This window comes from Cydia pomonella, chromosome 17 (assembly GCF_033807575.1).
Source record: "Cydia pomonella isolate Wapato2018A chromosome 17, ilCydPomo1, whole genome shotgun sequence".
Taxonomy (NCBI): Eukaryota; Metazoa; Arthropoda; class Insecta; order Lepidoptera; family Tortricidae; genus Cydia; species Cydia pomonella.
In genome coordinates, this window is record NC_084719.1 from 20,600,450 (window position 1) to 20,661,397 (window position 60,948).

Sequence of the window (60,948 nt, forward strand, 5' to 3'; positions counted from 1 at the left end):
TAGATAAATATATGTCGGAGAACGACAGAATGTGCCATCTATTGCCTTAAAGAAGCCTCTTTAATAGCCATTCATCACGCGATATTTGACAAATAGAGCAAGCTAGTGTTACATTACACCTGAGTGGCGTTTGACGCAGTTCCGCCAAGGCGTCATAGAGTGCGCTGTTAAAACAATTGAAATCGAGAACAATTGAAGTTATGCTGTCAAGCATTCTGCAGACGGAAACGGGAGAAGATGACGTCGGTGACGGTTCCTGGATCTAACGTACTGGCTTGCTTAAGATAAGAAGTGTAACGTGTGCTATGATTTGTAATCAGTCTTGCCCGGTGAAGATTGTGAGTTGAACATCGTATTTCATTGTAAGCCGGCGTCATCCACTATTGAAGGTTCTTATGTGCTGTAGCTAGTATGATGCGCCCACGATTCCCGACATCTGAAGTTCGACAATCAAACTTGTAGATATTTCACGTGTCCACGGGGGATAAAACACGCAATGTGACTGATTTAAAACACGTGTATATTTCTGACATTATGGTGTAGGTAAATGGTTATTCCCCTAAAATGTGTAGGCTAATGACAGGATGCCTACGGTTTTCACCTTTTATTCCTCGATATTTATTCCTCGATAGCAGGCAGCAAAAATTAGAATTTTACAAAAAAAAAGAAATGACGCTATCTCTATTACACCTATTGAAAATTCAAGAAGACTATCTCGTTATCCCGTTCCGTCTTGGTATTATATTATAACATTGTCATGCCTATATGCTTTATGCTTAGTGTGAGAAATAAATTGGTTTATAGCACTATAATCCTTACAAATTACGGTGTTCCTTATGATCTTTTATGAAATCAGTTGTCGATTTTTTATTTTTTTATTTTGTGAGTAAAGAAGAATTTGAGTACAGCGGTTTGAAGGTTTGAAGATCTGCCTTGTGCACAGAAATGTAGATACGAGTTTGTATGCAGAGGTGCTAAGCAAATAGTATTACTGACTGTACCTAAGGTGTATAATATTGGGTCTTGAGAACTTCCATTGAGCTGATCTGATGAGGGAGACAGGAGGTGGCCATAGAAACTCTGTCATAAAACAACGCAATCTTATTATGTTTGGGTTTTTTAGAAATGTGTCGACGAGTATTAGTCGTAGTTGCCTGTCCTGCGGTAAGAAAAGTAGGTACAGTCAGCGATAAAATCTTGTACCAAAATTTAAAATTTTCCCAAAACATAACAACGAAAAATAAAAAAAAAGTGTACAACTTTAAGTAAAATATCTCAAATACGGCAAATACTAATCGGTCGCGACGATAGAACTGTAGGAAAACATCCCAATTAAACCTTAGACTTAATAGGGCCAGATGAAAAATGTCGAATGGCAAAAACAAGCGTAAATGAAATAGCGTGAATTATTTTCATTTCTAAGTGATCAAATTTCGTCGCGTTTTTTCTATAATACCTACAGTTGTTAGTTCCCTAGTCCCTACACTCCGTACAGTAGTTTACCGAAAATATTTGATTTTTTTTTTAACCATTTAAATAATTAGAAATGCCAATAGTCTGTGTCTCATTTTGTAGATTTCTTCGTTACTAAACAATTTTATTGAAATATCAACTCTGTATAATACATAATCTTTCATCCATCAGGGATCGGAAACCGGTATTTTTTGTATGGGAACGAAAACGATATTTTTTCGTTCTTTGTTAATTACTTCATTTCTAATTAGGCAATCTAATAATACGAAGTCGTTATCTGAAAACACAACTGAGTCCTACATTTAGAGTATTAAATAAACCGAAATATATGGTTATTTCGATGTTTTTGCAAAAAACCGGTTCCGATCCCTGTCATCCATAACCTTATAAACCCTAAACGCTTCAAACGTAGGTATTATGAAAATTATGAATCTATCTAAATCGGTATGAAACAAAGTCACAACCTCTCATTAACTTAACGTCAATAGAAATTCAAAGAGAACGTACCATTTGAAAGGACAAAACGATCCGTTGAACGACCCTCAACGCTTTCATTACTTTCTAGTGCTTTCCAACTCGATCTCGACTGACCTTTCCCTCATACGGGCATAATTTTACATAGTTATAAATTTTACGATTTCTTCAACTCGATGGCAATGTTTATTTGAATAATATGCGCCGTTTACGAGGGCAGGGCCGTAATATATTTTCATTATGTTCCATTTATTCGCGGGTTTCGATATCGAGTCTTTATATGCTTACTTTCAAATGTCAACAAGGTACGGCGTATTCGAATGTAAGGCGATTCCGTTTAATTTACGGAGGTACGGTAATGGTGGTCGTAAAAGTCCGCAGTAAAGAGCTTGTAGGCGAATCGTGTTTGTTTAAATTTGCATATACGGATATATTTACAATTTAAAAGTGATGTATCTAATGGTGAATATTGAACTTTGATTAAGAGGGAAGAATAGCTTTGCGATCCTAACCGAACGTACGTGCATTTTTGATGTAATTTCCATTTCGGGTGAAAACGGTTTTCACTAACTAAATTTAACAAATCACTTAGATTTCGATGTCGATCACTTCAGTATAGTATATTCTAGGTTTATAGGTTTCGCTTTTGCATAGTTTTTATAAAACAACGTATAAAGTATTATTAAAACTTGGTCGAATTAAACTGTTTGTTTTATAAAAACTATGGTTTTTTTAAGCGAAACCTACAAACCTAAAATATATTATGCAGAAGCGATGGACATCAGAATCAAAGTGATTTGTTAAGATTTAGTTAGTGAAAACCGTTTTCTCCCGATATGGTTATTTCATCAAAAATGTACGTACTACGTTCGGTTAGGATCGCAAAGCTATTCTCCCCTCTTAAGGCAGGATCCTATCATATGATAACGATAAGTTCTGGTTTAGATAAGTTCTCATTTAGATATCGTTTGTGTGACGTATAAGTGACAGAAGCAGCTCGATTCGGGTACTTTGACGTTAGAAATATCGTAGATAGATCTTTTTGATCGAAATAAATGTCAATTTTGACATGTCGTTTAGTTCGTAGTGTCGTTCTTTTGAAGATGTTTCCAAGATCAAAAACGTTTCTTAATCATTCTTCGAATCGGGCCATAATATGTGTAAGTCATAACGTGTTGGATACGTTGCGTAAGTGGGCTCAATTTGTCCCTGCCTTTAACTTGATTAGTTCAATGACTTTAATTAATTGTGTTAAGGGAAGATAATAATAAGATCAATACGTCGTGGAGACATCAAGCCACATGTGAGATTGAGGTCGCGTTCGTCGCATAACAAATGAATGAATGAATGAATGAATATTTTTATTACATGTAACACATGGACACATATTTTTATTAGTAGAACTTACAAACTAAGGCGTTAGTAGGTACAGCAAACTAATTTAAAATAAAACAACACTGATGGGGGAATGCAATCCCTCACAGTGCGACAAGTAGGGACAGTCAACCCTATCCGCTATCATTCGTAGGATGCTGTTGGGACGGCACGCACCCGGCGCACCAGGGATGCTGCGCGTGAACGCATGGTAGTATAAAAACATGCGCGCCGTCACGAACATACCCGATGCGCTACAGAAACGGGGCAGCCCCATCAGCACCCGGAACGCATTGTTGTACTGGACCCTAAGGGCCCCGTATGCCCGTTGCGTATACTGCGCCCACAAATTGCAAGTGTAGAGGGAAGTGCAAAATGCCCTAAACAGTGTGACAAAGAGCTATATACCTCGTTTCTCCCTTTTTGCTATTGTTAAAAAAACCAGCTAAGTGCGAGTCGGACTCGCCCGCCAAGGGTTCCGTACCAATTTAACTTATTTTTTTAATTAATTTTTACAAATTTTTAGTTTTTTAAAAGTTTCCGTACTTGTAGTGTGAAGCGATATTACTTGCCAAATTTCTAGGTCAATGGGAAGTACTATAAATTTTGCTTCCCTTGAGAGTGTCGAATACCTTTTTTGCGGCATTAGCCGTATATTTTTTTTACCTTAACTTAGAAATTTTTTTTTTTTACGGTTTCAAGGGACTATACACTTGAGTATATGATTTTAATTTCAACTCGATACCTCTACGCGTTTACGAGATAAAGGGTCTTGACAGACAGACGGACGGATGGACAACAAAGTGATATTGTAAGGGTTCTTTTTTTAGAGTTCCGTACCCAAAGGGACCCTATTATTAAGACTCCGCTGTCCGTCCGTCTGTCACAAGGCTGTATCTCATGAACCGTGATAGTTAGACAGTTGAAATTTTCACAGAATATGTACGTATTTCTGTTGCCGCTATAACAGCAAATACTAAATAACAGAATAAAATAAATATTTAAGGGGGCTCCCATACAACATGACATGATTTTTTTGCCGTTTTTATAGATACTTGGCCGGTTTTTTCTATTTGAGGTACGGATCCCTAAAAACAGACGACTTCTCACGTGATAAAATTATCCTAATTTTGGCCGCCGTTAGACAAAATACATACTACTACTGGCCTTAGCGTCTATTTCAGACGATCTATGGTGCAATGTCTAAGACATTACACCGCCCGGGACGGAGTTAAGGAAAACGCAGGGATGCCCAGCACCTGCGCCACCTTCTCGACCTCACTGGCCGGACCCACAGGAAAGGCAAGGCAATACGTGTGAAGCCAGGTTGGCTGCAGGAGTCTACCGCAGATTTCAGGTTGGACCCTACTCACGCCTAACGGGGACTCCGTCCCGGGTTTGATTTTGGAGTTTTCCTTCTCCTAGATAAGTTGCAACTCAATGCTTAGAGGCTTATCTCGCCTGTGACGAAGGGTTAGATGACGGCTTCGGATTTCGGATGACGGGTTTGACAAAATACATAATGAAACATGAAAATCTTAAGATTTAACATCAATAACTACTTATCACAAAACGTTTTTAGCGTGGTTGTCACTTACACCTGTGGCTGTAGCATGGTCGGTTTTTATCACCTGTCACGTCATGCGTCACTTTCACACTTACGTACTTGTTAGAACGTGACAGGCATGGTGACAGGCGATAAAAATTCGACCGTGTTAAAAACCTGCGGTTGCAGCATGGTTCAATTTTTCTCACTTGTCACTATGCCTGTCACTTTCGCGCTTACATACTTGTTAGAACGTGACAGGCATGGTGACAATTGATAAAGAGCCGACCATCTTAGCCCTACTGCGGTTGCAACATGGTTCAATTTTTATCACTTGTCACTATGCCTGTCACTTTCGCGCTTACATACTTGTTAGAACGTGACAGGCATGGTGACAATTGATAAAGAGCCGACCATCTTAGCCCTACTGCGGTTGCAACATGGTTCCATTTTTATCACTTGTCACTATGCCTGTCACTTTCGCGCTTACATACTTGTTAGAACGTGACAGGCATGGTGACAATTGATAAAGAGCCGACCATCTTAGCCCTACTGCGGTTGCAACATGGTTCAATTTTTATCACTTGTCATGTTATGCGTCACTTTCGCACTTACATACTTGTTACAACGTGACAGGCATGGTGACAATTGATAAAGAGCCGACCATCTTAGCCCTACTGCGGTTGCAACTTGATTCCATTTTTATCACTTGTCATGTTATGCGTCACTTTCGCACTTACATACTTGTTAGAACGTGACAGGCATGGTGACAATCGATAAAGAGCCGACCATCTTAGCCCTACTGCGGTGGCAGCATGGTTCCATTTTTATCACTTGTCATGTTATGCGTCACTTTCGCACTTACATACTTGTTAGAACGTGACAGGCATGATGACAATCGATAAAGAGCCGACCATCTTAGCCCTACTGCGGTGGCAGCATGGTTCCATTTTTATCACATGTCACTATGCCCGTCACTTTCGCGCTTACATACTTGTTAGAACGTGACAGGCATGATGACAGATGATAAAAAACCGACCATCTTAGCCCTACTGGAAATAATTTATTATAGTGTCAATCGGGACCCGGGTACGTCCTTAAACTACGTCCAAAAGAGAGGTATGGGCATTGTGAATGTCATCTCCCTTTGTGTAGTAGGGCACAGCCGGTGGATGTCATTCCAGATCTAGAGCAGAGCCCAACTGGGGAAGTACCTCCACCTTACAGAAAACAGCAGCCAAATAACACTTGACCCTACTCATAGTGTTGTGTTCCTGGCGTTGAGTAAGGTTGCCAGAGCTCAACGAGGGGGGGTCGGGTATAGGGTCGGCAACGCGCATGTAACTCCTCTGGAGTTGCAGGCGTACATAGGCTACGGAGACTGCTTACCATCAGGCGGGCCGTATGCTTGTTTGCCACCGACGTAGTATTAAAAAAAATCACAGAATTGTCTGATTTAGCTAAAAACTTTTAGGTATTTTTAATGTATTTAGTAGCATAATATTTACATTGGGCACCTAATATTACTGCAAATACTCGTATGTACCAATACATGGCCACGTGATTAATTTAACATGACACAAGTAAATATACTTTCTCCATTGTCAAGTGGCCAATAACAGAAGGACTTCCCGTCGGCTAACGCAAATATCATGTCTAATATCGATGTCAGGGGCACTCGATACTGAAGAGCATTTCCTCTTGATTATTGGATCACGGAGACACGGTAGCTTGCTTTGACACAGGTCTAACTTGGTACAGTACAGTCGACGTCAAACATATGTTTACACTTTTACACCTTGCTACTTGATCTTTGACGGCGGATGTAAAAAAACACCGTGTATGTACAGTCAAGTGCAAAAATATGTATCGAAAGAATCGTCTCATAAATATGGTACTAGACGTGTGCGCCGATTGAAAAAAGATCGGCGGCGGCGTTTGCAAAAAAATCGGCGGCGGCGGCGTGTTTTCGGCGTGAAGCCGGCGTGACCTTGACGTTCAGGTTTCTTAAGAATAATCGTCTATTTGTTATTTTTCTTGAAAATTGTATCAATCCAGGTTGCTAGGAGTGAACTACGCACAGTTTGGAATAGGCTGTGAGTAAAATAGGATTTGTAAATGAATATAGGATAGGTATAGGGTAGGTAATCAGATCGCTTCTTAGCGATAAGACCGCCTGTTGTTACCTAACTTTTACGAGATTTTTCATTTTCTGTCTATTTTTAAATGTATGGTGCACAATAAAGAATATTTACTTACTTACTTACTTAATAATCTGCCGTAAATGTTTATTAGGTATTTTCTTCATTTTATGCATAAAATACTGTGTTCTTAAAAAAGTTTTTACAAAGACATTAGGTACTTAATACTCATCGTAATTTAGACGTATACGTTTAGTAATAAATAAATAATTATTGGACATTTTTACACAAATTGACTAAGTTAACTCCCTCAGAAAGCTCAAGCTCAAGTACTCAGACAACGGTACATATATATAAATATATATATATATATATATATATATATATATATATATATATATATATATGTACCGTACAAGTATATATAAATATATATATATATATATATATATATATATATACTTAAATACATAGAAAATACATTGACTCAGGAACAAAACTGTGCTCATCACACAAACTTAACTAACTTAATTTTTGTGTACTTTTAATTAAAACAACATAATGCCATAGAGAAATAAGAAGTAATAGAGTGCTCACTCCATAGATCAGTTTTGGTACCAAAATGATTATTATATACGCAGTCGACATCTAGCATTGAGTAGCGGAACTCTCAGTACAATAGATATCGCGGCAAACAAAAAATCTAATGCTCAACGATTTTCCGCTAATATTATAACCAGAGTAACCGGAACCAGTGTTGTCACATCTACCAAATTTTCGGTAGATCTACCTATTTTGCCTGCGTTCTACCTATCTACCTCCCTCAGCCTGAAATCTACCTATTTTTCAAAATGGTACAATTGTAAGCAATTCTCAATACATGTCACGGAACATTACTTAATTTCTACCGAATTTCGATTCGATTTAATGAAAGCTTGCCAAAGAAACAGATTATACAAGCAGGTTTATTACCTACAAACAATGGAAATCCTAACTTTTGTTTCAATTTCTTTAATAAACACGTGTACTAACGTCACAATATTAAAAACTATAAATAATTCAAAACATTTTATACACTTTTTTTATCATAAAAATGTACTTCTATTGAGTGATAGATCTACCTATTTTTCATTTTAAACGCCACCCATTTCTACCTATTTTCGCACCCTGTTCTATATATGTGACAACACTGACCGGAACCCTATTTTCATCTCCTACACTTACACAGTCCTTTTATATATAAGATGTCAAACTGACTTCAATACAATCTGAAGATATACTTGAAACATTCATTACGTTACTGTAAGCAGATTTCGCCGAACCTCAGGTGCCTAAGGATTTAATCAAGAATTTTCTGAACAAAATATTTCCTTATCTATATTTTTCTAATGCCACTGATAGATGAAGATGAATTCTATTTCTTGGAATTATGAGGCTATAGCAAGCAAGATAAATTGCGGACATTATTCGCCAGGGAGATAAAGGAGCTTTCGACGTTTCGTAAGATTGTATTAGAAGTTAGATTATAGGGCATTATTACAACTTATGTTGTAAGACTTGTAAGTTTACTTATTACAGGCGCTGAAAGTTGAAGGTATCTGTATTGTTGGGTTGTTAGTTCGCCGTTAGTTTCGTTGAAGCTGGAACTTTTATACGGACTTGTTTACTTACTGGAAAAGGAATAGTTTATTGTTAGCATTGTAGTCGGATTACTTTTACATAAATAATAATAAAATAATAATTCAGCCTATATACGTCCCACTCTGGGCACAGGCCTCCTCTCATGTGCGAGAGGGCTCGGGCTATAGTCCCCACGCTAGCCCAATGCGGATTGGGGACTTCACATACACCTTTGAATTTCTTCGCAGATGTATGCAGGTTTCCTCACGATGTTTTCCTTCACCGAAAAGCTTTACCCTTTTACATGGGTGAGTTAAAACGGGGCGGTGAACAATACTATCGGCAATAAAAATACATAAACTACCTACCTCTATCGCTGCACGTATGGGCATTTTCATGAATTTCCGTTCTTATAGACCACAAGTGTTTATGTACATGGAAACCGAGTACTTACTTGCAACCTAATCGCTACTATTAATATTATAAATGCAGTTTTTTGCAGAAATCTCGAAGCGTCTGGTTGACCTAACTGTTGACCGCAGAGTTGGCGGCTTCCTCGCACAACACAACGTATTATTATTGCGGCACAACGAGGAAATGCCGCCAGCATCCTTAGTATAATGCCTCAATGGCATATTTTAGTTTTAAGGAATCCGGTTCGTTACAGCCAAATATCATATTTACGTGTTCCTAGAATATCAGAATGTCAAAAAAGAAACAGATGAAGTGCAAAAAGACCTTAGCGAACTCGGTGCCGTCGACTGGACAGAAATGGCTTTGGACAGAGAAGCATGGCGGTCTTTGGTGTCGGAGGCCAAGATCCACTTCGGGTCGCTGCGTCACAGCAGTAAGTAAGTAAGTATAAAGGTGTAATACAAATACAAAGGGACGTAAATAATAACCACAAAAATCATAACGGAGTATTCACCCAGTTACAGGCAAATACAACTTGCTAATACGACGCGTTTACTTTTTGTACTTATTAATTTTTGTTTATTTCGTGTAAATAGTCACCAAAGATAGCACTTTCTATGTTCAAAATATATGGCCTCTCTTTAAGTCGGCTTCAAATTCCGAACTTCATATCTACGTATTCCCTGAAAGGATTAGTCTTCCCTTAATATTTTATACTTAGATATAGGCAAAGCCAACAAAGTTATTGTAACCCTAAAAATTATAAAGAATTTTTATTCAATTTTACGGTAAGAGCATTTTCTGTACCTGTATTTACTATGAATATTGCATGAAAATTTAATTTCATAAACATAATTAATCGGGTTTCATTTCAACATCCCGTATTTAATTGCTTTCATAAAAGTTACGCCTGCTCACTTAAAAACAAAAACAAAATCTCACTTACACCTTTTCGAAAATCAATTTGTAGCTCGCATTGTGCCGAATCTCTCACAATCCAAAGATCCTTAGTAGCTCCCAAACCGTATATTCATAAGCCTATTTCGTTATACCAGCATCTGTTTCCCGAGTAATCCCTCCCCCTCCCAAATCTCCTACCCTCTAACCTCAACTTTTCCAATTCCAACCTCCCATTTCTCAGGGTTGCCACACTAATCCCAGATCCCAACAACTTTTGCGACGCGAAATATTCAAAAATGTGTCGAAAACTTTGAACGTCAAATAGTACAAAGCAGATGCCTTTGTCCAGGGAACTTTAATTCTATTGTTAGAGTTGTGACATTGCTGTGAAGACGAGATATATATGTTATATTTAAGTTTTTTTCTTATATATACATAAGAAAAATCTTAATCAAACTCCAATAGAATTGTTGTGTAAACAGTTTTTAAAATTACATATTATAATTTGATAGATATGACATATTTACTTAGGTACGGTCGGTTCCCCAACTGAAGTAACTTAGTAGCCATACTAAGTTGTATGGAAAAGTGGATACTTAGGTATGTGAGGGAACCAACTGCACATAATATTTATTTGTATTCATATCTTATTAACTTATACTTAACTTATACTATTTGTAATCATATATTATTAACTTAAATGTTTCAATCAAAAGATACATGATGATGATTGGTATATAAATTGATTTATGTAATCAGAAATCAAACATCGATCGGACGGGATAATGAGGCTATGTATGCACACGTCGCACTTCGATAATTAACATGGCCGCAGTAAAGACGAGTTAATAATAAGAACTTCACACTTTTGTCACAATATTTAATTGTACAGATGGAAAACGTATCATCCTGATGGAATACGGAGAAGGAGTCATTCATGAAATTTACTGGTTCAGGAATTGCATATTGCTTCGTGCAAATAAATATCTCGATATCCGATGAATAGATAATATAAGCCAAATACCCCGCTTATCTACCAGCAGAAAATTGATAGGCAAGCCACTAGACAGCGGTGTTCATTCCGTAATATAAAGTTAACATTCATACTCGTACGAAGCCATATATATGGCAGTTATAAAATGCAACTCTGTTGACAGCTATTAAAGTTGAAATTTAAACAAATAATTTTTCACATCACCCATTCGAAAAAGGGCTTTTTTCCTTACTAGGAGGGATCATAGTGACAATTTTTATGTTACGGACTAGGACACGATTTTATTTCTTTTTTGGATACAATTTTTTAGCGTAAATAAAATTTTGGAACATAATAATTTCCTCATAGGTAAAAAGCAGTTTGTGTCACATGGGAGCAAAATAACATATTTACTGCGAGGGCGTTCATTAAAGCCTGAACAAAGCGAAGGTTCCTACAATTTTAAAATTTTGCTACCATACTATTATATGACATGCACTAGGGGGTTAAAATAACTAGATCTGTGTGTCAAAATTATTACCAAAATGCTTAAAAATAAAGGAAAAGTCGAAAAACTCACTCGCATCTGGTGAATTTCCATATAACTTGGAACTCCGGTAACCGTTTACGAAACCTATAGTTGTGCCGTTCTCGAGAATGTTCTCCATTTTGTATGGGGAACGTTCTCGCGCGCGAACATTTCCCATAATAAACGGAGAATGTTCTCGAAAACAGTGTACCCAATGCTCTTACACGAAATGAAGGATATCGTGGAAATATTCGCTGTTGTGTGTGTAGGTATATATAGTTCACTTAGATAATTAGCAGTCCTCAACTGTGCGTTTCTCCCGAAACTTTCTGCCTCGTACAGCTAAACTGTGGAATGAACTGTCGCCTGCGGTGTTTCCGGACCAATACAACCTTCAAGAGAAGAGCATATTCCTATAATAAATTCCGGCAACGCACTTACAACCCCGGTATTGCGGGTGTCCATGGGTGGCGGTAATCGCTTACCATCAGGTGATCCGTCTGATATCAGTATCATAATTCAAAATTCAAAAAATTCAAAATTCAAAAATTTATTCTGCAAGTAGGCCTCAATGGCTCTTTTACAAGTCAATACAACATTTATAGTAACATCATATAGTGACATGAAAAATACATAACAACATTTATACAACAGCCAATACCTGGGTAAACATTACATTATAATAATCTTAAAATAAATAACTACTACAATACAATAGAGATGTATAGTCTCTATGGTTAAAAACACATTATATCTGGAGATGTAAAAGGTCCCCAATGTCAGAGTAAATATCATAAACAAGAGAACAAGAACTAAAATCTATGTACGACCCAGATTGGTAGTCTCTATTATTAAACTCGTCTAGAGCCACAGCGAGCGTCGCGCAAATAATCACCCCAGTAATTATGCCTAATTAGGCGGTTAGACAATCGCAGTACAGACAATGCGTTGTCGTGGTGATTTGTGGCACGCAGACCATAGGGGACTAGATGTAAGCAGCCTCAGGGCATCTGATTGTAATAACAGGTGATGAATGTGTATTTTATGACATGATCTTTATGACGACCGGTTTGGCCTAGTGGGTAGTGACCCTGCCTACGAAGCTGATGGTCCCGGGTTCAAATCCTGGTAAGGGCATTTATTCGTGTGTTGAGCATGGATATTTGTTCCTGAGTCATGGGCGTTTTCTATGTATTTAAGTATTTATAAATATTTATATATTATATATATCGTTGTCTAAGTACCCTCAACACAAGCCTTATTGAGCTTACTGTGGGACTTAGTCAATTTGTGTAATAATGTCCTATAATATTTATTTATTTATGCAGTTATTCTATACAGGATGATTCAGTAGACGTGAGCAGGATCAAGCCTGCGTATTCTGTAAGTTATATAAGCAATTGTTTCGTACCAGTATTTGTGAGATTAACGTTAATTTAATTTTTACTGTTTTAAATTTTTTTTTATTTATGTACGAAATTTATGGTCACCCTCTTTGTTTCATCCATAACAAATGACAAATTGAATTTCATCGTAGTCTGGTTACTTTTGCAAAATCGTATCTCACTCTAGTGTAACATTAATATAATACAAATAAAGTTAATGTTAGATTTAACGATCATTTTTATTTTTAAGACCAAATGTTTGTTAGAGAAATTTTATCCTGAATAATAATAATATCAATTAGTATAATAAATTAGGGAGTTTGTGTTTTTAATTTTAGTTGGTTCGAGTCCCGGGCGAGGTAAGCGAGTTTTAGAAAATCTTTGAATGCAGTTTTGTTTCTTTTTAAAAATAAAGGATCGTCTCCTTTAAGTAAAATGAGCCCGCTTAAGGATTTAAGGTGGTTTCCCTCCAGGGCCCGACTTATCTTTCCACACTGTATACTACTTAATGCAAGAAATATTACTTACCCACCAACTGACACCCGACAACTGAACTTCAGTTGTCGGGTGTCAGACCGTCAACATCTCCAGCATCTCCTGAGGATGCCTCGTAGAGAGGCGAAACACGCGTCGAGTTTTGTACTTTTGGTGGTGGGTTGTTATATTTATTTGCGTATTTATTTTTGCGGTGGGAGGGTGGGAACATTAATTGCATGTAAAAATACGCAAGTAAGTATAACGGGTTAGCACTGATTGACTAGCACGTTATTCTCGCGCGGATTATTAAAGTAATATTTCTTGCTTTAATTAGCATGGATTTCCGCAAAGTAACGCCTGATTCTATTAATTACTATACACTACGTTCAGCGATGAATTACATTGCAAGAATTAATCACAACTACTCAATTCATACAAAAACTCTCACAGTTGCAATTTAATTTGAATTATACTGATAGAACCTTCGAACAACACCGGCTTCCGACAGTGTTGCTCGAAGGATAGAACTAATTTTTAGATGAAAATACTGCAAATTCATTATTTATTTATTTTACGACAAGAATGGAGATAAAAAATTGAAGAACCAATAGCCGTTTGTCTTATAATTCTATCTGTATTGCAAATAACGAAAAGGAGTAACGACTCAAAACTTGTCAAAAATCGATGAAAACCACGGGGAGCCACTTAATAACAATTGCAATTCGTGTGATATCAAAATCGTTGCAGACTTGTCTTGGTCTAACTCTAGTTACTATTAAAGCATAGTCTACGTTATTTTTAATGCTGACTTTCCATGTCTGTTGCTCAAAACTAGGCGTAACACAGTAATAAATGAACTATAATGATGAATAAGACTCTAAAAGTAAATAAGCCTAGATTTATGTCCAATTTATTATCATGTACGATATAAATGAAAATGCTTCATATTTAAAACCGAATTTAATTCCATGTAAGTAACGCTGCGTACACGAAAACAATGTAATGAAAATAAATCACCAAAACCCGGGATTATTAATATACGTGTCATAATTGGATTTATATGGGTGACGAAACTTAATTAATGCAATTGAGCGGACTGTTTTCAGAATAACATTATTAACATATACTATGTAGACCGATAGCTACCCCCGGAATATGGTACACACCATCAGATATATCGGAGCGGCGAAGGTGCTCACAAATATCTGAACACGCCTCTATTGTCAAGGCGCTAGAGAGCGTGTTCAGATATTTATGAGCATATTAGATAAAGGTCACTTCTAATCTATAGACAATACAATAAAAGTTAACGACTCTGGTAGGTACATTTCATAGATATCCCGTTTTTCTAATTAGAGCCTCAATCAAGTACCTACTTACTGAGAAAATGAATCCATTTACAGAAGAGTTTTTGTCCACGTAGGTATAGTGTATCCTTACTAAACTTTCAAGATAATTCTAACGACTTTTTACTATAGGTACAGTCAGCATCAAAGGTAGCGGATGAAACAACGCGCCAAAAGTATCTGATATTCCGGATAACTTTTCCAAATATGGATAATTCTCTAAAAATCACCTTCAAAACTATATCTTTTACAGTCTAAATTGGTAAAAATTGGTCTACATATAGAACCATCAACTTTAGTTAAGCTGTTACAGAATGGTAGATACTTTTGAAACCTTGTTTGATCCGCTACTTTTGATGCTGACTGTACGTGGTCAATACCGTGTTTTGCAAAAAACCTTACAATTGCTTTATATTTTTAAATACCTACGCTGTGACGTAGATGGGCTAAAAAAGAAAAACGAAACATTATTATAAAGTCTTAAATAGTAAAAAAAAACCTACGCACCCATGCTAAATAATGATTCACGTAAACCGTTCTGCGAAATCAATTTTTAACAGCTTCCTCATTTATATTCTACACTTGCTCCATTAAGTTCGCAATAAAACCGTGTCCTCCTTCGTCAAGTTTAATTGGACATTTCACCTTTATGCGCACGCAATCAACCTGGAGCAGGCGTTTATTAGACCTGATTATATGCTTCCTAACTCGAAATTATTTAAGTAATAAGTAGGTATTGTTTTGTAAGCGGTGATATAAATTAAGAGTTTCTAGAATCCGACCAACAAACTCAGTAAGGGATTAGCAATGAAACAGTGTGGAAATGCCATCATTAAATTAATGTCAAATTCTATAGGGCCCTCCACAATCTTTTCAAAACAATGCAAACATTTTCTTTCAGTATAATAGACCTACAGATGATGGAGAAATTCTTACAATTTGAACAAAGGAAACAAAACGCTATCCAAATCTTCACTGCTGGCCACAAAGTGCTCACAACGCAATTTCGGCTAGTTCATACACTTTCCCAGCTCACCGCAGGCACACTCGTGGTCTACAATCTAGATTCTGAGAACTGTGCTAACTTTATTACATAAAATCGAGCAAACATGAAACTTTGGAGATATCTTCAGTCTAGCATTGGTAAATCATAGTATGTTGGCAGGGAATTCCCAGATATTTCAATTTCCATTTAGGGCGATATGGTAAGAGAGGATTATATTTTAACTTTCCCTACGAAGTTGCAATTTAGTGTTTATAAGATTATTAGTACCGTGCGTAGGGACGCACGGCACTAATAATCTTATAATAGGGATTATATAGGGAATAAGTCAGTGAGGAAGAGTGGCGAAATTCGATTTGTCTTATTCTCATAGGGCCTACCGCGAACCACGTTCGACGTGTTGCCTCTCTGTCGCACTTGTAAATTCGTACGTAAGCGTGACAGGGAGGCAACACGTCGAACGTGGTTCGCGGTAGGCCCTCAGGTGACAGCTCAGTTTAGTATGAAAAATTTAGTTCCAATGATATTCCGCAATATGGCGCGTGATCATATATTACTGGCCATCAGGTATACAGTCAAAGAATTTAATTTCACTACCATTTCGTATCTTGTCACAGTGACAATCAATATGGAAGTCGCTAGGGACCTCAAATTATTGTCACTGGTATGTCCTCAAATGAATGGTACTGAAATTAAATTATTGACCGTACGTAGAGTTGACAGACTTACGTGGTCGAAGCTATGCTTGTAGAACTGATGGCTGCTGGGGCAGAAGAGCAAAGGATGACTGAGAACGATCCGCATCCTGGCCGAGGCGTCCGGCACTTTGTTTTGTATAGAAAGCATTGCGTTATCACCGAAAAAATTAAGTACCTATCGGAGGCCTCGACCCGGACCCGACCTTCTACCCTGAATCATCCTCAACTTTATTGCGTGCACGGACAGATGGTTTGGTCAAGATCACAAAAACCCGTTAGATGTACGCGACGCGTACTTGGCAGTCCTTTGCCCATCATTAGATTGTTTCATGCTTACTTGATGAATGATGGTGATTTCGACATCTTCACCAATATCAGTGTTAAGGTACGGCGGACAATTAAAAATGAGCTTCAAAGTTTATAAACATCGAATAAATATGTAAGCGATGTTCCTGGTACTCGCTTGTTTTACGCATATATTAACGGCACTAATCATGGGACATTTAAGAGATAATTTGGAGTATTTTTAATATTACAACGACATCTGTAAAATTACCGCTGTATGCTTTAAAAGATGAATGTCCAATTCGTCCTTTATGTTTTCTATGTATTTAATGAAAGCTACTGCAATTGGTTTCAATATTATTAACCAATTAAAACTATGTTTTTTTGCTCCAGTCATGGGATGTATGGCGCCATTAATTTTCAAAGTAACAAATATCAATTAAAAATTGAACTTAAGTAGCTTTTGTTTAGGGTTAAAATGTTGCCAGCAATTAAAAACTGATGGTAAATACTTGTTTTACAGGATTTGTCTATGCCATCCGATTACTGGTGCCTGTTCCATTATCGGTGTGTTTTATATTGATATTAAATTGAAATGATATTAGCATTAAATTCTTTATTTCCAAATAGGGCCCGACTTTTGAACAATTTATATTAAATTCAGACTAAATTAGTTGTATAGAATGCAGTCACTGACCCATCCAGTTCCGCAACTCTTACCAGAATTCTATTAAACTATTCCCCCATAATTCAAGGGGAACAAGAATAGGATTCAACCTCAATATGTGCTCAAGTGTGTCCGTATTCACTGAAGCAAAGTTAAAGGAGTAAAGTTTCCGAATTCGCCCCCGAGGCCGATCCAACTTCGCTGTTGCAATAAATAAGGATTTTAGCGACAAATTACCTTCTCCCGAACACGTCTCGCCCTTGCGGAGTTCGGAACTAGTGGAAAAAGGCGTCACCGAGCCGTTTGGCACGATGCAAACAAAGGTTTAGAAGCTATTTTCTAAAAAACCGGTGAATGTGGACAAGCTGCGAGTGGGTTTATCCCGCATTTATTATGTTTGAGATCTTCGATACATGCGTTCTTTGCACTAGTTTGCTTGTAGTTTGAGAACATGTGCTTTGGAGTGAAAAAGACCAATGGCAGTAGTATGAGTCTCAGCTGCTGCTTAGCTCCACTTTCTAGGACAAAGTGCTGTAACTGTAAAAAATAACTAGCCGGACACATATAATAACTGAACTCAATTAAGGAAAAAAAATACTCGAATATCCTACAACCGACTGTGTAACAGAAAACATATAATCTGCCAGTCCCGGTTTGTGTGTATATTATATTATAATCATCATCATAATTTTTATTCAATAACAATATTACATTGTGTATGAACATTTGAACAATCTTAAATCTAGGCAAAAAATATATCAAAAATAAACATCATAAAAATAAATATTAAAACTAATTCAAATAAATCGGCCGCTTAAATAGAAGCACAAAAAACATGAATAGTAATTAAAAAAATTGTCAATAAAAATTAAAAATACGAGAACAAGTTTGTCAGCATAGCCGGTCGAACAAGTTCGTCAGTAGCTGCAGCTTTTTTCTACTGACGGAAACGGCTTGCGGCTTGCTCAATAAAGCTTTTTGTGTAATATTGTCCCATAATATTCATTTGTTTATTTAATATTTATAAAACAAGAACAGCTCTAATTCATCACAGCTCCCATTACATTGAAATAAACCCTACTATAAGGCAAACCGCAATCACGTTTGATAAATACGGTATTGAATATCTGGCAATCTAGCATTATAAATGGACCTCGTCTTACGTTTCCGTCAACGCGCCAGCTTTGTTTCAAGGGGCATAATAAAGACATTTCGTAGCGTGATAGAGCGTTCGATATCTTATTACGGGGCTTGTAAACTGACGAAACGCTTCGAGTCACTGCCTTTACGGCGCGCGCTCCCGATTTCACCTTCAAGAATTTTTCCGACGAATTTTCATACAAGAAAAAGTCGACTTTATCGTGCTGCAATAAAGGTTAAATTTGTAATCCATGATAAAGACAATGTACATAGGCAGATTTTTTGTCGACTGTGACTGATAAAGCGAAGGAGCGGAGACTTGATTGAAAATCCCGTTAAAGGGGGTGCTTTAAGAAAGTTTTCGAACGCTCAAGAGGTTTACCGTTTCCAGTGAGCATTGTAGAGTTACTATGCACTATTAAGTTCGGAATTTGAACAGGCAAAAGATATAAGTAATGAATAGCTACTGTATGTAATTGCATGATATCTATAGTAATCTAAATTGTATTTTTTTCGTATTTAATGCATGTTAATTATAAGATGTAATGTTTTGAAAAGATGTGTCCCGACGAGTTTCTTGCCGGTCCTTATTGGGATACTCTCCTCCAATTGAGTGGGGATTTAAATCTTCTCGGGTCAGAGGTGTAGGGTTAGAGCCGGTGTAGCTTTATTTGACGTTCATAAGCGCATTGTAATATGCCTACTTGAATAATAAACTATCTTTATCTGAATTGATTTTCAAGCAAATGACTTGTAACAGGTGCTGCTTTCATCAGATGTTATTAGAAATATATCTACAATTCACGTTCATAAGTATCTATTATATTTCTTTATAAATTTAAAATTATATATTATTTAAATTATTTATTATTTTTAATTTATTCAAAGGTGTATGTGAAGTCCCCAATCCGCATCGGGCTAGCGTGGGGACTATAACCCGAGCCCTCTCGCACATTAGAGGAGGCCTGTGCCCAGCAGTGGGACGTATATAGGCTGAATTATTATTTTATTATTATATATAAATTTAAAAGTGGAAAAATTACTGTCTTGGGTGAGACTTGAACTCATGGCCTCTGGATAGCATCGTTCGCAGACGTTTCTGCTTGTTTTTTTTTTATTAAATTAATATCTCTTTATGTTAGGTTATTAGAGAAGGGTAGATACTTTTGAAGATTTCTCTGATCCGTTAACTTTGATGCCTACTCGACGAGTGTAAGCATATTTAAATTTATTTTTCAATATTTCCAAGGAGTTTTTCCCAGGGCTTATTTTAACATTCTCTTTTCCCAACTAGCCTAAGGCTGTTTCGAATGTTCAAATATAAAGAAAGTTCAGTTATAAAGAAAAATACTGAACCTAGACACAGTGTCGGTCTGTGTATTTTTGAGCGACTTTACATATATTTTCCTCTCTTTGTCACTAAATCTTCACTTTTATCCTTCAGTTTGGGTAGCTCTCCGAATGCAGTTTTATCGCACAGATAAATCTAAAGATTTTGTGGCTGGCTTAGGTCCAATATCAATAGGTAGATTGGGTAGGTTTCTAGGTAGATAAGCAAGCTCTATGGAAACTTAAAGGAAATATACTTGTATAAACTTTGGGCCGACTTGTTCTGATTTTCAATCAAAAATTGTTGTTAGTAATTTGCGGAAATGTTTTAAAAAGCAGTAGATAGAAGTGTGATAATATTTTTTCTGTAATATTTATGATATTTTAAATATTACGTAAAAATGTCATAATTTTTCTTTAGTAAATTTCGGAGATAAAGGGAGAGAATGGTATTTTTTAACATTTTCCTTCATATTTTTTTGCTGCTGTGAAAAAATAATAAAAAACTGTACCCCTTTCGAAGGGAATAGAAGCCAATTTTTATTTATTTCGTACGACGACGAACTTGGCCAAACTATAAGAGTTCCTAGTTAACTACGAACCCTAAAAAACGATCGATTAAAAACCTGGTCCTTCGAAATTTTGAAGTCGATTATAGTACATTGTGCAACGAGGGAGTAGGTGAAATTTTGGATACGAGGGAATTAAAGACCCGAGTTTGCAATATTCTTTTCTTACCCCCGGAGTTACACACAATGTTTTTCATCACACTTGCGAAGAAAAAACTAAATTTTAAGCGAAATAATTCTTAAATACGGTGACATATCAAACATTCGTCCGCCATTTTGTAATTTCTTGGCAGGTGAGGCATCGAAGGCACAGACCATTCAGCATTCAGCCACGATTGAAAATTATGTAAAAATATTTTAAACGGCTGTTAAATTAATCAAATTAAATAATTTTAAACATAAACAAAAATGTTAAATTATATTAAACGTCAGTATTTTAAAAGTAAAACTCATTTATGCTACTTGGTTTGTATGAATAAGTGACATAATTTTAAAAAACCGGTCAAGAGCATGTCCGGCCACGCTCAGTGTAGGGTTCCGTAGTTACTCTTCCGTTACAATAAGCTAAACTGGAGCTTAAAGTATAGTAAATTGTTAACCAAGGGATGAAACGGTACCTTTCACCCGAGTTAAACAAATAGGAAAATTTGCATTATCAGTACCTAATTAAAGTAAGTCGTTTTACTATGAAGGGAAAACTTTTTGCGATAACTGAAAAACAGCTAAACTGATCATGTCTGCTATAGTTTTCATTTAATGTCTTTCTTAAGCTCTACTTCCATGATTTTTTTCATATTTTTTGGACCTATGGTTCAAAAGTTAGAGGGGGGGGGGACACATTTTTTTTTTTCTTTCGGAGCGATTATCTCCGAATATATTCACTTTATCAAAAAATGCTTCTTGAAAGACCTTTCCAACGATACCCCACACTCTAGGGTTGAAGCGAAAAAAAAAATTCACCCCCACTTTACGTGTAGGGGAGGTACCCTAAAAAAAATTAAATTATTAGATTTTATTGTACGACTTTGTCGGCTTTATTGATTTATATATCCATGCCAAATTTCAGCTTTCTAGCACTAACGACCACGGAGCAAAGCCTCGGACAGACAGACAGACGGACATGGCGAAACTATAAGGGTTCCTAGTTGACTACGGAACCCTAAAAAAGGTATAACTCCCTAGGGAGTCATAGCTTCGGTTTTTCACAATCCATAACTCCCGCGGGAACAAAATAGGCATTTGTCCTTTAGCACACCTGCATGAAATAAGATCTTTTTCGAGCAAGTGACAAAAACATTATTAAACTCTGAGAAAGAACGCATACATATCCCTTTAAGCTCCATACTTATTGGCATCAACGCTTAAGCAGGATCCGACTCTAAAAGCCAACCACATTTATTTGGTACTAGTGATTACAAAACCGGAAAGTATCATGACGCCGGCGATGTTTCAATATTGAATTTTTGTATAACCTTACAAGTAAGGCGGAGCCTAGCTCAAAGGCGAGTCGTTTATTAAATTAATTTGTCACGGTTTTCGGTTCGCTTCTCCGTAACAAAAGCCGCTATTTTGTACAGAATTCAAAGACGCTTTATCCAGCGGGCCTGCGAATTTTGAATAATGTTTAATATAACTGGTTATGAATTGATCTTTATAAATTCGTTATAATTAGAGTGAGATGCCCATGGCTGTTGCAGAATTAGGTACCTACCATTCAGATATTTATAAATATTATTAATACGTGTTAATTATATAAGTAGTGGCACCAGTGACCGACAGGGAACCAGTAATCGGACACTTAAATTTTTATCCAAGAAAATAAGGGTAGGAAGCCGATTTCTTAATGTGACAAGGCAACACTGGTCCATAGCTGCACAGTGTTGCCGTAGTATAACGAGATCTGTTCCCTACCCTTGTTCATTCATTCATTCTTTTAAAATGAAATGGCTTCAGTCCAGTGGGACTATTTCGTCAGTGTTAAGGTAGTAGGAGCTTTAAATGCAACTAATATTGTACGGTTTCCAACTTATCCGATCTTTAGCCGTCCTCGTCTATGTATTGCCTGCAACTTCTACGATGTCATCGCTCCAGCGGCCGATGGGCCGCCAGTGAAGGACTTTCTCACTCCATCGCCCATCAGTTGTTCTCGCCAGGTGCACGGCCCAACGCCACTTCAGTTTGCACGCTAGCTCATCTATTAATTTTGCATGTCCTCTGATTTATTTATTCCTCTTTCGGTTACGGAAGGTGGAGATAAGGAACGAAATCTCCATATACCAAAAAGTGTCATCAAAAAACTTTAAATAGGTGGCGCTACAATACCTAGAGTACTTGAACAAAAAGATCAAATCATAGACAGCGCAATTCACTCCGTCAATAACGCCTAGGTTCTTAGCTACTCTAGCGCTACTCTGGAGAGATTTGGAACTATTATTTATAGCTGACAGCTGGACACTTTTGCAACAGTTCTACCATAAGAGATGCCACTCCTCTTAATTCCACACTCCATACTTTCGGTCTTTGAATCTTAATCCTAGCATGCTTCTCTCTGCCGATCTCTGAAGTACTTGGATTTGGTGTACCTATTATGTCCTTTGTCAGGGACCGTTTGACATCCGTAGAGTAGAGTAGTGTATTTACCACCGTGTCCATTGCCTTCTTTTTGAGTTTTATAGAAAAGTTTGATTTGAATACTTCGAGTGACCAGTTCTTATTAGCCCAGTAGGGCTAAGATGGTTGGTTTTTTGTCATTTGTCACGTTCTAACAAGTATGTAAGTGCGAAAGTGCCGGGCATAGTGACAGGCGACAAAAATGGAACCATGATAACACCGCAGGCTGATTTAATGCGTCGTTCGATTTCATTCTTACCTTCGTCTCATTTTCAAAGGATACATATGTAATACTTACCTATCTATGTTTGTACCGGAAGTAAAATAATCAACAATTTAAAAAATAAAAGAAATGCCTTGGTGCAGCCCGTCGTCCGAAATTTTGAATTTCGTACGAGAATTATAAAACGCTCGATGTTGGACTACCGCGTCTAAAAAGACAACTTCCTTATACGGTGCTCTTGTTTTCTTGGATAACAATTGAAGTGTCGGGTTACTGGTTCCCTGACGGTCACTGGTGTCACTATCTGAATTTATAAAATGACCAAAACACAACCTTAAAAATAATCCAGTTTAAAGGTATGAAGATATCCGCAACGCAGGCTTCGTCAGGTAGTAGCAACATGCTTCGTCCAACATTAGAGGTACAACAAGTATTAGAGATGAAATATGACCGAACGAGATGTTCTTATGGAACTTTCAGAAGGAGTAGCAGAGAAAGCGCTATGTTTGTTTGTCCTTGTCCCAGCTTCATTTTTTTTTATTCCCAACCGTAAATTTTAGTATGGCTTATGGTGGACAACAAATAACTCGTTCAAATTACGTAGGTTGTTTTTGGTACATAGGTATGTTGTCAGGTCATTGCGTATGTACTGTTCCTCGCGGGCGCACGCGTATAGCACATCTAGTTGATCCCATTGATGTAAGTAAAAGGGGTAGATATGTGACGTTAATAGTTGACAAAACTAAAATCTGGTCCAGCACCCATACATTTGCAAATACTACACACCATTATAATGTACATGTGCACAACGAGCAACAAGGATAACCAAATATAGTTAACAGTGCTGCGCAAGCGAGACCCCTATATTTTGCGTATTCCTCGAGGTGCAACAGAGAAAAACTAATAACATTATACAAATGTATAGGCGAGACGTACATACTTCTTACATTGTCGTCTTAAAGTGATATTAAGGCATTTCGATTTTTAAAAAATATCAATGATTTGATATTACCTAATCTTAGACCGTCTCTCTCAAGCAAATATCTGAGCGAGCGAGTTACGCTGAGATTAATATCAAATTATTAACTATCATATTTTTAAAGCATGAAATTGACCCTCGTTTTTTACTTCTGAAACCCTGGTCGACTATTCACTATGTTCAACTAACGTGTCGCCTCGAGAAAACCAGTATAACGATATGATCTCAGTTGATAGGGATCTCGAGGTTTCAGGGTTTCACTTCTGATGGTTTTTCGGAAAAGACAGGTACGCTTGACAAGAGCATTGTAATCACTGGTAATTCGTAGTTACTCCTGGTATTTATATATTCCAATCGTTCGCCGAGTGCACGACTCAAGAGAACCAATATAAAAGTGTGGACCTTGTTTATTCATAGCTACGATACGTATACGGATTCACTTATATTGGACAAGTTGTAAGTCATGGGAATAAGCGCCTTCAACGTCGGTCTTTATTAGGTAGCGTCAGGAAACAAATATTTATAAAATATATACGAAATTAAAATAAATAGGCACTTTATTTATTTTATGGAAAACAATTATTTTTTCGCTAACACACTAAATAAAATATGTAAAACCGTATGTATTTTATATGTAAAACCGATAGTTTATCTATACAATTAAAAAAATTATGCGTAGAGGGCGGTATAAAAAGGAAAATTATAATGTATGAAGAGAAAAAAATTGTATCAAAAACGAAACCGAACATCATTTTTAATACCATTTCCACTGCTGCAGCTCGTTTTAAAATAGAAATAAGTTAAAGTTTTTTCTCTAAACATAATAGTTTGCATTTTTTTAACGTTCATACTCATTTTTAGTTAAAAAAATTGCAAAAAGTTATATTTTTTTAAATCATTCCCTATCGAAGGCGAAATTAGCAATGTCTCACTTTTCTCGATTTGAGACGGCAGCGTGCCCTTACATTAAAATGTTCAATTTAAAGTATTCGTTCTGATTTTCATCGTTTTCATTTTCATCACCTTAGTTGCTCTACAAAGAGGACAAATTAAAACAAATAGTCAAACGGTAAATACGTAGTTTCGTTCTGTTCATCATCAGCAGTTCCACTACACTAATTGCCAGTTTTTGGATGAAAATGCTTAATTTGTAGACAAAAACTACAAAAATCACTATAAGATTTTAGGTGTTCCCTCAATTCTTCATGGATTCCATCATCAGAACTTTGAACCCGGGACGGGACCATCGGCTTCATAGGCAGGGTCACTGCGCACTAGGCCAGACCAGTCGTCATACATTTTACTTGACAAATAGAGATGATTATTATTTATTTCTTTTGTTTATGATAAAAGGAAGTAAATAAATAGGTTAAATTTGATTGATTTAATATCTGTTCTAAATATTTTTTACACAGTTTTCAACATACATAAATACATCTTAAAACTACACTATAACTCGCATATTAAAATTGTAAATCCAAGCTCTGGTTAAAAATGTTGTCCATAGTTTTCCTATTGTTGTACAAGTACTATTTAGTAATTTTTGATGGACTATTCCCGATATTTGGGTTTCAAGTTAATGCAAGATATTGTTTTAAAAATACTATCAGTAAAACTGGATTTTTGGTTAACAACCGGTTATTCGTATATTAAAATAAAAACCGGTTACATTGTATAGTTTCAAGGAATAGGAGCACATGATTTAACAAGTTGCATATTTATAAAAAAATTGCTGAATCTATAATGCATGAAGAGGGCATGCCTACTTGACACTCGGATAAACGTGTTTCTCACATGGGTAATGCATTATTTAGCTGTCGCGCTCACTCAATAACAAGGAAATTTTAAATATTATTTAGAAAAAAATATGTTTTCAAATGTTATAACAATACTTACGAATGAAAAGTGATACCGTGAGCTTTGTTTTTGTGCTTGGAGCTATTGAAGCACTGGAAAAAGGCGCAACACGGCATTCTTTGGCAATATTTTATCGAATCTGATGACAATGTTGACACTTCAGCGTCACCCGTACGACTAATTCAATATAGGTCCCGGAACCTATATTTTGTGGCTCACGATCGAGCGCCTGGTACCTCATCTACCCCTATTACGTACATCAATGGTTGATCCTACCATCTATGTATGGTCCCAAACAAAGCAATGATGGTATCCGCAACTATATAGCTTCGTCAGTTTGAAATAACAATAAAATTTAAGTTAAAGAAAATAACCGTCACGTACCTGGCTCAAATGTTCATCACACTGGCAGCATAACCGCGCCGAATGTTATTTAATATCTTATTATAATTAATTTCAGAAAAAAGCTTACATAAATACAGTTTTAGCGCCTAATATTTTAAATGATAGGTGTTTGAGTGCTCTTCACTGTCCCAGCACATGTCATCTTTAGGCTACCTATCAATTCCATACAGATTGCCCTGTCTAGATGCCTTCGTCGACCGACTGTATTATTTCTTAGACTGTGATGATGCGGTGTCAGCTTGGTCAAAAATGCTGACGTATCTCCGGCTGTTTTCCTCTACAATACTCATAGATAAGATATCAGGTAGTATTATTCAAGTAGGCATATTACAATGCGCCTATAACGTCAAATAAAGCTACGCCGGCTCTAACCCTACACCTCTGACCCGAGAAGATTTCAATCCCCCCTCAATTGGAGGAGGGCATTCCAATATAGCAACGGCAAGAAACTCGGCGAGACACATTTTTTTCCACTTCTAAATATTTTTCATTCTCTATGATTGTTAGTATTTTATTGACAAAATGAAAAACTAGGTTTACAGGTTTTTTTTTAATTTGCAAAACATTTTTTTTTTTTTTATATCTATAATATATTATGCTGACGCGATCGTCATCAAATTTAGTTATTGGAAACAGTTTTCTCCCGAAATGGAATTTTATAGAAAAAGTACCGTTATTTCGTTAGGATCGCAAAGATATTCTTCCCTCTAACGTGCTTGGGAACAATTTGTCGTTTCTGCTACTAACCAAAGAGGTATACCAATTGATTTTAATCGAATTAAAGTTTCAACGCTCAATGGACAAATAAAGTTTTGACAATCAACTGTCTGAGATAAGAGGTAGTCGTATAAAATTGAAGATTAAAATTAAACTCAGTTATCAAAAATAATATATATGTATTACATTAACCTTCATCAAACACTATCTTTTTACCCTGGAACGGTAAGATACCTGATTGTTTCTTTTTCGCCTCCCACGATGGATGCAATTTCTCAACTTTAGTTTCTGCAGCATCATTATTTCTCCCCTTAAACTTATCATTTCTGCTCTTAAAATCATTCCTATCTTCGCCTGGTTTGTCATTTCGTCCTTTAAAATGATTATTTCTACCAAATGGCTTGTCATTTTGATTTCTAAATTGATCTTTACCATTAAATCGTGATTCATTTCTATTCTTCCCATCATTTCCTTGATTATAATTATCATCTTTATTTAGCTTATTTCTTAAGTTATTTGTTCTATCTGAATTACTTTGTCTGAAATCTTTTCTAGGTTTGACTTTAGGGACATGTCCAAACATTGCTGCTCTTCTTTCTTTTCTATTACCTTGTTTATGTATTTCTTTGACTTCATCAGGCTGTCTTGGTTCTGCTACTGACAGGTAGTTCTCGCCTGTAGATGTGATAAAGAATGGATCAACTATCTTTGTCTCTTTCACTTGAGACTCACTTGACTCTTTCTTAAACTTCCTTGACTGTAACTTGTCATTTAAATTTTTATTCTTATGCATATCTTTAGGTTTTATAGGCTTTTTTATTTCTGGTTTTCTTCTATTCTTTCCTAATTGTTCAAAGGTTAAGGCAGACGTTATACTCTCATTTTGCTTTATATTGACTTTAACTGGACTGGGTTTTATAAATTTGCCAAGAACTTCTTTCTTTTTACTCTGTGGTTCATTATCTGTACTATTTGACTCTTGGCCTCCTTCCATTTTAGTTTCACTTTCTGCTTCACTTTCATCAGACTGATTTTCTTGATTACCATCTTCTTTATCGTCTTGATCATCTGAATTAGCTTCCTCCCCATGCGAAATATCTTCTTCGTCATCTGATTGGACTTCTTTATCAGAATTAGCATTTTCATCAAGTTCCATTTCTTCATCATCCGCAGATATTTCATCATCACTCTCTTTGAAGTTTTTAGATGTGATCTTTGGGGCATCTTTAACTTTACGGGTGTTTATATCTTCAACATCCCATTCTCCTTCTGCATTAACGACCTTTTGTTTTTTATCTAGAAAAGATAAAAATCTAACTTTTAGAAAGTATTATATTATTTTAAAATAAAATAGATACATAATATTCTTGCAAAGCCACTTGAGCGATTATCAGACTGGCTGCGATTCGCACGCATAGGTTTGTCTCGCTAAAACATCGATGCGACGTGCGAATCGCATCTAGTGCAGTAACGGGACAAAACCAAAATTTGGTGTGGGCAATGTACATTTAGCGAGGCACAACGACACATGATTAAAACTTTTAGAACACCATTTGACTGTGATCCTTATTCTTTCAGTAATATATGTTAAATATCTCAAAGTGGCGCCATCTACTATGGCACAGGCCAAAGGGTGTGGCGCCATAGTTCAAAAAGTTTCCGCCGTACCTTTGGCCCACGCTCTAGTAGATGGCGCCACTTTTTGATATTTAACAAATTTAACACATACCAATGAAAGAATAAGGATCAAAGTCAAATGGCGTTCTAAAAGTTTTAATCATGTATCGAATGATGGCAGTAAATGTACTAGGGCACAAAGTTTACCTTTACGATCTACATCTTTTTCAAATTATCTTTGCTAACAGGGAACCAGTTATCTGACATTTCAAGTACTTCTGTCTAGGGCTATAACCGCAAAAATCGAAGTTCGTCAATTGCGGGCATTTTTCTCTGCCGCTCTAATTAAGTCTCTTGACGACCGGTCTGGCCTAGTGGGTAGTGACCCTGCCTAAGAAGCTGATGGTCCCGGGTTCAAATCCTGGTAAGGGCATGTATTCGTGTGATGAGCATGGATATTTGTTCCTGAGTCATGGGTGTTTTCTATGTATTTAAGTACTTATAAGGAGGTATCGTGCTCAGACCACAGGTGGATTCGATTTGACATTCAGGTAGAAACACGAGCAGCAGTGCCCAGGCGGAACCCACGCAAGATGAATCGTGACCTTTACACGGTGCGATTGTCTACAACATTGAAACAGCTGGAGGGTCCCCTTAGAATAGAAGGCACAGCGGGCATAGAGGAACAGGTAAGCATTCTCACGAGCACCATTCTGGATTGCTACCATCAAGCATGCCCCTTATCGACCCCACCGACCAGAAGCAGAGGGAAAAACAACTGGTGGGGACCTGAGCTGGAGAGACTCAGGGGCAAGATGAGGAGGCAACTGAACAGAGCTATGAACACAGGCGCTGACGAGGACTGGGACAACTATAAGTCCACCAAGGCTAAATACAAAAAACGTCTCAGGTACAGAAGCACAAACTCTTGGCGCAAATTCTGTACAGACATCGAGACCACCACGCAGGCCAACAGGGTAAGGAAGGTCCTCTCCACCAACTCGACCATAACCTTAGGATCCCTGCGTAAGCCAGACAACTCTCTCACAAACTCACCGGAGGAGGCGGAATGGGTCCTAGTGCAAACGCACTTCCCGGACTGCGTGATATCGCACCCAGTAAGTTGGAACGAGAGGGAGACAACCACCCCGACGGAAGGCGAGTGGCTACAGACTTATGAGGTAATCAGCCCGCAGCGCACGCAGTGGGCCCTAAACAGCTTTGACTCCTTTAAATCTCCAGGTATGGATGGGATCTTCCCTGCGCTTCTTAAATGGGGCGGGGAGCATCTCACTCTGAAGCTGACCATCGTTCTGCGCGCCTGTCTGGCACACAGATACGTGCCGAAGCAATGGAGGGAGGTCAAGGTTATCTTCATACCGAAACCAGGTAAAAGCGACTACTCGAACCCCAAATCCTTCAGGCCCATCAGTCTGACCTCTTTCATGCTGAAAACATTAGAGGTTGTGTGACAGGTACCTTAGGGAGAGGGTGCTAATTAATGTGCCCTTGCATCCAAACCAACATGCCTATAGCCCTGGCAAATCTACAGAATCGGCACTTCATGCAGTGGTAAGTAAGATTGAGGTGGCGATCAAGAACAGATCCATGTGTTTAGGAACCTTCATAGACATAGAAGGGGCTTTCGACAGGACCAGGTTCAGCAGCATTACAGCAGCACTGGTAAGACATGGCGCGAATGCAGTTATGACAGAATGGATAAACAACATGTTGAGCCAGCGAACCATCAAACTCGGGACGGGCGAAACACAACAAGCATTAGTGGCAAAAGGATGCCCCCAAGGAGGAGTCCTATCACCACTACTATGGAACCTGGTGGTGAATGACCTGATCACCACACTAAACAACAATCACTATTACACAATCGGCTATGCTGACGACATAGTGATACTGACGAGCGGCAATCATTCAGGTACGGTATGCGATGTTACCCGCTCTGCACTAGCCATCGTGGAGCGCTGGTGTATTAACAACGAACTCTCAGTCAATCCCAACAAAACTGAGCTGGTTATGTTCACCAACAAACGCAACTTGGGAAACTTCTGCCTTCCCAAACTGTTCAACACTGAACTCCAACTATCTGCAGAGGTAAAGTATTTAGGGGTAATACTTGACAGCAAATTGAATTGGAGTAATCACTTAAACGGCAAAATTGACAAAGCCACAGTCGTATTCTGGCAATGTCGTAGAATGGGGGGTAGAACCTGGGGGCTAACCCCCAAGATAACTCTATGGCTTTACCAGGCAGTCATACGACCAATAATAAGCTACGGTGCAATAGTCTGGTGGCCACGCACCAAACTATCCACAGTTGAAGCTAAACTACAACGACTCCAGAGGTTGGCCTGTTTGGCGACTACGGGCTGCATGAGGACAACACCAACCGCGGCCCTGGAAGCTTTACTGGGCCTGCCGCCGCTGCACCTCTTTATACAACAGGAAGCGCTAGCTTCGGCGGTACGTCTCAAAATATCGAATCTCTGGAGACCACCCAGGGTACCACACACCGAGATCCTCTACGAGGCGATAGGTAAGGAACCGCTAATAGAAGCGGTGACTGACAGGATACCCAGGCAATACATCTTCGACAAGAAATACAAGATACAGTTACACGAAGAACCTCGTGAAGGACTTAACCCGAGAGAGCTGAGAATCTTCACGGATGGATCAAAGACAAGGTCAGGCACTGGCGCGGGAGTATTCTCAGAGGACCTAAACATACATATCTCAACACCACTAGGCGCCCACAACACAGTCTTCCAGGCGGAATGTATGGGCATCATAATGGCAGCACACGCAATCGTCTCAAGGAAAGTAGAGGACTACCCCATCCGCATACTCTCTGACAGTCGGTCAGTACTGCAAGCTCTGCAAAGTTATACTTTGACCTCAGGGCTAATCTACGAATGCCACAAGGCTCTGTCAGAGGTAAGCACCACCACCAGCGTAACTCTGCAGTGGATTAAGGGACACAGCAACTCGCGAGGGAACGATGCAGCCGACATATTGGCGAGAGGTGGCTCGGAACTGAGGGTGGCAGGACCGGAGCCAATCGTACCTCTGCCTTATGCCTGGCTCCGGAACATGCTGAGATGCAACACCAAGGTAAAACACCAACAGTACTGGTCTAACCTAGGCACGTGCAGGCAGGCGAAGGAGGCCCTCCCGACAATCGACCCCGGTTTGTCGAGGAGGCTGAGACAGCTGAAGAGGCCACAGCTCCGGCTTTTGACTGGGGCCATAACCGGCCACGCCCCACTAAACAAACACCTATTAACCCTACGTGTTACAGATAGCCCCCTCTGCAGAGCGTGCATGGAGGAGGAGGAGACAGCCGCCCACGTCATTCTTGAATGCCCAGGGGTGGCAGAATACCGGGCACAATACCACGGTTCCCCGGGGTCTCTCCCAGAAGTCGTCGGCAACATCAAGGGTCTGCTAGGCTTCCTGGTAGAGTTGGGTTGGCAGGAGTAGTGCCGTCAACCCACCATCACGCAAAATAGGCGCGAATTGCGACGTCGAGTTGCGGAAACCCAGCCCGCGAATACGAATAACGAATAACGAAGTACTTATAAATATTTATATATTATATATATCGTTGTCTAAGTACCCTCAACACAAGCCTTATTGAGCTTACTGTGGGACTTAGTCAATTTGTGTAATAATGTCCTATAATATTTATTTATTTATTTATTATTCATTCGTACGAGCCGGGCTTTGAACCCGCGACCTCCGGATTGCAAGTCGCACGCTTTTACCGTTAGGCCACCAGCGCTTTTTGCACACATCCACATACACCTTAAAAATATAAAAACAATACAAACCTCTCTTCATTTTCTTATCCAGCTTCGCCTCTCTTTTCAATTTCAACCGCTCCTGCCGAGACATCAGTAGATCCTTGATGGGAATGCCAGAAAAGGTGTTTCTAATATGTTTGTATTTCTGTTGCAGACTTTTGTGAAGTAATAGTCTGGCGCACGCCTTGTCTTGGTCTACCGTTGGCTTGTTTAAATGCTGTTGGAGCTCTCCAGCGTGAGTAACGGTAAACCTGGCTATGTCTCTGGGTTTGATTTTCTGAAAATACATTTGATAAAATAAAATAAAAACATATTATTAGTAACTTATTAATATACTAAACCTATGTTAATAACCATTTTATAATCTACTTATGTTATGTACAGTCGCCATCATATATATCGGAATATCGGAGCGGTCAAGGCGCTTAAAAATATCTGAACACTCACTCTAGCGCCTTGGCAATAGAGGTGTGTTTAGATATTTGTGAGCATGTTCACCGCTCCGATATAAGTGATGGCGACTGTACATTGACTATTATAAAATATATGCTTATGCATGTAGGCTACTCCAGTACTGCCAGAAAGCGCCATCTACCCTGTCCGCGACTGTGACAATCACAAAACATGTACGAACATGTACAGATAACAACAGCAAGAAAAAAAGAAATCATTAAATGTGCATCAGGAACTGAGCATAATGGGTTAAGTTTTGTGGGAACTGAATTGTCAGTTAAATGTTAGCACTTAACAAGCTAATTTAGATGAAAGGGGACAAACCTCCCCAAAACCGCCTTTCCATACATAGTCCCCATTTCCCACTCTGGCTAATAACATTATTGAAAATATTTTCACACAATTTGATGTATTTTATTCATAACTATACTCGACCATTTGATTTTTTTCGATTTTTCCATTATTATAAGATTTAGAAGCATTTCATTTTTTTTATGAAACCTGTTTTTCTCTCCTAATTTCTATAATAATTAAAAATAATTAAAAAATCAAGCAGTTGGGCATAGCTATGACTAAAATATATAAAATTGTGTAAAAATATTTTCCATAATGTCAATATCCAGGGAGGAAAAGGAGGACTGTTTGTTTGGAGACTCGACCGTCCCCTTTCCTTATATTATAGGACTCACCAAAATGTTGCAATATAATAATACCCGACTCTAAAAATGAAAACTATTGTATATTATTGTCTAGTGAGCACCCTAAAGTAATTAAAAATGACTAATATATTACTTTATGATTTTTTTTTTTTTTTTTTTATTATAAGCTGTGAACACTTGGATGCGAACACATCAATGTGCAGTGCTACATTAAGCACAGAGTTGAGTAGCGTGAGTGTGGTGTGTAGCGGCATTTAAGTGGCAGTAACGGCTATTTATACTGGAATAGATGGCGATATACTTTTGGCCTATACTTGAGTAGATGGTGTAAGTTTTATCTGGCAGTTAATTTATTTGTGCCATCCAATACTTTACTTCCTTATACTCAATTCTAGATTCAAGAGAGGTATGGGCATTGTGAATGTCATCTCGCTCTGCTAGGGCACAGCACAGCGGATGTCATTCCAGAGCTAGAGCAGAGCACAACTGGGGAAGTACCTCCACCTTACAGAAAATCGCAGCCAAATAACACTAGACCCTACTCATAGTGTTGTGTTCCAGCCGGTGAGTAAGGTTGCCAGAGCTCACCGAGGGGCGGGAGGGGGTTAGGGTCGGCAATGCGTATGTAACTCCTCTGGAGTTGCAGGCGTACATAGGCTACGGATACTGCTTACCATCAGGCGGGCCGTATGCTTGTTTGCCACCTACGTAGTATTTAAAAAAAAATTCTCTTTGGTATCAATAATAGTTATATTGATATTTCACTTTCTCAATCTCTTGTTTTTGCTCGAAAAAGTTCTAGGTCTACATATGATCCATTTAGTCAGTGGCTAAGGTGATAAGAGGTTACCTACCTTTATGATGAGAACCTCATTAACAGCTGAAGCTGCTTGCCTTTTAAACTTCTCTTTAAGTTTTTCAGGGGCCTCTTTCTTAACCTCCTTTTTCGCCTTCCTTGTGAGTTTGTGTATAATCTGTATCTTGGCCTGATTTAAATTTTTCTTCAGCTGTATAACCTGCAATGATTATGACAGTATTTAAGGTAAATAAATAGTATATTAAATGCTTGGAGTGAGTGTTGGCAATAGTAATCTAAAAATTGTTTAATATTAACATTTATTGAAATAAACAAAGTACCGCGTTGGGTTTTTCATTGATAACAGGGTAATATGCCCTTAGCTGGACATGCCTTAACTGTAGTTTCTGTGTCTTAAATACAATGCTTAGAGATGTTGGTGGCACTTAATTTAAGAAACAGAATACTAACCTCATTGTTAAATGCTTGTTTCACAGCTCCGACTTCCATTTTGGCTCACAAATATGAAAAAAGTACAGGCGAGAGGTTATGCTACGATATGTTTGAAAATGGCTGTAGATATTATTGATAAGTGAGCTAAAAACGAATTTTACTATTGGTATAATGCCATTTAAGAATTAGGAACATCTAGTAATATTTCTTGCAGAATAATTTAATTCTCAATTAACACGTAAAAAACTATCCACATATCCACAATCAGCATGCTGTGCTGACAATGACATTGACCATTGCTGACAATTGACATATTGATGACGATGACAGTTCTGGCTATTTCAGCAAAATGTTATACTGTGTGTAAAGTAAAATCTTTAATATTAACAGCAAAGAATTGAAGTTTGAAATTTTATTGATTGTTTCTTTGTAAAGTAAAAAGTTTCAACTTGTTAACCTAATACAATACTGTATATGTACAAAAAACTTGTTTAAGCTTTTGTTAAAAATAGTTCAATTTATGCTTGTTTATAAATGGCTCGAACGGCTCGATCAATACTTCCAAAATTTCGTTCGAAAACATCGATACCTTTAACATGTTTTATTTTTTATCATTGTCATTTTGCAGTCGTGACTGCATGATTCCTAAAATATTGCAAAAAATATATTAATTAAAAACTATATAATAAATCTCATATGAAACATTATTGTTTAAATAAATCAACAAAAGAAGGGTTGAACGCATATTAATATTATTAATACTACTCTTTGGTCGATCGCACAATGTTCGTTGTCTGTGACCTGTTTGTAATGATCTAATTTCTGAACGAACTAAAATTTTACAAATTCTTTCATCGGATCTGTCAATCCGTGATGTACGTAAATATTTTTTTGTGAAATTAAATTGTATTCTATTCGTTAAATCCTGTGATATTTCTCTTTTTGTGCATCAAAATTTACTTACTGTTTATTGGAGTGACGTAGTTCATTTCATATTTTCGTGCTTACAGTTCACGTTCCTTGATTTTTCAGCATGGCTCCCCGGTTCGAAATCGCGGTTGGTCTGCGGAAAGGCCACAAAACCACTAAAATCTCCGCCGGCAGGAAAGGCATTACAGACAAAGCCATCAAAATCCGCCCAGCTAGGCTAAAGGGGGTAAGTTTTTTAGAATACTTATCCATTCAAGGTTATGTTTGTAATTTGTGCATCATAAATAGGAAACTTGCAAAGATTGACCTCTCATTCCAGGGGGCCTACCGCGAAAATCGAAGTTCGACAAATGCCCATTTTTCTCTTTCACTCTAATTACGTTTTAGAGAGAGTAAAAGAGAAAGATCCCCGCAATTAGCGATTTTCGGTTTTCGCGGTAGGCCCCCAGTTCATAGACCGAGTGTAAGGTAACTTCGAAAACGTGGTAATTTTGATAATTGCTAATATCAACTAAACCAGGATCATTTCAAACTTCAACACTTGCGCTACTGCAGCTCTTGGCATGTTACAAATAAAGTGCTTCTATTTAGTAAACAGCAATTTTCAAGCTTATCCCGTTTTTGAAACATTTCATCCTTAATGTGGGCTAAATATATCATCAATGAAAGCCAGGAATTCAATAGTGATTTGTTAACTTGTATTATATTTATAAACTGTTGTTCAAACTGCTTGTAGTTATACCATTACGTATTTACATATTTAGCAGTTTCATATTTGTATGGTTGCAATTATCTCTTCCTCGCGTTGCCCCGGCATTTTGCTATGGCTCATGGGAGCCTAAAGTCCGCTTGTCAACTAATCCCGAGAATTGGCGTAGGCACTAGTTTTATAAACAAGCGACTGCCATCTGACCTTCCAACCCAGAGGGTAAACTAGCCTTATTGGAATTAGTCCGTTTTCCTCACGATGTTTTCCTTCACTGAAAAGTACTGGTAAATATCCAAAAATGATATTACATACATAAGTTCCGAAAAACTAATTGGTACGAGCTGGGGCTTTAACCCGCGATCTCGGATTACAATCTAGGCCAATGTATGATTGCAATTATTGAATTTTAGCTTGTTTGTGATTTCAGCTCCAGACCAAGCATTCAAAGTTCGTGCGTGACTTGGTCCGCGAGGTTGTTGGACATGCGCAGTATGAGAAGAGGGCTATGGAGTTGCTGAAGGTAATTATTTCATAAAATATTAGTCTGGCTAGTATAGGAGCAGTAAACTTTTGAAAAGAAGAGCCATCTGCAGAAATCATGAGGTTTAGGAATCACAGAGAGCTACAACTGTTGAATTGAATTGTCTAAGCCAGTGGTTCCCAAAGTTAACTGTGCTCCAACCCACCTAACATAAACTGCAATTTTTGGGGCTCAACTCTTGGACATCTTAAAAAGGGGGCAAAAAATATTATTGGTAACACTTAGATTTCCTAGTAGTTTCAGGGCAGACTCAATAGTTTGGGAAATGTGGTCTGAGCTAAGAACTCGGTATCAATATTTTGAGCCGCAATTTTATTGAATGTCTTAAAAACCGACCCCTGGTCTAGCAACTAAACCTTACCCCAGATCCTAAACTGACAGTTTTTTTGCCATTTGTCCCAACTGATGGCATTTTAGTGTGAAATTGGTGCAAAAGCAGGATGATTGAGCACTATGCAGTAGGCGGGTCCATGCGAGCATACGCGTGAGGCAATTTCTTAGTGCACAAACCGGCCAGTGTAGATGTGCCTTGGCCGAGGCGGCGCGCTCGGGCGTGGAAAATGTTTTGGTTTGCGCGCGAGGAACATGCCTCGCGCGTATGTTCGCTCTGTGTGGACCCGCCTTGTAAGTTGCTAATCGAATTGTGATTCTAGTATTCTTCTTCTGTCTATAGAAATGACATAAACTACAAAAACAATGCATATTCAAGATTATTCAGTGGCTGTATTCTATTACAAGTATTAATAGAAATTTAATATTCTAATCTAGTTGACAACATACCTTTGACCTTCTTTTTGCATTTTTTTTCCAAACTAGACATAGCTATTAAGCCTTAATGAATCAAGTTTGAATTCAATACAATCCCTTTTGGTGTCAAATCAAGGTGTAATGAGTTCCACACCCTGCTTTTTAAAGGTCTTGAGTTAACATGTTCACTGCCTAGTCTTCTTTTCGTGTCGTCATTCTTCGAATCAGGCCGGAAAATGTATTAAGTAAATCGTTGAATTTTCCTAGTCTTTTCCGATACTTTGGAATAATGTGTTTATGAGAAAATACTAAAAAAGGTAGCTTTTTTATTACGAGTATCACGACGTTGGCAAGCAAGCGCAAGTCTTGGCTGGTATTAGTGGTATTAATAAAATTACTGCCTAGTGTGCACTAGTTACTTTAGCTCAGATGCCAGACAACCCACCAGGTCAACATTTCCCGAAATGGGTACGGCTCGCAACCCACCAATGGGTCGCGAGCGAATATGAGTGCGCCCTGAAACTCTAGGGAATCTGCGCGTTATCAATACCATTTTATGGCCTCTTTTTTAAGACGGCTAAGAGGTGGGTCCCGAATTTGGCAGTTTTTGTTAGGTGGGTCGGAGCCCAGTCATCTTTAGGAACCACTGCGTTGCGTTTTTTTATTTTTATACTATGTCAATGGCAAACAAGCATACGGCTCGCCTGATGGTAAGCAGTCTTGGTAGCCTATGGACGTCTGCAACTCCAGAGGTGTTACATGTGTGTTGCCAACCCTAAAACTCCACACCGTTGTTGAGCTCTTAGGCAAGCTTACTGGCAGAAACAACACTATGAGTAGGGTCTAGTGTTATCTCAGTTTTCTGTAAGGTGGAGGTACTTCCCAAGTTGGGCTCGGCTCTAGATCTGGAGTCTCTAGAAATATTAATAAAACTACTTATGTGCAATTTCACAACATATATGGCAAAAAACAGGACCTAAAAGTTGAATATGACGGTAAAACTTTAGTAGAGAGCAACCAAGTATCATTTCTTGGAATACTTTTAGACGATAAGTGCTCTTGGAAATCGCACATCGACAAAGTATGTGGGAAAACAAACAGCTTTGCCTTTGCTCTTTGGCGTTTGACAAAAGTAACGGATAGACAAACTGCTATTCAAGCTTATCATGGCTACGTTTGCTCGATACTTAGATACGGGATTTTGATATGGGGTAACTCGGTGCATATAAATAGACTTTTTATCGCACAAAAACAATGCATACGCAGTATCTGTGACGTACGACAACATGTATCTTGTAAACCTTTATTCAAAGAGCTTAAACTATTAACAGTGCCATCACTGTATATATTCGAAATGTGTGTTTTAGTAAAGACAAATCCAAACCTATTTAAGAAAGTGAGTGATGTGTGGAGTTTCAACACCCGTTACCCAAATAACTTGTACTTGCCTAAAATAAAAACAAAATTATTTAAAAACAGTTGCTATCCGATGGCCATCAGATTATTTAATGCTCTTCCGAGTAGTTTCAAAAACTTGTCCTTAGGGGAACTGAAAAGGAAACTTTCACAATGGTTGCTAGAGGAATGTTTTTACTCTGTTAACGAATTCTTGAAGAGAAATGAAATTGCCCGTAGCTATTAAGTACCTATGTTAATTAATAAATTGATTATGGTTTGGTAATAATAGTTTAGAATAAGTTTATATATTTGCATGTCTTTACTGACAAAACATGTGAAACTTAATACCTCTGTTATAATACCTTTGTACTGACCATGTTTTAAGCAAATAAAATTTCTGATTTCTGGAATGACATCTGCTGTGCCCTACAACACTAAGGTTTGTTGCTATAGGTAGCTATAGATAACAACAGGCTACGCCAAAGGGCCCACCTAGCGGGCGCATTATGCCACTGCTAGCTGGGTGGACACCAGCAAATAAGTTTTTCTCAAACTTGCTATGAAATGATGACATGACTTACGTCAAATTAGGTCCGGAAATACTACATATCAGGTGCGATGAGTGAAGATGATATGTAAAGTAATTTCATACTGCCTTACACAGGTGTGTAAAGCAACCTTCTTTTGTTTTTTAACGTCAAATTGTGACACAACATCTTGGCATTCAACCATCAACAAATATAGGTACGCTACCGTTGCTTAGCAACGAATATGCACAACAAATCATATTCTTTCTCTTGTTGTGCATATTCGTTGCTAAGCAACGGCGACGGCGCATCGCGCAGGCGCGCGGACGTACGCGCGCAGGGCACCGCTGGTAGAGTGGCGAGCCGAGTAGGGCGCCACAAAACAAATTAACTGCATCTTTTGTTTTAACTGCAAGTTTGAGAAAAGCACTATACATATCTCGGCGAGAAACGGGGTTGCCGGCCGCGTATCTCTATCCGGCTTCGCTACGCTCAGCCGTCTATATCTACTTGGACTGCAACCCTACGTTTCCCGGCCTCTATAGTAATGTACTATTAATTTATGTATTATTTAGACATGTCCATTCACGATTGTGTATGTATGTTTTACTACCTAATGGTATTCTTAAAAGCATTTTAAGTTGCTTCGTATAGCTCGATTTCAAAAATAACAAAAAAGACACCTGTGTTATATTACTTATATTATAGTTAGACATTACAAAAGAAATTAAAAGTAAAGTGAGAGTCAGAATGGCGGGTGTACGTAAATAAAATTGAATGAAAACCATACCATATTTTTGTACCTAATTTGTACTATTTAGTACCTCCTTTAAAAAAATTGTACCTCACAGTGCATAAAGTTATCACCAAAAAAGAGTACAGCCGCCATCCTGACAGTAAGAAAGGCGGGTGTACTTTATTACGCTATGTTCCCGTGGTTATTGATAAATTCTATAAAAGCCAAATTTTTGTACCTCTTGTACCTTCATATTCAATTATAATACGAGTCATTTTATTTGTGGTTTCCAAGTTTTACTCGTTTTATATTTTGCTTGCTATTACAATTTTGCAGGCGTTATAATGTTTCAAGTTATCGATTTCATTTTTAAGAAAAAACGCTAAGGTACAATTATTTTTATTACGCCAGGATTTAGTACCTTTAATGTTTAATCAAAACAACCTACGTAATTTGGTCGGGTTCATTGTTACCCACCATAAAAACGGTGGGCCACAAAAAACGTCAATGTCACTTAGGATTTTATTTTTACGTAGACAAAAAGGACAAGTGAGACTATAACCAATAATAGCGCTTTCTCTGTTACTCCTACTGAAAGTTCCATAAGAGCATCTCGTTCGGTTATCTCCCCTCCCCCATTTCATCTATATTATTGTACCTCTATGATACAGTGTTAGTGTAGTGTGCGCTAAAACGTAACCCCCATCTGTCCAGGTGTCGAAGGACAAGCGCGCGCTCAAGTTCCTGAAGCGCCGCCTCGGCACCCACATCCGCGCCAAGAGGAAGCGCGAGGAGCTCAGCAACGTGCTCACGCAGATGAGGAAGGCCGCCGCGCAGGCGCACCACCACCACTAAACTAATAAACATTATACTGTAGCTACAGCGTTTTATTTGATACACCCATTGAGTTATTATTATTATAGATTAGACATACGAAACAATGAAATTGTCGCAATCGCAATGTGTACGCGTTTAGTTCGCGAGATTCACGCTCCGCTTCTATGGTTTGTTAAAACAACTCTGGCGCAAAATACTGGTTCTCTGTGCCGGTTCTATACATACAGTACGTAGTAATAATAGTTAATGAAAGGAAAAACCTTTTTAAGATTTTGGCCAGGTAGAAGTCATTTTAGCCAACATTTTGGTGGATCTAAAATTAAAATTCGGGTGACCAGCTTTCCACCCAATCGTGATGCTATTTTATACAAAAATGACAAGTCTGCTGGAAAAGTTCATTTTAGTATCTCGAGATTGTGAGTGTGCCAATATAGACATCAAATAAAATAGCACAATTGGATTAAGACCAACCTCGAAATCTCTAGAACAGTCATGAAATTTGTTATGTATATAAATTAGTCTCCTTTTTCATGCCCACACCATTTGACATTTGGGGACCTCGAGGAATCGCAGCGCGCAGCCATCTTGGAAAATGTTTACCATCCAGGAGAAATTCGCGTTTTACTCTAAATTTACATTCTTTATGAAAATAAAGTGTAAGGCGACATTAAAGCTTATTAAATTCTACACAAAAAAGTCCTGGATATCTTTGCGGAAAAAATACATCTTGTTATAGAAAATACTTGCTGAATCTAAGTTTAACGCTTATACAATTCCATGGGACATTCTCTTAATAGGAAACTCAGAGGAATATGAATTCCACTTTTGACTATACATTTGTACGTGATCTACCCCAATATTAACATTTTAATTAAAAAAATACATCATCTGTAACATACTTTTACAGTACATATGGGGCTACTTTATAGCACTAGTGCGAGAAGTAGCATATTACGTTACTGTGTCGAACATTTAAAGGGCCATATGTACTGTAAAACGTTGTACGATACATGTGCGAATAGGTAATTCGCAACTCGTGTCGATTTAAAACACTCCCTTCGGTCGTGTTTTAATTTATCGCCACTCGTTTCGAATTTCCTATTTTTCGCACTTGTATCGTAATGTACTATTTTAGATCTATGTTCAAATTATTATTCTTAAAAATGTCAGTTAATTTATTATAAATACCTATGATAAAAATACGAATACACATAATATACGAGTAAAGTGCCAAATTAATAGAAGGTTTATGTAAACTTATACTGTGTTCTTGTCGCGCGGGTACCTTTGGTTTGGAATTAATGTATGAAAATAAAAAGCCAAATATACTTACTATACTGTTTGTATAAATCACAATGTGGAAAGGAAACAATGCAATCTTAAAGCAAATAATAAAATAAAACTGTAGCCGGTCAATAAAGATTGTCAGTGGATAGTGGACCGCGATATTAATATTTTCTATGTAGTCCTAGTAACAAAAAATAATACAATTTATATAAATTTTAAATCTTCTTTGTAGTCGGATCGGTCAATGTGTAAATGCCAAGTAATGCTTTACTTGCATTATCTGTGTTCGATTTTGACAAGAAAATGACAGCACCATATAAATATAAACAAAGAAGTTTGGTTAGGTTATGTTTTCAAGTTTTGATCATGCAATACGTTCGTTTTACAAAGTAAACCTTTACTAAAAATGTTGAATTCTCGTAGGATAATAAATTACTGTTATTCAAAATCAATATTAAATGCTATTAATAGTTCTCATGGAAAGCGTTCATTTCATAGTGTCGAGTTACATGATATTCCCAAGATAACTGTGACGGATATCCGAAAGTTATTGCGGCAAAAAGGGTTTCCTGTACAAGATGGCTTTACATCTCTTACAACGAAATGTACAGTATGCGCCGGGCAGAGTACGTGTGGTGAAAGCAAAGTGTACATTAACAAAACCACTGGTATGTGTATAGCAAGTAAGGTTTTGGGATGTAAGATATGTCGCTCCCCCTCGCGCAGCAGGGGGTAACTACCCTACCCATTTCTTAAATTATGATTTTTCATATTCGTAAATCAATGTTTCCCTTTTAGGATATTTTTTATGCCCTGCATGTAATGTGCACGGCAGCTGGAGCGTGCTAGAGAAGCACGTGCGGAAGTCTAAGACGGACCAGGCCACGCGAGAGCACATTGACCGGTGCCTGCAACAGAATGCTCGTTTCCAAGAGGACTGGCTACAACTTGTTAGCAAATCGACATCTTTAGCCGACCTGACTGTACCACAATTAGAAGACTTGTCTAACTTGTTTGAATTTACTACATCTTTAACAAACTGCAATGCCGGCAAGGTATTGTCAGATGTCAGAGTGTCCCAAGACCGGACTACTCTATATTTTCCTTTAAAGAACTCAATGGACAATGTTGTGGGTTATCGTAAAATGCAGGCGGGTAAGGAGGAGGAAGATGAAATTCATGGCTTAGCTTCTGCTGGCCTATTCTGGTGCAGACCTACTAAAGTGAGCTGCAGTGATCAAGCAGTAATAGTTACTAGCATTAATGACATCTTACATTTATCTGCTCAAAAGGTGCCAGGCAAGTACAACTGCATTGCATATGCATGTACCTCTGATAAGTCAACTGCCTAATGTATGTATGTGATGCTTTTTACATTTTTTTTAATTAAATGAAAACTGGAAAAATTTGCACCTCCCGTAGGACTCGAAATTGTGACCATTGGAACACTGGCCCAATCGCTTCTGCCAACTGAGCCACGGAGGCCTACCAGATGTGTGAGAATTTTTCCATTTGTTCCCTCGATGCACTCTAATGTACTCTTTTACACTCAGGCACACATATATGGTTGAACAGCAGTAGCCTTCCTCCAACCTTGCTTCCAGCCCTTGAAGGCTACCAAAAGCTGTGTCTTTGGGGAGATTGGGAGAATATGCGGGACATTGCTAACAAGTTAGGTGAAGACAGGTGCCGTTTTGTCAGGTTAGTATTAACCTCATCTTTAACAATATGATGCCCTTTTTAACAATATGGGCTAGCTTTAGTTAATGCCAGAGCACTTTTGAAATACTCAAGGTTAGATAATGTCACCATATCTAGTAGTTACTTATCTTATCTAGTATTATATTATTTTTAACTATTTACAATGCACACACTTTTTTTTTGCGAAATTTGACCTTTTTAGGGTTCCATACCCAAAGGGTAAAAGGGGTCATCCATTAATTACATAACACGGATTTCTAGGTTTTTTGACCCCTCCCCGCTCCTTGTCACACTTGGTCACATTTGGCAAACCCCTCCCCCCTGATGTGACGACACATTTTTCGAATTAGGTATTATCAATATTTTATCAAAATAATTTTGATACAAGATATATAAGTAATTTTATAACACAACCGATTAGGAAAGAAAATGAAACGAATATAACGAATTATCGTTCCAAAACATCGTTATTTAACTTTACAACGAATAAAAAATTAAAACTGATTACTGGTGATGTTAAAGTGACGTCACAAATTTAGTGACCCCCCTCCCCCTTGTCACAACATGTCAATTTTCTTGACCTCCTCCCTCCCCCTAAGCGTGTGATGTAATTAATGGATGACCCCAAACGGGACCCTATTACTATGACTGCACTGTCTGTCCATCCATCTGTCCGTCTGTCACCAGGCTGTGTCACATGAACCATGGTAGACAATTGACATTTTCTCAGATGATGTATTTCTGTTGCTGCTATAACAACAAATACTAAAAAGTACGGAACCCTTGGTGGGCGAGTCCGACTCGCACTTGACCGTTTTTTTTATTTTGATTTATTATTATCAATACACAGGTCAGAGCTTATAACTAAACAGGGCCCTGAAAAACTGTATTTACAGTTTGCCTGCAGGTAATCTAAACTCATATAACATTTTTGCCTTCTTTTGGCCTCACAAATGCGTGGTTAAAATCATTCAGACTCCTCGTGGGCACCTTGTATTGTGCACAATAAGTGTATGTTTGGGCCAGGCCGACAGACGGGCTGGTGACAGCGACGGAGGCGGCGCGGGCGCAACTGTCGCTGCGAGCGCTGGTGGCCGACGCCAAGCCCGCTGCGCATCGCGCCATCACTACCTTTGCTGCGCTCAGGAACGATGTCTACGCCGAACTCTCCAATATCGACAAGGTGCATTTTTTTACCCCATTTCTTTTACAAAAACTGTGTCGTATTATTTAGATATAATTTAACATTATTTTCGACAAGCGCCATAATGTAAAATTTGCATAATCCAATACTTGCTATCCAATCTCATAACTTCATTCACTTTTGTGCCTGATGACCGGTTTGGCCTAGTGGGTAGTGACCCTGCCTACGAAGCTGATGGTCCCGGGTTCAAATCCTGGTAAGGGCATTTATTCGTGTGATGAGCATGGATATTTGTTCCTGAGTCATGGGTGTTTTCTATGTATTTAAGTATTTATAAATATTTATATATTATATATATCGTTGTCTAAGTACCCTCAACACAAGCCTTATTGAGCTTACTGTGGGACTTAGTCAATTTGTGTAATAATGTCGTATAATATTTATTTATTTATTATTATTATTTATTTGTGTTTACCCAGGTGCGCGGCGTTAAGTGGCGGCGGTTCCCGGCGCTGACGCGCCTGCTGGGCGGGCACCGGCGCGGCGAGCTCACCGTGCTCACCGGCCCCACGGGCTGCGGCAAGACCACGCTCTGCGCGGAGATGTCGCTCGACCTCGCGCAGCAGGGGGTAACTCCCTACCGATCATTCGCGTAAAGCTTTTACAGGGCTCTGCGATAAACTCACGCGCGCTCTGACTGACCTGCAGGTGACGACGCTGTGGGGCAGCTTCGAGATCCGCAACTCGCGTCTGGCGCGCACCATGCTGCAGCAGTTTGCGGGCGTGCCGCTCGAGCACAACCTCGACCGCTTCCCCGCCTTCGCTGACGACTTCCAGAAGTTGCCCATCTACTACCTGGCTTTCCACGGCCAGCAGCCCATCAAGGTTGTTATGGAGGTACGTGCTTAGTGTCAATGGTACAAATAAAAAATATTATTTTATTTTATTTATCTAAAGATCACCCGATAAAACAGTTTTGACACAGTCTTGTGCCTGAAACAGTCAGTATTTTTTAAATATATTTTCTGTTATGGCATGTCAGTCTTAGACAGAGCGAATGAGAATAAATGCGCAAAATCCAAAGCGTTTGCAATCCTTTCAAAAAGTCTTAGGGAGACAGAGTGAATGAAAATAAATGCGCAAAATCCAAAGCATTTGCAATCCTTTCAAAAAGTCTTAAGCACACGGGTGCTATTTTTAGGTGAAATCCGCCGCACGCGTCCGCTTCAGTTAGCGTTGCTCATACTAATTTTAGTTAACCCGCTCGTCCGCTCCGTGCACCTGCGTCAGCTAGCGGAGGCCCTTAGAAGAAAAAGGCATATCTAAGCCAAATGTGGAAACCTGTAATTGGCTTCCCTGATACATATTTATGTTAACCTAGTTTTAGTTTACTTAAGCTGTTGGTTTTCCGAATAAAATAAAATAAAATAAAAATAAATAAATCCAAGGAAACATAAGCGCGCCACAGACTTTTATTTAGTTCCTGACAGTACGAAGTAAGATCAGGTGACATGAGAAACATAGTTTATTTTGCTCAGGACAAGAGAAACTGTACGAGGAAAGTCCTTCAATCTAAGTATTTTTAAATAATTTAATTTAGTGTTTAAAATTCAAAATTCAAATTCAAAATTCAAAAATTTATTCTGGAAGTAGGCCTCAAGGGCTCTTTTACAAGTCAATACAACATTTATAGTAACATCATATAGTGACATGAAAAATACATAACAACATTTATAAATGGGTGAATCAACTTTTAATGTTCAACATCAAACGTACAGAGTCCCTGATCGATATTACAAATTTATATAAAGGTAATGAGCTTTATTTGCATTCCATTCTGTTCCCAGTAATATTACGTAACATTTCATCACGAAACATTGAATTGTTTTTTACAATTTACCCGGTTTTTAATGGTTGTCCGAAAGACCAAAAGGTGGTTTTCATAGTACGTCAAATTGTCCCTTTGCGACGGTGCACCATAAAACTTTGAATCATGAAAAAAAATACTATTGTGGGATTGATATACATACACATAATCATTTTTATGGATAAGTATCATCAATAAAACACCGATTTCTTATATTTGTACTAAACAGTTTATGAATTTCTTGCGTTTTAATTTTGTCCCTTGAAATTATCCGCGTCATGCAGGTCCATCGGACAACCATAAATTAGTTACGGAATCTAAATGTAGATGACGCAGTAAGGCACTTGACAACAAGTTTAATTTCCTGGTAATCTGATAGGTTTAGCCACCATTTTGAATACACGACACACGCGGCGTCAGTCGGTCGGGTACTGTTGGTGAGTGCGGGGTGGTTTTATTGTCTGTCCATCGGACCACCGGCACAAATTCGTAAGTACTTAATATATTTGAATAAATTATGTCGTACTAGATTCTTTTATATGTATATGTTACGGTAAGGGTGAAATAAAACACAACAAATCATTAATTTTTATTGTACGGTTCAAAGTTTTAGAAAAGTCCCTCGGACAACTAGTCACTCGGACAACTGATTTGGTTGTCCTTAGGACATTTTGGTTGTCCGTTAGACAAAAACGATGTGATAAGATTTTTAATAGGGTAAATACATGTGATAAGATGTTAAATAGGGTAAATACCCAGTCTTTGAAGTTTCGCTTTGACATAAGGTTAATTTTATGATATCAACAATTACATTTTTTTTTCAATCACGGGGATCTTTACCTTAATTAAATAACTTGCTTACACGTATTTCATGTAAATAAAACTGTCTGTATAAAACGATTTAAAAGGATTAATCGCGTATATTTTTTGTAAATTCTTCCCGACGTTTCGAATCCTTAACAGGTTTCGTGAAACATATTTTTAATGTTTTATTTTCAATCTATCCCGGGGACCACGAACGCTGCAAAGGGTTCGAAACGTCGGGATGATTGTACGAAAAATATACGCGATTAATTCGTTTAAATCGTTTTTAGGGTTCCGTATCAAAATGGTAAAAAAAGGAACCCTTATGGTGTCACTTTGTCCGTCTGCCTGTCTGTCCGTCTGTCTGTCACAAAGCTAATTATCTCAGGAACTGCTGAAGCTATTGACTTGAAATTTGGAATAGTTATACAAGTTACAAACCCCCTTGCATAGAAATATATATATTTTATTTTTTCTTTTTTCTGTAATAAAAATTACCAATTTAGGAGCGTGATAAAAAATCAAAGTCAAGCGAATATATCATGTGGGGCATCATATGAAAGGGCTCAGTTTGCACATTTTCAAAATATTTTTTTTCTGCACTGGAATTTTTTTGATTTATGGATGGAAATTGTAAAAAAAAAAATCGTTGGTACGGAACCCTCGGCGCACGAGTCTGACTCGCACTTGACCGGTTTTTATTTACATGAGTCGATATCGCGGAAACCGAAGAAAATATTAAATACGTATTTTATTTTAGGCAATGGGGTTGACGGAGAAGGAAAAATCTAGGCGCTATAGAGAGAGACTTAAAGCAGACCCAGAAAAATTGGGTGAAAGGAAGCGAAAAAAAAGAGAAAGTTATCATAAAAACAAAATATCGATATCAGCTATGCAGCCTGAGGACCAAAAAAACTGCAGAACCATATGGAAATTGCGTAAACAAGAACAAAGAAAGCGATCAAAAGCACTTCGAAACATACTGCAAGAAACACCACCAAGTTCTCCGTCTACTTTGCAGGAAATCAATATACCACAAGATCAATATGTACCCACTCCGCCGGCTTCTCCCTTTGCACCTCTGGAACCTGAACAGAACAAAAAAAGGGGAAGGAAAATAATCCGTAGAGATAGATCTAAGATGTACAAAGAAAATTTAAAATTACGAAGCGAAACCGATATGTGGAAAAAAAAATTTGAAAAATTTAAGAAGAGGGCTCATCGTAAAGCAAACGAATTAAATAAAATTAAAGAAAAAAGAACCATGGCAGAAAATGTATTATACGAAAAATACAAAACTTTAACTCGTGCTATAAAGAAAAACTACATGACAACAAAGGCACGGGAAGGGAAAAGGATGTTGAGAAAGATATTTGAAAACGTAGATGAATCACGCAAGAAACAAATCATACAGGACAGTTTAGGTGTAAAAGGAAGCGCTAAAGCAAAGACAACAGTGTGTAAGGGTGAAACGGAACTAATAAATAAAATAAAATGTTTTTTCCAAAGAGATGATGTATCAAGAAACACCGCCGGCAAGAAAGAAACCGTCACTAAAGGCAAAGAAAAAGTTCAAAAACGGTTCCTTTTAGACTCAATGAAAAATTTATTCAAAGCGTTTAAGTTGGAGAATCCAGGGACAAAATGTTCCTATTTCTATTTTACTAAACATCGACCCTTCTACATACTCAGACCAACAGTAGATGGCAGGGATATGTGCCTTTGTAAAATACATGCAAATGCAGCAGCTAAAATAAAGGTTCTAAAGCAGAAAAGAGTTATTAATGCGGTGGATACAAGTGCACTGATTCTAGAAACAGTGTGTGACAGTAATAAAATGGATTGTATGTTTGGTACTTGTGTACAATGTCAAGATAGAGAAATAAAAATAAACGAAGATAATGTTAAGGGTAAAATGCAATGGTTTGAATGGGTGAGAGAAGAGGAAATTTATGTAAAAGGAGGCAAAAGGATGAAATCTATTAAGAATGTTAAAAGATTGAATGAAGATTTGGTGCAAAACATGATAGATAAATTTAAAGAGGACCTGAAAATATTAAAAAAACATATTTTCAATTTGAAAACCCAGTACAGGAATTTCCGGCAAAGTGTTGATAACATTAAACCAAACGAAGCCGTAATTTTAGTTGATTTCAGCGAAAATTATAGTGCAAAATGCCATGAAGAAATTCAAGCACACCATTTTGGTGGATCCCGCAACCAAATAACACTCCACACTGTTGTCGTATACCTGCACGACAAAGACAAAAATTACAAGGTATCTTCTTTTTGCTCTGTATCGCCATGCAATATCCATCAACCTGCTGCAATATGGGCGCACTTACACCCGATTCTAACAAGCATTATTGAAGATTACCCTGAAATTGACACTATCCATTACTTTTCTGATGGACCTTTCTCTCAGTATCGCCAGAAAGGTAACTTCTTCTTGGCTTGTACAAAAACATTTGACTACGGGTTTCAAGCATTTAGCTGGTCATTCTTCGAAGCAGGTCATGGCAAGGGAGCGGCTGATGGAATTGGGGGATTCCTTAAAAGAGAGGCGGATAACAAGGTAGCCACTGGAAAAGACATAACCGATGCATTTGGATTTTACCAAGCCCTCAAGGAATCTAGCAAAATCAAATTGTTTTATATAACCAAAGAAAAAATTGACGATGTTCAAAATTGTATTCCAAAGGATCTTATCCCTCTGCCTGGAACCAAAGATGTGCACAAAATCTTTTCAAGGATTCGTGGCCAACTAAAGTATAGAAATTTGAGTTGTTTTTGCTCAAGAGGATTGTGCGACTGTTTGCATCCAAAGTTTTACTCACCTACCCCAACTTTAAGAATAATTCCATCCCCTGTGGACATGTGTGAGGACAACATACTTGATGATGCAGACAACATACGTGATGATATTATATCCAGTGATAATACTGATGATGATTTGCCTTTGAGTGCCCTGGTTTCTTTAAAACAGGATGACATTTTATTTACTGATCTACATAAGGCTCAAAACAAAAGTATTTACGACAGTGTGTATGGTTCTTCTGATGAGTCTAATGATGAAAAAAATACTACACAGCCATCAGTATCAGGGCAAAACCAGTTATTACCTGGAACGGGTGATTATCTACTCGTCAAAGTTTATGGCACCAAAGGCAAATCATACCATACCTACGCATGCTTTGCTCAAAGCAATATCGACGACGATGGAGAAATTAAAGTCACATTTATGAAATGTGTTAAAGGTGGGAAACTATTTGTCCTCGATGAAAAAGATATCTCCTATGTTGCTTATGAAGACATCGTTCAAAAACTTCCTAATCCGGAAATTCAATTGAAAAGAGGTGTCAATTATTTTAAGTTTCCAATAGACACCAATGTTTTTGAAAAGTAATTTATTTTAGGGAACTGTTGATCTCCATTAGGTTAAGAAAAACGATTTTTTAGATATATACGTTAATTAGAAAAGAGGCGTCAATATTATTTTAAGTTTTTCATTGGATACCAATGTTTTTCAGAAGTTTTTTATTTTAGGGGTTTAACAACAACTGTTGGTCTCCATTAGTCTAAGATTTTTTAAAGATTATTCTCTGAATATGACTCGTATTGTGATCTTTAATTATAAGAAAGAGACTGTCAAAGGCTGCACTAAGTATAAAAAATGTTAACTAGTTGATTTATGAAGCAAATCTTATATTTTTTATAAAGTTGTTGATTATTAAGAATTGTGATAATATTTCTGTTGTTCGGTGTGCTGAAATATTAAAACTGCTTTCTAATACTTCGATAAATTTGTTTTATTTAGTAACTTCCTTAAGATTGTAGGCTCTAAAATGTCCTTTGGACAACCAGATATGTCCTTGGGACAACTACGTTGTCCCTGAATTGAAAACCACTTATTGTTATTTTTTTCGTTTTAACATCCAGAATAATTCATATTGTTTTAAAAATACAATAGCACAATACAAAACCAAGTAGCAGGAGGAATTTTGTTACATTACTATTACTATATAGCGTTTTAATTGAAAAGTTCCGATCCTGTGAAGCCACAGTTGTCCTGGGGACATGATAAGGGGAAATATTGTGAAATTCAGGGCGATATTGCCATATTTATAGATAAAACATGAAACTATATTGTTTAATCAATGTAGGCAAAATAACTGTTTTCACAATAATTGAAGCCTGGTTTGTTAAAAAAATTATTTAAAATAGTTGTCCAGGGGACGGCAGATTTAGGCTGGTGAACTTTTTTTAGTAAAATTCACTAAATTCGCAAAAAAAGTGCTCTGCTCTATACATAATCATAAATTATAGAAAATTATCTTTTAAATAAAATAATGAAATATGGAATATAAGAAAAAAAATTAAAAGTCCATAATTTCATCATGTGGATATTTAAAAGTTGATTCACCCAAATACAACAGCCAATACCTGGGTAAACATTACATTATAATAATCTTAAAATAAATAATTAATACAATACAATAGAGATGTATAGTCTCTATGGTTAAAAACACATTAAATCTGGAGATGTCTGATTATTGGTTTGTCGCTTATCTATCGCATTAGGCTAAACCTGTAATGATAGATTTAAGTTTTATTAATAAATAAATAAATAAATAAATAAAATGTAAAAGGTCCCCAATGTCAGAGTACTAATACTAATAAAATTTGGAGGTGTAAAGTCTCTCCAAGTGTCAAAATAAAATTTATACTAAATAAATAAACCGCGTCTGGACTGTTAAACTAGCAGTCTCATAAACTAATGCTACATTCTGTACATAACTAGTATGTACCAAGTAAATCAAACCTAATGCAAGGAGCTCTAAACACAATATTCAAATGGTGTAGAGAAAATGACTTGTCCATTAATCCGAGCAAGACTGTAATAGTACCATTCACAAGGAAACGAAAGCTCGAAAAGCTCACAGAACCAAGACTTAATGGACAAATAATACCATTCTCAGACGAGGTCAAGTACCTAGGGGTCACTTTCGACCAAAAGTTAACTTGGAACCCTCACCTAAGAAATATTATACAAAAAGCGAAAATGGCCATGTGGTCATGCTGTCGAATGGCAGGAGCAAGATGGGGCATAAGACCCAAAATTGCTATGTGGTTATACACAGCGGTTGTGAGGCCCATAATTACCTACGCCTCCGCAGTCTGGTGTAACAAAACCAACCAAAAGACGGCAATAGAAACTCTAAACAGCCTGCAGCGCACGGCATGTTTAACAGCAACAGGCGCCTTCTCCTCGACACCGGGGGCGGCCCTAGACGCACTGCTCGATATTATACCACTCCACTTGCAGGTGCAAAAGGAGGCTAAGCAATGCGTCTACAGAATATGCACGCTAAACAGGCCAAAATGGCGCTCTCAAGCATTAACCAAACTAAAGGCCTGGGTTTTTGCAAATAGAACCCTTAGCATGCCCACCGATGACACGCACACTGAATGTCAGTTTAATAAACTGTACACAGTAGAAATACCTCCTAGAGACAAATGGACCAACAACCAAATGTTCGTCGAAGAGGGAAGCTATATTTGGTACACGGATGGTTCCAAGAAGGGCATTGATGTAGGATGTGGGATCTATGGTGAGAGACCTAAGCTCAGAGCCAGCGTCAGCATGGGCACACAGGCCTCAATCTTCCAGGCTGAAGTCTACGCCATCAACAAATGTGCGGAGATTAACCTGGATAAAAACCTACGACACCAACATATCTACATCAACTCAGACAGCCAGGCTGCTCTGCTGGCACTAGAATCCCTTGAGTCAAACTCAAAACTAGTCCAGAACTGTAAAACAAACCTCAATGCACTGGCAAACTCCAACAAAGTCACACTTAGATGGGTACCAGGGCACTCCGACATTAACGGAAACGAAGAAGCGGACGAACTTGCTAGAAAGGGCGCAGACACACCCCTGGTCGGCCCAGAACCGTTCTGTGGAATCACAAAACGGGATGCATATTCACTGCTCAGCAATTTAGAAAAAATAAGGGCAAACGATTGGTGGAAGTTCGTAAAAGGACAAGAACACTCGAAAGCTCTAATCAAAGGGTTCAACAGCAAAAATGCTAGGGAGCTTCTAGGGCTCAAAAGACACAAAGCCTGCGCGGTGACCAGAATTTTGACTGGACACTGTAAATTGAACAAACACATGTTTCAAATTGGAAAGAAACAAGACGCGACATGCAGGTTCTGCCATGAGTCAGAGGAGACTGCAATGCACATTCTCTGCTCCTGTGGACCACTAATGTCAAAAAGAAGTACCCACCTAGGGCGGCACGTATTGCAACCCTATGAGGTACAGAACATTACGGCCCAAAGAATCTGGAATTTCCTGGATTCAACGGGCATCAGTAATGAACTTTAAAGGGCTGTCACAATAGACCAATGCCTGGTCGACGTGGCATTCAAAGGCCCACAAACTACAATAATAATAATAATAAGTCAAGTATATTATACAATATGACAGAGACGTATAGTCTCCACGGTTAATACATTAAGTTTGGAGATGTATAAGGTCCCCACGGTCTGAGAAAAATAATAATACACAATAATAAGATTTGGAGGTGTAAAGGTTCTCCAAATGTCAAAGAATAAAAAAAAAATTGTATGAAATACATATTTCACGTCAAGAGACTGTTAAGCTAACAATCTTAAAACTAGTTCTACAGAATACATAACTACTATGTATTTAATATGTCAATGTCATCATCAAAATAACTAAAACATAACAAACATTAATACATAAGGTTGAACAGCTAGAAACAACAGCGCCATATGCCTCTCCGGGACACTGCACGCAAAACTATTACAGCTTTTGAGACTGGATACTTGGCCATGATTCCGTGTCTCCCAAGTAGTCATCTATTTTATAGTATCCCTTTTTGAGAAGTGCATTTTTGACGTATTGCTTGAATGAAGTATAGGGCAGGTTCCATGCCTCTAAGGGTACTTTGTTATAAAATGTTACACAGTTTCCCATGAACGATTGTTTAACTTTGTGTAGACGAAACTTGGAGACTACTAACTTATGTTTATTTCGCGTATTATAACTATGGATATCGGACAGTTTCTTAAAGGACTTTATATTCTTATGCGTATACATTATCACATCTAGTATGTATTGTGAAGCTACTGTGAGAATATCTATTTCCTTGAATCGTTCTCTCAGTGAGTCACGAGAAGCCATGTTATAAATAGATCTGATTGCCCTCTTCTGAAGAACGAAGATGGTTTCTATGTCAGCTGCTTTGCCCCACGCCAGTATGCCATAAGACATAATACTGTGAAAGTAACTGAAGTAAACTAGGCGAGCTGTCTCCACGTCAGTAAACTGCCTGATTCTTCTTACTGCATACGCGGCAGAGCTCAACCTTTTCGCCAGGGCAGATATGTGAGGGGCCCATTGCAGTTTACTATCTAAAGTAAGGCCCAGAAAAACCGTATTCTCGACAAGGTCCAGCGTTTCGCCATTTAATGTGATGATAGTTTCAGATTTTCTTACATTCGGCAGCGAAAATTTGACACATTTCGTCTTTTTCGCATTAAGAAGTAAGTTATTTGCTGTGAACCATTCTAGTACCTTTTCCAAAGTTTCATTGACTTGGCTATAATCGCTCAGTTTCCTGTCAACTTTGAAAATTAGTGAGGTGTCATCAGCAAATAAGACTATCTCACATTTATGTTTTACAAGGTTCGGCAGATCATTTATATATACAAGGAAGAGAAAAGGACCCAAAATTGAACCCTGTGGAACTCCGAGCTTTACAGTCCGTTCCATTTACAACCACTTTCTGGGTTCTTTGGTTTAAGTAAGACTTAACAAGGCTTAGAGCTTCCGTTGACAGACCGTAGTGCTTCAGCTTGTGTAGAAGTGTGTCATGCTCCACGCAATCAAATGCTTTGGACAGATCGCAGAAGACACCTATAGCATCTAGCGAGTGTTCCCAGGCGTCGTATATGTGCTTGATTAGTACAGAGGCGGCATCAGTCGTCGAACGACCTCTTGTAAAACCAAATTGCTGATCTTGAAGTAGTTCATTCGAGTTGAAATGTCGAAGCAATTGGTTTAATACAATTTTTTCAAACACTTTACTGAGAACAGGAAGTATTGAAATAGGTCTAAAATTTCCAAGGTCATCTTTGCTGCCCGCTTTAAATAGAGGAATGACCTTACTGTACTTCATCAGATCGGGAAATACACATTCTCTAACACAAACATTAAATATATCGGCCAAATACGGTGCCACTACGTCGATTACAGATTGCATGACTTTCACAGAGATCCCCCAAAGGTCCTCAGTATTCTTTAATTTCAAGGACTTGAACGTTTTAATGATTTCATGGGGGTCAGTATATTGGAAGTATAATTCCATGCTGCATTTCTTGTCATTGTTTGTATCTAAGTAAACACCAGCCTTTGCTACAGAGGAGTTCAAGTTCCGTGTAGCATCTGTGGCTATGTTGGTGAAAAAGTGTTGAAAGGCGCCAGCAACATCCAGGTCTGCAGACAATATTCGGTCTTGAACTTTCAGTCTGTAGTGGCCATCACGGGGTTTCGTTTTTCCAGTTTCAGTGTTTATTACAGTCCAAGTAGCTTTTACTTTATTGTCAGCTGACCTGACTTTCTGACCTATAAAGGCAGACTTAGCCGCGGCGCAGACTTTCTTAAACACTTTTGAATATTTTCTTACATATTCTGCAAAATTCTCGTCATGGTTAATGCTCCTCATTTCATACAGGTCATACAATCTATTCCTACTCTTATGGATGCCCACTGTGGCCCATTCACTAAACCTTGTTTTCAGTGATCCTTGCTTTAGAGTCTTTGTTTTAAAACCTTTAATCAAGTGTTTGTCTTACCCCGCCTAACCTTACTAATTTAGAATCTCACCTCATGTGTCGGTGTCGTTGTCCAGGCGGTGGAGCACGCGCGCTACATGCACGACATCAGCCACGTGGTGGTGGACAACGTGCAGTTCATGCTGGGCGGGGGCGGGGGCGCGGCGGACGGCGAGCGCTACGCGCGCCAGGACGCCGTGGTGGCCGCGTTCCGCTGCTTCGCCACCGCCAGGCACACGCACGTCACGCTCGTCATGCATCCCAGAAAGGTAGCCGCGTTTTTTAATACACTCGCTCAAAAGGTGCTACTAGCTGTTTAGCGTTCGCAAAGTTGGTTTTTGTGAGCTAAGAGTAGTGCTTTTTACTTTTCATAAACTTTTATGTTTTTTTGTTTCGCCATTACACGTTCATTCACGTAACCTATATTTGTTTTATTGTTTTTTTTTCGCAAATGACAGAAAAGACGTCGTTTAATGTATGCGTGCAAGCGTTCTTGTTTACTTATTCCGTGTCTTTTATTCGAAGACATCTCGGAATTTGTGAATAATGAGTTAATGACACACTTTAAACACTTGCATCGAAATGTATTATACTGTTCTAACAAAATGAATTGAGCTAGCAATGTGACACGTGCCACGAACGCGGCTAATCTCTCTCTCTCTCTCACACACACGCACACGCGCACACGCACACACACACGCGCACGCGCACACACACACGCACACGCACTTGCAGTGCTTGAAGCACAACGAGATGACTTTTATGTATTTTTTTAGAAAAGAACCTTCAAAAAATTAAGAGTTACTCTGTCTTATTGGTTTCAAAGGTATATAAGTAGTTACTTGTTAATAAGTAACATACATTCGATCTAAACACAAGCCTAGTATATTCCTACGCTTACATAAATACTTGTACATACAAAAAATGTTCTTAATTTTATTGAAATATATAAATTCATAAAAAATTTAGTACATATTAGTTTTGAAAATAATGTTTTTTTTTTTTTGTATTAACCAATACTGTACCAAGCCAACATTCGAACGGTTATTAAGTAACTTATAATACCTCTAATATACCTTGCCTACAGGAACGGGAATCGGAAGATCTTTCTACTAGTTCAATATTTGGTAGCGCCAAGGCGTCTCAAGAAGCAGACAATGTTCTTATTATTCAGGTAGGTATAGGACACGTGGTCCTAATTCAAACGGAAAAATTCCCAGGGCAGGGAAGTTTTCAGCCATCGCTAGGGGCACAAGTTGTACGGTCAATTTGATACCTAGGCCACTATAGAACCATGTCATAATGACTTCTACGACAGTGCTTTGAGTGATGCATGTCATGTATAGAGTAGTTAAAGCGACGTTTTTATTTACGATTAGCAATGAAAATTTAGTTCTAAATGTATTTGTTGTATAATTTCCATTCTGATATTTAATTCCCGACTCCATAAATAATAATCATTTTATTTAAATTGATAACGGAAAGTGCCCCCGAGAAATGCTATACTTAGTCATATTTTATTTGTATAGTGTTTAATTCTGGTGAAAAGCACCCAATCTGACTCTCTATAAGTATTTCGTTAGAAAGGTGCCTTTATTTCTTGGTCAACAATGTACAATGTTCACCATCACACCATTTCCTTCCACTGTATGCACCCCAAGAGACCGGGCTCTGTATAACACCTGTCACCCCTGTTGGTGGAAAATGGCTATGTAGCTGGCGCACGAAGGACATGCAATCCTAAATTTTACATTTAATATGTTTTGGTTCTAATTTGTTTTATCTGTACCCGAAAGTTAAGAAAATTTGTCAACGAAATGACCATAATTTCGGTATTTGGCTAAAAGCCTCAGCCAAAATTAGGATCAAATATATAGTTTTCGGGACCAGACGAGATAACGTTTGTCTATGTTCCGAATACCGAATTCACTGTGTTTTTCAGGACAAACGTTTAACAGCAGTGCGGGGCAAGAAATACCTTCAAGTCGCAAAAAATCGGTACAGCGGCGACCTCGGCATCGTGCCGCTGGAGTTCGACAAGGACGCGCTCAGCTACCAGGCCAAGAAGAAGAGCAAGGCCAAGTCTGACGAGCCCGACGCGCTGCCCCAGCAGTGCTTCGACGAGCCCCAGGCTCAGCCTGCCGACTCCTACTTGAGCGACCTTCTTAACCTCAATAGGACGCGGTAGCGCACCGATAAGCTTCTGCAATTCTCCTGAATCTGGCTGTGCGGTAAATCAAGCAATGATATATATATATAAATAAATAAATATTATAGGACATTATTACACAAATTGACTAAGTCCCACAGTAAGCTCAATAAGGCTTGTGTTGAGGGTACTTAGACAACGATATATATAATATATAAATATTTATGAATACTTAAATACGTAGAAAACACCCATGACTCAGGAACAAATATCCATGCTCATCACACAAATACATGCCGTTACCAGGATTTGAACCCGGGACCATCAGCTTCGTAGGCAGGGTCACTACCCACTAGGCCAAACCGGTCGTCAATATATGTGATGCGCTTTCATGGCGCAGGGTGTAAAATGATTCCATGTATTTTTATTCTTATGTAGCCACCGTTCCAAAGTCCAGAGTGACTTTTGTTGGTTTGCTGCTTGCCGTTTTGCTTTCCCCGACTCAGCGCCACGCAGTTTGCAGCTGCGCTGAACTCAGCGCCGATCAGAACAATCGGCGCCTACCAAATATTGAACTATAACTAACTAATAGTTGTTGTTTACCTCTTCTTTATGTGTTGTATTATTTGTACTGTTTCTGTATTGAGGTGTGCAATAAAGAGTATTTGTATTGTATTGTATTGTAATAGCTAATAAAATGGTAGTAGGTAAATACGCCTACGTAATTTAAGTAATTACAGGGCGGAGGCGGCACGCGCGTTTTCCTCGCCCGAGCTTGCCGCCTGGGCCGAGGCACGCCTACACTGGCCGTATTGTGCGTGAGGAAATTGCCTCGCGCGTATGTTCGCTCTGTGTGGACCCGGCTATTTGTTAAGATTTAGTTAATGGAAAACGTTATATCCCGAAATGAAATTCCATAGAAAAAAATCCGTTATTTCGTTAGATTCGAAAAACTATTCTTCCCTCTTAATTATTATATTTATTATATTATAATAGTACATTATTACACCAACGCGCTACGTTGGTCATTACACACGAGGCGATATTGTTTGTGCGAGCTGGAGGCGAGCGCGCAGTAAGAAAGCCGGTGTGTGTAATGACCAATGCACACGCGTTTCATATGACGTTTTTCAACACACTTGCGAGGAAAAGGACAAAACTAATAAGAATATTAATCAAATAGGGTTATTCCCACTAGTTACCACCAAGTTGTTACCAGTGGTAACTACTGGGAATTTTTTCCCACCTTTTACCACTGGTAACTACTGGGAAAAAAATCCCACTCAATTTTTTTGGGAATTTTTTTCCCAGTAGTTACCACTGGTAAAAGGTGGGAAATTTTTTCCCAGTAGTTCCCACCAAAATTTGGTTAGCATTCGATACTAATAAAAACAGTATAAATATGGAGTTCCTTTATCAATAATTAATTAAACGTCGAATTAATTATAAGTTAATTAGTTATTCGTTTCATTATAAGTCGATTACTGTTTCAGTAAATTGTCTTAAAAGTGATAAAAAAATCGGTCTTTGACTGATTTGTTTGTTCGTTCGTGTAATTGTGACTTAATTATTGAAAGGGACTTTATTTTCGATGGCGCTTACGACATTATCAACAATTCTCCTATACAAATACAAAGCTGCGCTACGCAGTGTGGCGTAAGCGCCCTTGACAAAAGATCCAGGTTTCATAGATAACGTCTTGCTATATTGGCCCGACGGCCATTTGTCCGGTACAAGGTGCTAAAGGTTGGTAAAAATATTACTAACTCTTCT

The 60,948-nt window shown here is 38.1% G+C and overlaps 3 protein-coding genes across 3 annotated transcripts; 2 read left to right on the forward strand and 1 right to left on the reverse strand.

The window, feature by feature from the left end:
* Nucleotides 1-27,293: 27,293 nt before the first annotated feature.
* LOC133526946 (serum response factor-binding protein 1-like) lies at nucleotides 27,294-35,175 on the reverse strand. The gene is made up of 4 exons (XM_061863805.1): nucleotides 34,949-35,175; nucleotides 34,536-34,697; nucleotides 32,597-32,846; nucleotides 27,294-28,430 (listed from the first exon to the last, which is right to left on the reverse strand). Exons 1-4 carry the CDS (start codon nucleotides 34,985-34,987, stop codon nucleotides 27,322-27,324), a joined length of 1,560 nt encoding a protein of 519 aa, XP_061719789.1. The 5' UTR covers nucleotides 34,988-35,175; the 3' UTR covers nucleotides 27,294-27,321.
* Nucleotides 35,176-35,738: 563 nt separating this feature from the next.
* LOC133527062 (large ribosomal subunit protein eL36-like) lies at nucleotides 35,739-41,394 on the forward strand. Its single transcript, XM_061863950.1, has 4 exons — nucleotides 35,739-35,805; nucleotides 35,963-36,086; nucleotides 36,997-37,089; nucleotides 41,233-41,394. Exons 2-4 carry the CDS (start codon nucleotides 35,964-35,966, stop codon nucleotides 41,371-41,373), a joined length of 357 nt encoding a protein of 118 aa, XP_061719934.1. The 5' UTR covers nucleotides 35,739-35,805; nucleotide 35,963; the 3' UTR covers nucleotides 41,374-41,394.
* A 1,535-nt stretch (nucleotides 41,395-42,929) lies between these two features.
* LOC133527080 (mitochondrial DNA helicase-like) lies at nucleotides 42,930-59,729 on the forward strand. Its single transcript, XM_061863972.1, has 9 exons — nucleotides 42,930-43,310; nucleotides 43,441-43,941; nucleotides 44,196-44,343; nucleotides 45,370-45,526; nucleotides 45,967-46,116; nucleotides 46,196-46,384; nucleotides 57,104-57,295; nucleotides 58,114-58,200; nucleotides 58,969-59,729. The coding sequence occupies exons 1-9, from the start codon at nucleotides 43,049-43,051 to the stop codon at nucleotides 59,212-59,214; spliced, it is 1,932 nt and encodes a 643-aa protein (XP_061719956.1). The 5' UTR covers nucleotides 42,930-43,048; the 3' UTR covers nucleotides 59,215-59,729.
* Nucleotides 59,730-60,948: the final 1,219 nt, after the last annotated feature.

Coding starts and splice junctions, on each gene's coding strand:
- LOC133526946 (XM_061863805.1), bottom strand. CDS start 34,987: ATGGAAGTCGGAGCTGTGAAACAAGCATTTAACAATGAG. Junction 34,698..34,948: donor AACAAGCATTTAACAATGAG/GTTAGTATTCTG, acceptor TAATCATTGCAG/GTTATACAGCTGAAGAAAAA. Junction 28,431..32,596: donor GGATAAGAAAATGAAGAGAG/GTTTGTATTGTT, acceptor TATCTTTTCTAG/ATAAAAAACAAAAGGTCGTT.
- LOC133527062 (XM_061863950.1), top strand. CDS start 35,964: ATGGCTCCCCGGTTCGAAATCGCGGTTGGTCTGCGGAAAGGCCACAAA. Junction 36,087..36,996: donor GCCCAGCTAGGCTAAAGGGG/GTAAGTTTTTTA, acceptor TTGTGATTTCAG/CTCCAGACCAAGCATTCAAA. Junction 37,090..41,232: donor GGGCTATGGAGTTGCTGAAG/GTAATTATTTCA, acceptor CCATCTGTCCAG/GTGTCGAAGGACAAGCGCGC.
- LOC133527080 (XM_061863972.1), top strand. CDS start 43,049: ATGTTGAATTCTCGTAGGATAATAAATTACTGTTATTCAAAATCAATA. Junction 57,296..58,113: donor TCGTCATGCATCCCAGAAAG/GTAGCCGCGTTT, acceptor CCTTGCCTACAG/GAACGGGAATCGGAAGATCT. Junction 58,201..58,968: donor ACAATGTTCTTATTATTCAG/GTAGGTATAGGA, acceptor TGTGTTTTTCAG/GACAAACGTTTAACAGCAGT.